Genomic DNA, 72089 nt, shown 5'->3' with positions numbered 1-72089 from the left:
GCACGTTTATTGTAAAACAGTAAAAGACTTGTGTTGATTTGGCAAGCGTGAGCTCCAAGCAGAATGTTTCTTATGCTGTATTATTATATTTCAAGACGTGTTTTGTGGTTTCTTTCGTTTAGTCATTTTCTTCTGTGCTGTTCACATTACGTCTCCTCTCCTAAAACAAATAATCAAGTCATAGACAGACTGCAAGCGCTACCGGATTTTGTGATCGACTGAACCAAGTTGAATAATTGTATAGATTTTTCGTTGACCTTTAGTTTTATATTTCCATAGTCGAGCGTCCCAGGCTTGTGCCTCAAGAAAATGCAGATGTGGGGCTTTATTCTTAAACTCTGTTTTTATTCTCCATACCCTCTTTGTTGTTGAGTTTGAAACATCAGTCAACTAAATGTCTTCCTATGTTATGTGGTTTTGTGCAGTTATCTTGTCCAGAATCTTGCAGATGGTAGCACCTTTGAGGTTACCTTCAGATCCTCCATCTATACAATTTTCTTCTAGGAAAATAAAATTGGCACGAGCATATTGTGGGGAACCTGGGAAAGACTTCAAGACAAATCCAGAAAATCTTTCATCCACATTGGAGAAACTTTATGCGTGGGAGAAGAAATTGTATAAGGAAGTTAAGGTATGAATATGATTATTTTCAAAATAATCCAAGTTTAATGAATCATGAAGTTAGAAATGTTTTGTGCCATTCATAGTTTGATATCCTTCTTACTGATTTGCTATATGACCTACTTGTTGAGGGCAAAGGCTTCTAAAATCCTTATGATAGTCCCTTTAATACTTTCATGTTGTTGGACAGGAGGGGATATAATTTGAAACTTCAGTACTCAATAACATGTATTTTCAATGTCATGCATATTCAGCATCATCTTCAATGATAAATTATTTGTATTAGTTAATAAATTGTAGATTATACCACATACTTGTATTGATAAGTGGTTCTAGATAATATACTGTGTTAATTTCAAATTATGCTTATGCATTTATGTTTTTGCCCTGTTCTCAGGATGAAGAGAGGTTACGGGCCATTTATGAGAAAAAGTTCAAGAGACTGAAAACATTGGATAATCTAGGAGCTGAATCTAGTAAAATTGATGCTACTAGAGCATCAATTAGGAAGTTGCAAACAAAAATCAATATTTGCATCAGAACTGCTGAAACTATAATGGGAAGAATACATAAATTGAGGGATAATGAATTGCAGCCTCAACTTGCGGCATTGATTAATGGGTATCAAATTGCTTCGCTTATTCACTGTGCTGATTTTTATCTGTCATTTCTTGCTAATTTCTGGTCTCAAACATTTAAATTTATTACCAGAAAATACTGTCAAGGCTTTTTTTTTGTTGTCGTTTCAAGAGGCGATGTGTTTGGTCTCTCTTCTTCCCTTATAAAGAGTAGGCTAAAATAAGTAAGATGAAGTATTAATGTTTTTAAACTCATAAAAGCCATTTTGTGAAGTTTTACGTGATTTGTTGCCATGTTTTATTATCTCTCTGAATTGTGACGATGTTTAATGATCTAAGTGATATAATCGTTTCCACGTTTTTGTACAAATAAATTGAGTAAAAACCTTGTTCTCCTCCTTAGATGCTTCAATTAACAGTTTTTATTCACAGTTCTATTGGCTCAATGCAACTCCCTCGTTCACCTAAGGATGAGAAATCCCTTATGGAATGTTTGAGTTAGCAATTTAAAAATCTTGTTGTCATTATTAATGCCCCTGGATGCAAGAGAGGCCAATAATTGATGGTACAACATAATTTATGTGCCAAGTTCGACATTCCGTCGAGAATTGTCTCAAGTCGTATAGAGATATGGCACTGAGTCAAAGTATATCTTCAAGTGATTGATGAGAAATAGGCTTGTGGTTATGGCGTCAGTGGTTGAAGACATGTTTCCGTCATCATTATTAACATTATCCTATTTGGTTTTGGAGTGGATAAATCTTTGTTTTTTTTTTTACATGGTTGAATTGTTTTTCTTGAGTCAGAAGTTATGGAGCTATTGATTTGATGAACGGCCTATTTGTCAACAGATTCACGAAAATGTGGAAATTCATGCTCAAATGCCACCAGAAACAGGTCCAAGCTATCATGGAGAGTAAAAGTCAGTCTATTAAGATTAACCTTGGTGTTTCAGGAGATGAAGTTCTGAAGGCCATTGTAGAACTTGAAAAGGAGCTTTTGAATTGGTGCTGTCAGTTCAACATTTGGGTTAAGACCCAAAAAACTTATGTCAAGAATTTGAATGAGTGGCTCTTGAGATGCCTTCCTAATGAACCTGAAGAAACAGCTGACGGTATTGCCCCTTTCTCTCCAAGTCGGCTTGATGCTCCACCAGTTTTTATTATTTGTAATGATTGGCATCAAGCAATGACTAGAATTTCAGAAACGGAGGTGGCAGAGGCCATGCATGAATTTGCTCAAAAACTACATGAGTTATGGGAAAGGCAAGATGAGGTGCAACGCCAGAGAATCAAAGCCGAGTATCTCAGAAAGGACTTTGAGAAACAACTTAGAACATTGCGCACAGAAATGGGAGGCTTAGAACATGATAAAGTTTCAGGAAAGACTGCATTGTCGAAGTTCACTTCTGATAGCGGTGTTTCACCACTAGATGATCTAAAGGTGGATTTAGATTCTATGAAGAAGAAATTACATGAAGAGAGGGTCAAGCATAAAGAAGCCGTCAAACTTGTTCATGATGCAGCTAATAGTAGTTTACAGGCTGGTTTGATTCCCATTTTTAAGACATTAGAGAGTTTCACTTCAGAGGTGGTGAAAGCTCATGAACAAGTTAGGCTTAAAAATGCTGCTGGGGATTCGTAGAGATTCCAACTATTTTATTTCTTTTAGAGTGAATTGATTGGGGGAGTTTAGGGGTTGTACTTGGAAGATTTAGAACTAACCCACCAGTTTTGCAGCTATAGTTAGTCTTATTCTGTAGGAAAGCGTTTGCTTGAAACATGTTTCAGCACTGAAGGGTCACCCAATCTACAGTTAGAGGAAAATTTGTATAGCAAAAAAATTCATTTATTGATTTATTGGTTGTAACTTGAAGGTGGACTATATATGTTGCATATGCCTAGGAAGGAGTAGGATCTTTATGAGGAAGCAGGGAAATTTTGTAGATGTTTCAAGAATGATCTGGTGAATTAAAACATAGTCTCCTGCAGTTTTGATTCTTTCCTCCTTTGATGAAAGAGTTGATTGTGTGCTGAATATGAAACCAATGTTCACCAGCTCGATGGAGGAAATTCAATTTTTGTAATGATAAGGGACTAGGGTTCACAGTGTAGGGAAGTGTTGTAAATACTACCTAGTGTCATTTGCCAGCCAACACTGAATTACCCTAATCCCTATATGGAAAGGGAAAAATAGAATGCGATGCGGATGAACTATAAGGAAATAAAAAGTTTTTAAATTATTTTGTTGTCAAAAAAATCCGATAGGAAGGATATTTAAATTTGTGGACTTCATATTTTATTTTATTACTTATTTGTCTTGTTTTTCTAATTATTTTTATTTCCATTTTTTATTGTCAAAAGGACCTAGATTGGTTAATAGAAACAAATACCTCATAAGAAGTTAGAATTATGCTTTTTTAACATTAGTATATAAAATATCATAATTTATTTGTCATTATCATTTTACTATTATAGAAGTGCAAAGTATTTAAGTTAATATTCGAACAAAAAAGTGACTAACTGTTTTGTAGTAGATTTTTTTCTCTCTTCTAATTGTAGCAGTGTTTGAACATGAAATTTAAGGAATTTGAACTCTGTTCCGTTTAAAAGAATTATTTGTTGATGTATTTTTCTTGATTTAAAAATAAAAAATATTTTTACTAACTTGCTGGTTTTTTCGTAATACAAGGTGGTTTCGTAAATGAACTTAACGATAATACACTACAGCTATATTGTTATTACGAAAATCAACGACATTAATTTGTGATTAAACTGCAACATCAAAATTCTTACGCTATTTTAATTAAATTATTGTCAGTACATTGTTTGCATTTCGAATGGTAGATCTATATCCGTTGAGTACAAAAAATTAAAGTTAATGTGTCTTGTAGTTTTCTTAAATTTTAATTTGTTTTCTTATTTGATTTTAAGTTCTTCATTTCTATATTATCATCATCACATAAAGTAAAACCAGATTTCGTCTACAATAATTACGTTTGATGAATGGAATTAGTTCACCACACAGCGAATCAAAATTAATTTTTATTTTTCATAAAAGATAATTAGTGTCTGTCGAAATCTTAAAAAACATTTTATTAAATTTCATTTTAAATAAATACATTTAAAAGAGATCAAATAAAAAGTGTGATTGACATTTTAAGAAGAAAAATCATATCTTAGTATTAAATAAATTTCCAACTAATGTATACTCTTTCGAGTCCTTTATAAGCATAGGCAAACTAATGACCTGAAAAAATAATCATAGCCATATTTAGCCGCATTTAAAGGCTTATTAAATTTGGTTATAAAATTTGATCACTTTATATATTTATTAAAGTAGATTAATTGTTTTTTAATGGTTTGATATGTTCAAATATCTATCTCACTCTTCATTATACACTTAAAGTTCTTTATTGTCCCTCAGTTTATTTTATGAGTATATCTTTTTGTTCATTTTTAGGAGCAATAAATGTCAATGATTAGATGAATTTGTAATCATAGGATTGTCCACACTATTAATATATCTACCATTCGATTTGTCATAGTCCAAGTTAGTGTTTTAGGACCCATTGGTGAATATCTTAAATATCATTTTATCTTTTTCCACCTATGTTAGATATTTCATTCATGGTAGGTGGTGCACACATCCTTGCTTTGATTTTAGTTAGGTGTCTATTACTCCATCTCAACTTTGGAAATAATTAGGTACTTTTTGTTTTAATTATTTAAAATATAAGTCATTTGAAATATCTTAAATTTCTTTTTGCATCTTTAATTTATGGACAAAAGCTTATACACAACTTTTTCCTTATAGTTTATAAGTTAAATTGAAGTTTCATTTCATTAATATATGTACTATACATCAAATGCTAGCACAAAAATCGAGATGAAATATTAATTGGGATTCATAAACGACACTAAAATCATCGAAAAAAGCATTTGAGTCTTGTTCTAATTCGTTGTAAAGTCTAGGGAGATATTAACAAAGAGTAATCTTGGAATAAATAAATAAAATTAAAGAGACCAAACTAATTAATATATATATATATATATATATATATATATATATATATATATATATATATATATATAATAACTTCTTTTATTAGCTATTTTAATCTTAACTTCTACACTTCCCTCGTACGTTTCTCCTCTCTTTTTTACACATACTTATCCCAGTACAATTAAATGTAATAAGGTTGACAAAATAATTTTTTTAATGCTATAATTTAAATATTAGCTTTTTTCGCTTAATTATATTTTGTGATACTGAAATATACATTATTTTTATCTTGTTAATAATAACGCTCCTGAAAATTCATTTCGTTTAAGGTCACAAAAAAAGGATTTTCTAGGTTAGTGAAATGAAGAATATATGGAAGAATATATGGGAGGGTAGGTGATAAAATGTATTTTGGATGAGTTTCGCTTTTAAAAGAGTTTAATCCCCTTAAACAATCAATTACTTTATCACAAAGTATATATAAGGAATAACACTACATCCCTATACACTCAATCATTACCAAGTATACAGACATATTCATGCACTTTCACAAGAAAAACTCACAACATTGTTCAAAATTGATATTAATATCGGGATCCACTCCTTTTTCTAGGCAAGATGGATTGCTTTATCTATAATTTGAAATTGCTTTTACCGTTTTTAATTTCAAAATCTTTCGAATAAAGAAGAAGAGGTCAAAACTACAGGAAAACATACCATTCATGTTTCTCCAAGAAGAAAATATGAGAACATGTACGAATTTGGAGAACACTTCTCCTTGGCTGGAAAAGAAAGATAGGACTCTGCAACAATAAAAAAACTGTTAAGTTAGGTAGAAAATGATAAAAGAAACTGATAGAAAACATTGAGCAGAATCCTAACATTCAATGGTGGCAGAACCTTATCCGGTAACATGGCATTCAATGACAGTGGCAAGGTACGATAGATGGTGATTGAGAAAGAAACGTGTATGACGGTGGTGATTGAGAAAGGAACGTGAAGAAGCACAATTGAAAACATAAACAGCTTCATCCATTGAAAATATAAACGGTTTAGTTTTTTTGAATTGAATTTGTAATTCAGTTTTTTTAACCAAACTACAGTTTAGACCAGTTTTTGATAAAAAACAGTTTAGTTATTTTAGTATAAGACTTAATACTAATTTTGGTCTCAATTTTTGTCAGTTTTATTCGAAATGGTCCTAATTTTTTATGTTAAATGTTTAGGATGTAATTTATATTCAATTTAGTCATTTTTTGTATACGGCATTTAAATCGTTAACAGCGTACTGTTCAGCTGTGCAATAAATGACACATCACCCTTGACACGTCATCATCATCTCCTACCTTTAGAAGCCCTAATTTCCCCTACACAGAAATCCTAGCCACCACCTAACCCTAACCGCCGGTGTCACGGTCACGGCCAACCACCATCTTCGCACCTTCATCATCTTCTCCATCCAACAACCACCCAAAAACACCATCCATGGCCACCTACCAGCACCTTCATTAGTGCCACCCGTGCATCCAACAACAACCACCACGAAACCCATTATCGCGAATCAAATGAACCCAAAACTAAAAAACAAATTCATGGAAAAACAGAGAAGAACCCTCATCCCCAACAGAGAAGAACACTCATTCCAAGTTCAGAAACCCTAACATTCTCAATCTGAACCCTCATTCCCCACTTTGCAAAACCCAAAACCCAGACTTACAGGGAAAAACATAATCCCTAACCACTCGTAAATTAGAGAAGAACCAAAAATTCCCCAAATCAATTTTGAAACGAAAATCATATATTCTAAATTACAAAAACCATATAACACAACAAAAACCCCTAAATCGAAACCCTTAATCGCGAGTCCTATTGCCGCGAAACCGCTTGAGAACGGTGGGCTTCTCGCATCGCGACTACATCGGAGATCGAACCTTCGCGAAGGCGCCGCCATTGCAACCTTCATCGCGCCGCGAGAAAGGAGTTCGCTCTCGTTTCTCTGAAACTCTGACAGACCCACTATGGTCAATTAGACCATCGCAAGCTTCAGTTTTCCTCTGGCGGCGCAGGTGTAAGGAAGCCTTTCCTCTTTGCATTCAAAAACCTTAAGTTTTTGGGTGGGAAAGGGGCTACCCCATGGCAAGGCAGGTCAACAGTTAAATGACATGACAATCACTTATTACACAGCTAGACAGTGTGTCGTTAACGATTTAAACGTCGTCTGCAAAAAGGACTAAATTGAATATAAATTACATACTTTAGGACAACATTGAACAAAAAAAAAATTAGGACCATTTCAAATAAAGCTGACAAAAATTGGGACCAAAATTGGTATTAAGCCTTAGTATAAAGTGTAAGATGCAGTTTCAAGGGATCCAAATCGTACTTAAAGTAAAATGTTTCAATATTATCTTAATGCAAAAAAATAGTACTAATTAAAAATTTCGACATTTTAAACGTGTAAAATTAAAACCAAGTCCTAACTTTACTAAAAATATAATCCAATTACAAAGTTGTGAAATTACTAAAATAACCAAGAAATAAAATTAGTCCATTTACATTATTTCTAAAATGCATAACTCAAAAACTTTAAATAAACCAAAGTTGCTCCCCACTCTCACATCTCTATCATATATCGAGAGCATCTGCAACATCCTCTACTCTCGTATAATCAAGGACCATACGATCATCGCAAGACACACACAATCAAAAACACAAACAAATATGGGTAAACTACAGTAGCACAACCAATAACTATATAACATGTACATGGAAGTAATCAAATTTTAGTAGTAATCATTCACCTATACTATGCTACACTTACTCACATAATCATTTTTATACCATGATCATCATTACCATCCTCATTTACTATATTGTGACAATACCATCCATGTTATTCTTATCAACATCATTTCCAAATACATCGTCACCACGAATCATCACATGTACCTCCATTAGAACTAACCTCATCATGAATCCTTCATCATGATAATAACATCATGAGCCTCCACAATACCATAAACTCCATAGTGAAAAGAATCAGTCACACTCTTATACCCTACCTCTCAAACCTGTAGCCTCCCTTACAAGTCTGCTCGAGTAGTCCCGTCATCCTGGCTAAGGAACATGTTTCCTGCCACACAAGGACAAAGTAAACATCATCACCCTCATAAAAAGAAGGCTTAACACCCGAGCATCCCTTTTTTGCACATAAGGCCAAGGGGAGTCATTATCTTGTATCAGATCGATAGTCTTTGGCTTTACTAGGTACAACAAGTGGACTTGTCCCCCACTCTTATGCTCATCAACCACACACTCTGGTACAACTCCAACACTCACTCATTCCAATCATGAATCAAAGTTCATTATATTCCTAAACTCAACAATTATTCTCATTCAAAATAAATAAATATAAACCCCTCATGGCTTCCACCCTAACAATATATTACAAAATAAATAAATAAATATAATTCAATAACATACCAAAAATAATAAACCATTTATTAATCTAATTAATCAGTATACCCTCATTAACTTCCTTTGTATTCCTAAATCACAAAAGGAAAAAAAAAAACTAATAGCAAAATCAAGAACCCTAAAAACGCTACCAACATAAAGGTCTCCTTCTTCGCGGCTCATCCCCAAATTGCGAGCCAAAAATGCAAGAACAGAAAGCCTGAGAGCGACACACCACTACGAGCCTTGCCGCCGTGAAGACGTTGGAAAATGACAACCCTCGCATCGTAGTAATGTCGCTGCTGTGATACTCATCATCACCGAAGAGGTCATCCCGCATGAGCCACCAAACACAAACCCTTCGCTCCCTATGAAAACCGCGCCATACAGAACCAAAGAAATAGAAGGAGAGAAAACAATGCCTCCTTGTTGTGAAACGAGGCAAAGCCTAACGATTGGAGATGAAGAGGTTCTCTACAAGCCGAACTACAGAACGAAGAGCACGAAAAACCTCTTCCCTAGTCACAAAACGCATACTCCAAGATGAAAATAAACAGATAAAAGGAAGGGAGCATCCCTCCTTACGATGCGGCTTGAACTAGAACGAAGGAGAAGGAGAAGACTTTGTGCGACGAAGAACCCAAAGTTGGGTTTTGTTTGAGAATTAGAATCTAAGAGTTTCGAACGATAATCCTAAATAGGCAAAGTACCCCTTTGTTAGGTGATTTCGGCAAGTGTACCGAATCGTTTCAAGTAATAAACCATGGTAAGACCAGGTATCGTTTTCCCAAGAGACTTGTAATACTAGATAATTGTGCGATTAACAACTCATCTAGACTCAATAGAACAACATTCATTTACAAATATGTGCAATAAGATAAATTCACAAATATAAAATGGTTGGACTTTGGTATTGAAGGCACATAGATATGGCATAGACTAGAAATGATATGAAATGACATTGTTAAGGTTAGTTTTCACCTAATTCACTCTTGTGCTTACCCAATTTCATCTCCTCTCCATCAATTTACTAAAGTCAATCCACAAAAAAACACTCTAGCCCTAATCCCTTAGGTGAAAGAGCCTAGGTTTTCCCTATTAAACTCCAATCCCTTGAAAAATCTAACAAGCAAACCTGCATTAAAGAGCTAGGATCTTAAGACAACATGTGAATCATCTTTCATCCCTAGAATCAATGACCACAAGGATTCTTGTTTCAGTTCAAGGTTTCATCTTACGTCTCCATAATCCATGAAACCCCAAATTTAAGTCATGGACATTCTTATTACATGCATGCTTTAAGATTGGAAACAAGAATACTAGCAATTGATAAAAAAGACATATATATAATCAAATCAATCATTCATTACACAAGAATTCATAGGCTACAACAATCCCTAACAAGATGAATCTGGTTCTCCACTTCCATGGAGAACCCTAAAGCTTACAAATATGGTGGATGGAAGAAGAAGGAGACCCAAAGGAAGAGGACGAGATGTTCCCAAAAGCTTCTCACAGCCTTCATGAGGTCCAACAATGAAATCACGCCTCCAAAGAACCAAAGACCCGAAGCTCTTCGCATTTCCGAGTTAAATAGAGCAAATCTGCCATGTCAGCAAAAATGGCGCTCAAGCGCCCCTAAAGAGTGGGGCCCGGGCGCGCGTCAGTCAAACTCAGCAGCTGGTGCACTGGAGCTCAAGCCCCATGGAAAAAGGGGGCTCGAGCCTGACTCTGTTGCATTGCTTCTTTTTCTGGTTTTTTCTGCAGATTTGCTTGCTTTTGTGGTTGATTCGGTTCTCTACATTATTGGAGATTCTTCCAAGCATACTTTTAGCTACAAAATAATGGGATTAGTGATGAAGTTACATCAATGTAGCCTAAAACACATTTATTTAGAAAACAAGACCAAAGATGAGGATTAAGCAAGTTACAAGCAAGAAAGGAGTTAATTTTGCTACTAAAATGATGTTTAGATAATGGTAAGAATTAGCATTATCACCCTTCGGGTTTAGAAAGAACATAGCAGGATTTAATTAGGGCTTAGGAAAACAAATCAAATTTAGAAATTTAATTAGAACACAAATGATCAAACATTTGAATTCTAACCCTATTTAATTTCTAATTATAATTAGGAGAAAACCATAATTCCAAAGATGATTCTAAATATAATTAAATGGTAACCCTATGTCTTCTTCAAACTCTCATTTTTCAGATATGCTTAGAGATTTTCCCATTTATTTATACTACTATCTATATACTCTTAAAAATCACAAACATCACATCATCTTGCAAAACACTTAAAATTAAGATTATTAATTAAGGTTAGCTTCCCAGCCAATTCTAGAGCTAAATGATACCAAATTAAAACTACAAACTCGACTCTCACACTTATGTTGTCTTATAAAAAATAATTTCTTTCTCCTCTTTAGTTCCTCTATTTTGTACTCTCTTTTCCTTTTTCTCAGTTTTTACATATTTATCTTTTTATGCTTACTTCCTTTTATTTCTCATTCCATAAATCCTTTTTATTTTATTATTTTTAAATTAAAATATATTATAACTTAGAAGTAACTGCTTAGATGATGTTTCCTATAATCTCTCAATCAATTTTTTTTTAAAAAATAAATGCTACATTTCATATCTTTTATTTTTTAGCTTATTTTATTTTAATTGCAGGCCTTTACTTCCTACACCTCCATTTATAATTTTTGCTCTTAAAAAAATCAAAAGGATAAATGACATTTGTTTCTCTGAAACCTTTATCCTAAGATTTGAACTTATATTCCTTCCATCCTTGAAAATATCATACATCCCAAATTTAATAACCAAACAATAACATGTTTACACTTATATTAACAAAATAAATAAATAACATAGAACTTTATGTTCTACTCAAAACTTAAAAACGTCACCACTTAGTCCATGAGAGAACTCTCACCAATTATATTACACAACACCTTATGATAAAATGTAACTTTCACAAAAACTTACTCAAATCTCATTAGAACATTATTTATAAGTCTTATATTTTCTTGAGTCTTACATTTATCCCACCTCAAAAAAAATTCGTTCCCAAAAATTGTTTTATATTGAAAGACTTGTGCCATGCAGAAATTATAAACAATGCATTTTGTAACTACACAATAATCAAATCAACATCTTCATTTCAATCATCAAAGAACCATATTTGACAAGTCAAAAGTATAAAGAGAATGCATTACATGACTCGTTCATCTAGCATGTTAAACTTTAATTAAAAACTTTAAAACAATATCTAAAAATTTCTTTAAACACCAACCAAACATTTGAACCAGTTGAAAACTACTAAATAATATATATATATATATATATATATATATATATATATATATATATATATATATATATATATTTTAACATTTCATAACATTACCTAAAAGACACTAAATCACAATTTTCCACGTATCAAACCAATACTCCCACCGTCTCTTCTTAATTAAAATCTACAGTTTTAATTATTTTAATAATCAATCACATTAGTAAAATAAATAAATAAATAAATAAAATAAAATAAAATAAAATAAAAAAAACAAACCACAATCATATTTATAATAAAGCCAAAACCGCAATTCTCTTGCCAACACATCAAAATATAACTATTTTAATTTTTGTATGGATTATATATTATGATATCTAATCACATTTTATATATATATATATATATATATATATATATATATATATATATATATATATATATATATATATGAGAGTTTGCTAACCGACGTATTTTAACAAAGTATATTAGGTTTTAGTATAAAAGTACTTTGATACATTATGAATTCTAAGTTTTAAGGTCAAAGGTATTTGAATAATTTTTATTATCAAAACTGAGAAAAAAAAAAGACAAGAAACCCCTAAATCATTACTTACCCCTCTCTCATTCATCGTTCCTCTCAATCCTTTCTTTTTCGTCTCTCTCACTCTAACATTCTCTTTGTCATAACCCTTTCTTTTTCGTCTCTTTCACTCTAACATTCTCTTTGTCATTCCTACAGTAGGCCCAGTTAAAGAAATCAGAAACATTCACCTTACCCTAATTCATCTTCCTAACTTATCCATTTTGTTTCTCTCTCATCTCCATCCTCTCTTTGGTTCCTAACTTATCCTAACATATCCACCTAACCCAAGTGTCTTTGGTTCATATAGCTTGTTATACCAACTACATTATGTGTTAAGTTTCTCGATCTAAAACTGATTCATATAGCTTGTTGTACCAGCTCTAAGACATTACATCTTATAAAACAAAAAAATATATTATTTCTTTCGATCTTTCTTTCTCATCTTTTGCAATATGTAGAGGATTGTTATAAATATTGTATTACAAAAGTTGTTGCTTCCGAAGATTATGGGTGCAGAATCAGATGACTTTGTTCGCAAGAATCAGATGTAGATTCTGTGGAACGATTTTTCAGATATTTTTCAGATTTGCTTACAGATTTTCCCATTTATTTATATCAATATCTATTGATCCTACTGTTTAAAAATTCATTCTTTATACAGTTAATTTCACGTATTCATGAAAAAAAAGAAATCATTACTTAATTAGTCATAGAATAAAAGTTTCATGGTTACTTATACTTTTAAAAAGTACAAACTTCACACCATCTTGCAAAACACTTAAAATTAAGATAAGTAATTAAGGTTAGCTTCTACATGCCAATTTTAGAGCTTTAATAACACCTTATTAAAACTACATACTCGACTCTCACGCTTCTGTTGTCTTATAAAAAGAATTTACTTCTCCTTTTCCTCAATCTTATTATGATGTCTTTTCCTTTTTCTCAGTTTTGTACATACTTATCTTTTTACCCTTCCTCTCTTTTTATTTATAGTTCAATAAATCCTTTTTATTTTATTCATTTTAAATTAAAATATATTATAACTTACATGTAACTGCTTAGATGATGCTTCTTACATTCTCTTAATCAATTTTTTTAAAAAAACATAAATGCTACATTTCATATCTTTTATTTTTAAGCTTATTTTATTTCAAGTGAAGAACTTTACTTCCTACACCCTCGTTTATAATTTCTTTCAAGTGCAGACCTTTACTTCCTACACTCCCATTTATAATTTCTGCGCCTAAAAAAACAAAGGGGTAAAAGACATTTATTTCTCATAAACCTTTCTCGGGTCTTAACAAAATAAATAAATAACATGTTTGCACTTATATTAACAGAATAAATAAATAACATAGAATTTTATGTTCTATTCAAGACTAAAACACGTGACCACTTAGCCTATCTGAGAGTTCTCACAAACTAAGCTACACAACACCTTATGATAACATGCAACTTTCATTAAAACTTACTCAAGTTTTATTACAACATTATTCATAAGTTATATTTTATCGACTCTTACATAAAGTAGTATAGATAATCAACATTTTATTGTAATTAAGTTAATTATGCCCAACCCTATTTGCTATGTGTATAACCACATCTTAATAAGTGTGTATCCATATCGCCGTGTAAAAACACATATGTAACTTTGTTTATTACATTGACGAATGTTTAACATAGTTTAGTCACAAAGATAAATTATGTATATGCATTAGTAAAGTTTAAAGTATATTTTTAAAATATAACTCTAATTATTAAGGTGTAATTGTGTCAGGGCCACATCCAGAAGACTTAAAATACTTACTTTGAACTCATCAAACAACCACATGAAGAAACTAAAAAAAAAAGATTCATGTAAGCGTAAAAGTAGTCAAATTTTTATTCAACCAGTTCAACTCTTGTTATGATTGAAAAAATAACGTTGGAATTCCACATTGACTAGAAATAAAATCAAATTATAATATATAAGTGGAGTGCAAACCTTAACTTACAAGTCTGTTTTATAAAATTAAATTAAGCTTAAAACCATTTTCTAATAATTATTAGAATATCCATTAATTTTTACTCTCACACACTTCTTCTTGCTTCTTAATGAATTAATTTTTAATTTTCATAATTTATCATTCTCTTTTTTCCCTTACCCTACCTTTATATTATTATTAAAATAAACTCAAAACTTATTTATTAAAAAATATGCTTAATTATATTATTTTCCTAAAAAGAATAATAAAATTACAAAAAAAAAAAGCACGCTCGTCCGTGGTACGCATGGGCTAGTTTTAAATATTATTAAACACCAAAACTGTCCAAGAAAAAAAAATGTGAAAGTGTAAAATGGTGGACGTGACAGATCGAGCCACGTAAGAGAAAGCGCTAGCGTGGCGACACTAGGTTCAATATCGTGTGCATGGAGTCAAAACCAAAATTCAAATTGTTTTGCTAAACAACACTGCACCTGTTTCCCGGGTTACAAAACCCGTGAATACTGAGAAGCTCAACAAATTTTCAGATATTCTTCTTCTTCAGAGAAGACTATGGCTGGTAAAATTGCGATTTGTTCGTCAGTGTTAGTGTTTTTGTTCTTTCTCCTTCTGGCACCCCTTTCTCAAATCTCTGCTCACGAATCGGAGACTCAGGAGTTCGTTCTCACATTGGATCACTCCAACTTTTCCGACACCGTCAAGAAGCATAATCTAATCGTCGTCGTGTTCTACGCACCAAGGTATGTTTCGATTCTGCTCTTCTTCGTGGTTCAATTCTACATGTCTTTGTCCGTGTTTGAATCCAAGAAAATCTGATCCGTCCAAAGAGTAGAAAACTTTGATGACAGTTTGAAATGCATTTCAATAGAGGAAAAATGGCAAGAAAAATCAGAAGCGGTAAATAACAGTGTCCATTTGCCTCCAACGAAATATTTTATTAAGTAAGGTTAGTTAAATTTTAAGTAACTCACTTAAATTTTAAACCTTCAATAAAAACGAATTTTTAATAAATAATTAGTTAAAAATATTCTCACTTAAATTTTAATTAAACCTATTAAATAATAACTAAATAAGATTTCAATTGCTTTTTATTAGAAAAGAAAAGCTATGCTCTAAAGTAATTTTAGTGCTTGAAAGAAACTTTTAGTGATATTATTCAATGCATATTATCATGATTTTGCTATTTTTATGTAAAAATGTGTGCGTGCAATGTGTGTTTTTTGAATTAGTTTTAAGACTTAGACATTGAAAAAAAATAAAAACGCGTTTCCCGCACTCTAATGCCTTCGATAAATTGGATTGATTTGGAATGCTCTTTTTCCCCCTCTCTTTAAAAAGAATGTTTTCCCCAAACATTCGTTATTAAAGTATTTAAAAAAACAATTATTTATTTTGAAGAAAATAGTCATCAAATAAAAAACAAGTTAAAAAGGTTAAAAGTTAAATGATCTCTCCTTTCCCATCTCTCTCCATATATAAAATAAATAATATATTTAAAAAAAAATCCAAAATAAAGTATGTCAACATTTTTATTCATTTACTTATGCTATCATTTAATTGTTCCCATAAATACTTATATACACTTGACGAAAGTATACACAGAAAATTCTAGTTGTTCCAGTTCATAAAAAGGATAAGAAAAGTTTGAGATTACAAGAGATTAATTTATATTTTTTTAAATCATTTCTATTAATTTTACCTGATTCGGTTAAATCAATATAAAACTCATCACATATTTTTTCGTATTAATTTTCTTAAATATTTTAAAACAGTAATTTATACTTATAATTTATGTTTATATGTTTATCCTTCTAATAAAATGTTTTAGTTGTAGGTTTTAGTTCGTTGTTTGTCCCTTAAAAAGAAAAATTAACGCCTATGCATCCCGAACAAAGCAAAATCAAGATTGTTATAGGTTAGGGATTAAAAAGATACTTAATTCTAAAATACTTTTTACTGATTTTAAATTAAAAATCACTAAAAATTTAAATTATAAAAGTGAATTCTATGTAATTATTTTATTTATATAATATAATGTAATAATACCTTATATAATTTAACTATTTATCTAAATGGTGAAATTAGTTTAACTTAAAAAATAGTTTTGTAATTAGTTTAACTTAAAAATAGTTTTTTTGTCTTAATTATTTCAATTAACATTACTATAGTAAATTGTGAAAACAGAAATTGATCAGTTAAAAAAATAAAGGCAACAATATTTTTGAGAGAATAAAACCAAATATAACTCATTTTAGTATTGTCCACTGAAGGCAGTGGCATTAACATGTAAAAGAAAATCAGCAGTATCAGCTTGCAGCAATGACTAGGACTTTGTGTAGTACATTTTGATGGAACAATTTTGAAAAGGTTTTGAGAATTTGATAGGCATTTATTTTCACTTTGTTGCAGATCTTACTTTTGCTAACAACCTCTTAGAATTTCGTGTGTGTATATATAACTGAGGTTCATAAGTAACTCTGGTATTCGTATAGTTCTAATGTTGTAATCGTTTTGTGTATTCAGTTCAACAATCAGTGCTAGACTAGCATTTTTAATCATTTAGTCGAAATTTGTGTTTTAGCGGGAAGTTTTGTTGTATTTGATTTAGGTCAAAATCGATTCGGCTTTTATATGAATTTTATTTTTCATTTCCAGGTGTGACCGCAGTAAGAAGCTTGCACCGGAGGTGATTTTGTATACATTTAGTTTTTGGGTTTCCTTTTATCGAAAGACTATGGAAATGCTGATTTTCTAGTATCTTTGTTTCTGCAGTATGAAAAAGCTGCTTCTATTCTGAGTAGTTATGATCCAGCGGTTGTTTTGGCTAAAATTGACGCGGATGATGAGAAGAACAAAGACCTTGCTACAGAATTTGAAGTTAGGGCTTACCCAACAATTAGGATCCTGAGAAATGGGGGAAAGAATGTTCAAGAATACAAAGGTCCCCGTGAAGCAGATGGCATCGCTGAGTATCTGAAGAAACAAAGTGGTCCTGCTTCAGCTGAAATTAAATCTGTAGATGATGCTACCGCAGTTATTGGTGAAAATAAAGTTGCTATTGTGAGTAACCAATCGTTTCATTTTTTGCTTTATTTTAAGTCAGTTGGTCTGTAATAATATTTTCCTACGTGTTCAGGTTGGAGTGTTTCCGAAATTTTCTGGGGAGGAGTTTGATAACTTCACTGCGTTATCAGAAAAGTTACGTGCTGACTATGACTTTGGTCACACTCTGAATGCCAAACACCTTCCAAGAGGAGAATCATCAGTTGCTGGGCCCATAGTAAGGTTATTCAAGCCATTTGACGAACTTTTCGTTGACTTTCAGGTAGTGTTGATTTTTGTGGATTGATTGTTCAATCTTATTTTGGTCTCTAGCAACTATCTCCTTCTTTCAGGATTTTCATGTGGAAGCTCTAGAGAAATTTGTCGAAGAATCTAGTGTGCCTGTTGTGACTGTCTTTAACAGTGAACTGAGAAATCACCCTTTTATTGCCAAATTCTTCAATAGTCCCAATACGAAGGTAATAAGCTGTCCAAGTCAATTTTGTTCTTTCAATATCGAGCCAGAGAATTCGGTATTAATCAATAATCATACTATTTGAAGATGTATTTCATATTTGTCAAGTCCCACCATGTTGCCTATAATGCACTATAGCGGAGCAGAGTGGCCTGGGCGCTATGGGATTCAAATAGTAGAGTGATTCTCAATAGCTGTCTTTACAACCCCTATAGAGGCATTTTGTGTGCTATATAGCTGCGCTGCTAGGACATAAAACTTAAAAAAATCATTTTTACTTGTGTAAAGGGTTTATTTTGGTTGAAAGTGTGATTTCTCCCTCATTCTCTAATGCTTTTTTATGCAGTAACATAGTAAGACTATTTTTTCCTTGACCATTTCACAAAACTTTTCCTTCCTTGAGTACTTGTATATATTGTATAAATTTTTTTAGTTTGTATTATATATTGTAATATTGTATATAAATAATTAAAATAGTAGCCATCCCGCTTCCTGCTATGGGGTTTTTGCTGCTGGCTTATACGCATCTCTATCTGAGATCATAACTATGAGCCCCATTTTCCGTTAGTGTCCTCCCAATCAGTCTACCATTCTGAACGTGATACAATTTTCCTAAGTGTGCTTACTTTCACCCATTTTATGTTCTAAAATATTTATTATTTCCTTTGTTTCGCTTGTCTCCCCCATTATATGATGTGTTCAAGTCATAATATTGGTAGGTAATGTTGTTTATCAACTTCACTGCTGAAGGTGCTGAAACTTTCAAATCAAAATACCGAGAAACTGCCGAGCAATATAGACAACCAGGTGTAAGCTTTCTGGTGGGAGATGTCAGGTCTACTACAGGTTCTTTCCAGGTTTGTATCAAAACATGTTAAACATTCTGCAGTTTAGCGGGCATTAAATCAAGGTATCTTAAATCAAAATACTCAAAGTGTAACGTTCTGTAGTTGTTCTCTTCTGTGCTTAATATCAATATTTGACATTTTGTATGGATTGTCTTCCACAGTATTTCGGAGTGAGGGAAGACCAAGTACCTCTAATTTTGGTACAACGTAATGATGGGAAGAAATTTCTTAAACCCAATTTGGAACCTGATCAAATTTCAACTTGGTTCAAGGCATACAAGGTTATTCTTATTTCTCTTGGTAGCTTTTGCTTTTGCCTGATTTAATCTGCCATCTTCTTTGTAGTTGTAGTGGACTCTTTAATTTGAAATAATATCATCGAGGCTGTCATTTGTATGGAAAATATAAAATTTTATCATTTTTTTTAACATTTCAGGATGGAAATATTGCACCATATTTTAAGTCCGAACCTATTCCTGAAGCTAACAACGAACCTGTTAAAGTGGTAGTTGGGGACAGTCTCCAGGACATAGTCTTCAACTCTGGGAAGAATGGTATACTTTACCGTTTCTATTTGGTTTTATACCACATATTATGAGTTGGGTTTTGGTATTCCCTGTGCTTGCAAAAAACAAAAATCACATTTCTAATGTTCTTTGCGTGTGAAAGCATTATATTTCAGTCCAATTTAGATGATTGGATAATGTATCTCTCGTGTTTTTGTAATACCGACCTTCACATGAAGCTGATAGATATGATTTTACCACATTTCTAGGACGTAATGATGTTCTCTTTATAAATGTTTGATGTCGTGAACCTGTTACTATCATCAAAGTAGTAAATTATGAAGGAACCTCTCTTCCTTTATGAAATTGAAAAAAAGTTTAACAAAAATTGATGAAACTAGTTTCATAAAAAAGCTAAAGATGTTATGTTAGCAATAAATGTGGGCATCAAATAGCCAATGCTCTCTCAACTTGTGACCATACTAATTTTTTTGGAATTGAACTTCTGATGACTGTAAGTAGCTGGTTGATTGTGGCCAGGCCAGCCACATTTACTGCTTAGTGATGTATATTGTGGCTCTCTACATCTTTGTATAATATTGATGTGTTAAATCGCTGAGAAAGTTGTGTACTGTATTGATGTTCCTATACAAGATTAGACCGCTGATGATCATATAATTAAACCTGTTTTCTTCAGGTAACACATCATTCTGATATTGATATGTATATGTGATTACGTATATAGAGCATTAATTGTACGTGCAAAGTAACGTGTCCTTCTGATATCATTATGTATTTGTGATTATATATGGCAGTAAAGTAGAATCTCTCACAAAATCACTTTGACTTTACCATTCCAAGTTGGAATAATGTATCTATTAACACAAACCTCTTGCAGTTCTGCTGGAGTTTTATTCTCCCTGGTGTATTTATTGCACAGAGTTGGCTCCAACATTGGAGGAAGTTGCTGTCTCATATCAAAGTGATGCTGATGTTATTATTGCAAAACTGGTAAGAAATGTACCTTGATTATTATGGTGTTATACTTGTTTCAATCTATGGTGAAGTTAGCTTTGTCCGCTGACTGAAAGCTATGTGCTACAGAAGCTGGGGGTTGTATTAGTAGACTTTAAGAAACACATTTTTATTAAAGGTTAATATCTTATGCTGTTTTCTTAAGTTATATTCTGCATGTTGTTTGCATTCTCCAGGATGGAGTTGCCAACGATATCTCAAGTGATTCCTTTGAAGCCAAACGTTATCCAACAGTGTACTTCAGGTCAGCAAGTGGAAAGATATCAAAATACAGTGGCAATAGGTCCAAGGAAGACATCATAGAATTCATCGAAAAGAATCGGGATAAACATGCTCATCAAGAACAAGCAAAGGGTGACAAAGAAAAAGGAAAAGATGAGCTTTGAAAGGTAAGAGTAGGTACAGCATTAGTTATCCATTTACTTTGCAATGCTATAAAAACTCTTCCAAACTTTCTATGCATATTTTGATTTAGTCTCTCCTTTGCTGGAAGGGAGTTGTTCATCGTGGTAGATAAGATCACACAAGTGCCACTCTATCTTCCTTTGCTCGCCTTTAATGTTTTTCGGGTTTTGTATGTTTTACATAAGAAAACGGGAACCTTTGTTTGTCGGAATCCAGAGTCAAATATATATTCGAGTCTCTAGACATACATCGTATCATTCTTAACCTTCGTCTTTTTTAAAATACAGAGTAAAATATGTTTCTTTCTCTTTAAAAAATTTCAAATTAGCTGAGAGATATTTGATGCCTAGGAGTACATATTTCAAGTTTTAATTCATGTTAAATTTTAATTTTAACTCATAATTAACTTAATAAAAAAAACTAAATATTTTAAAATCAGAGAGATTGAAGCGAGACAATTTTTTTTGAAAGATTTTACAGGAAGGAAAGCATTTTTCATCTTTTAAAAAATGTCTCATTTGATGGTTAGATAAATTCATTAAGCGTCCGCATGTTCCATGGCTAAAATATAAAATTTGCAATTGAGATTAATACGGATTTTAATATTCATTATAATAAATTTTTTTATGTAATATCAATTTTGATTTTGTTAATGGCTTAAACTTATTTGTGTGTAAATATCTAATTTGTATACGAGCATAAAATAACTTCCATTCTTTAAATTATATGTATTAGTTTATAATATAGGAATATAATTTCATTTTAAAGAAAGATGTAAAGTCGTTCTATATTTTGACCCCCATGGACCCAAAAATAGAAGAACCTTAAATTTGACACAACAAATATTGATGAAAAAAATCTGGTTTGGACACATATTGGAATGATGTCTTAGATACAACAAATACAAGTTTGACAGTAATATAATGTTCAATTAAAGTAAATAAAAAAGAGTCTTACTATCATTAGATGCAAGAAAAATTCAGAAGTCTAATACAATAAAAGTGAACCAATCTCCTGCGCGTGTTGAAAACTCGTGTTGGAATAAGTTTTACTCTGTTAATTTTTATTAAATATTTTTCCAACAATTTTTTTTAAGGTTTTTCATTTTAACCTTTCTAATTTTTTTTAACTATTTTTATTTTTATTGTATTATTTTAATTTTCAAATACTACTCTTTACCTTTGGAACGTTATTTAAATTATTCTTTCTCATTATATAAACTACTAACAAAAAAACGGTGTAAAGTAAAATTGCATAGACTCAAAGCAAATAACTTTTACTAAAGAAACTAAAACTCAAATTTAGTGAAATCCAAATATATTTCATCCTTTTTTTAAATATGCTATAAAAAATTCATTGGTTGTATCTAATTAACTTTTTAATCTTCTTTTTTTCATACGATGTTTACTCCTGTGTTAGTTTTACGGTAAATTATTTGATGCTTTTGTAATATAAAAAATGTTATATGTGGCTGTAATCCCTGTAAGGTTGAAAATCATTTTTATCACAAACTTTGTTATATATTATTGATTTTGATATAAATTATAGTAGTTTTCATTCATTTCTAATTTAATTCCAGAAAACCATATTAAAAATCTTAAAATTTATCTTTCTCATTCATTCACATAAATCATGAGAGAAAAATATTAACTTTTGATTCATGAGAGACAAATTGACAATATCTTTTATGTGTTCTCTAATCTTATTTTTCCAATTTATCTCTTGACATTTCTTTTTTTCTCTCAGTTTTTTGATAGTTTATAATGAGAAAATCTTAGAACCTAAATCTATTTTATTTACTACATTCACCAAGTTGGCTACGATTCATTTTTATTTTAACTTTTTGTAATAATTGATAGTATATTATATTTTATTAAATTACATCATCGTTATATTTCATGAGTCACATAGTTGAATTAGTCTATTAATTAATTCTAATACTCCAAATTTTAAAAATGAATAAAAATAGTTCTTTCAATCCAATAATTTTCAAATTCTTTTACATGTTAAACGATATTATGGACTAATATTTAACCATAAAGGTGTAAAATAGCGTAAACAATTCAAATAACGTCTTGAAATATCATTTGAGATGTAAAAGAGAATTAACTCAGAATTCGGCACACAGACAAGTATATGAATATATATATATATATATATATAAAATAAGGATGTACAAGAAAAATTAAGTAAGTACTCTAACAGAAAATGCATTGTGCTTATAAACTGATGTGCATACAAAATTGTAAAGATGACAATTGATTGTCAAATGAAATTAATTACAATGTGCTTCATTTATTAAATTTAATGAAATTTGTGACATATTATACTCATAATTATATTTATTACTAAATTAATATGTATATATATTGCATGATATAATGAAAATATTTATATTTATTTAATATTATTCTTTAGGATGGAGAGAAGTACAAAGTCTATGTACATAGAATTCTTCTATATCTTTTAAGGAATAAGAAGATTAAGATGTAAGGGAAAGAAATTAATTTTTCCTCAAATCATAATTAAATTAAAAATTAGACTACATTGTATTTGAAAGAGATGTCACAATAAACAAAGATAAAAAAAAAGGTTCATTTTAGAAAAACTTGTTTGCTCAACGAAGAATATACCGATATTGAAAGGATTCATTTAGGAAAAAAATGTAAAAAATTTAAATGAGTTTAAGTATTACATTAAATATAAAAGAATAATGTATAAGGAATAAGACTTAAATTATTAGGCTCTAATATCCTATATTAATTAAGGTTTTGTGATTTTAAACATATAGTATCTGTTTTGTGCCACCTACACGAGGAATATAAGTCAATTAAGGTCCACTTATTTTAAGATATATCAAATGTTAACATGTAATAAATCTTATTTATTATGATTAGGTTAAATTAGTAGTTTGATTTTAATTTTAATTGAAATAATTGAAATAGATCACTAATTTCTTTTTCTCAATTGAATCTTATTTTTTAAAAAATTGATTTAATTAAATAGTTTCCGTTATACTTGTACGAATGGTATTAAAACACATACTATTTCATAGTTTTTTTTCTTCATATTTTCCTTTTTAAAATATAAAAAAGCACGTCATATATTTTTAACGTTATTAAGAGAATATTAATAAAGATAACCTAATTGCACTTATTTCCTTTTTAGAATAAACTTAATCAAGACAAAAAGATAAAACAACAAATTATTTCAAATAATATTAGGACCTAGCAACTATTTAACTTTATCATAATGATTGTAGAGAAACATCTTATATTTAATTGTAATATAATACGTAACTAAACGTGAATTCCGTATTATAAATATATATATATATATATATATATATATATATATATATATATATATATATATATATATATATATATATATATATATATAAGTAGGCTTTTCTACTCATAACCATACGATACGATGGATCAAAGTTTTTTTTTTTATCGCTATTGACTTTTTAGTTCCATTTAGAATATATTTATAGAGTTTGGTTATTCTATAGTTTATATCCATGTAATTATAGAATGGTTTTGACTGGTTGTAATAATTAAAAAATATAATCCGGAAGAGTCAAAAGATGTTATCAAGAATAAATTTATTTCCTTAATCAATCTAACAGCAAACTGGGCACGCAATTATTCAAATCCATCAGATTTGTTCAGCCACAAATATTTAACATACGCCTGACCTACACGGGATTATGAGCACCCTCAGAAGCATTTATCCGTTAATTAATGCCCTATTATTCAATATCAGAGCCACCGGTTTCACTGGGATGCTGAAGAAAAGAAAAGAAATGTTGAGTGACAAGAATGGTCGAATAAGATTTCGCCACGTCATCCAGAGTGCCAACGTGGGGACAGGAGATTCGTTAGCAGTGGCCAATGTCCAAAATATCTGAGAAACATAGCGCACGTGTCATGCGGTGTTCTTACCGGGTTTCTAACTCCTACAAAAACCCCTCTCGTGACCTTCTCTTAACCTCAATTGCTTTCACAGCTTCCCTTTCGAAGGAACAATGGCGCGTAGGGTTTCCATTTGCTCCTTCTTCTTCGTCTTCGCACTTTCTCTTATCGCCTCTCAGATCTCTGCGGAGGAGTCCTCTGAGACTAAGGAATTCGTACTCACACTGGATAACTCCAACTTTCACGACACTATCAGCAAGCACGATTTCATCGTTATCGAGTTCTACGCTCCATGGTATGTTTTGATTCTGTTGCATTTTTACTTGTTTTTATTTTATGCTTCATCTTTACTCCTTCTGATCTGAGACATTTGCTTTGACTTTGTCTACATCTCGCTTTTGTTAATTTCCTGTTGTGATTTTGTGTCTATACTGATGCCCTCATTTTAATCTGATTTAATTTTTGTGTTTTGGATTTAATTCTGTGGTTTCGTTTGAATTGACTTTGTTTGATTTGATTTTTGAATCTGTTCTGAATCGGCTTCACTGAGATCTATTGTTGTTGATATTAGTGCATTGTGGTTTTCACGTGAAATTTGTTTTTATTTTTCTTCTTAGGTGTGGCCACTGCAAGAAGCTTGCTCCTGAGGTAATTTTGGTCGCCTTTAATTTTGGGGTTTACTTTGATTTGTTGTTGTAGGATTATGCGGTTGATGATTTTTGGCATTTTTGTTTCTGCAGTATGAGAAAGCTGCGTCTATCTTGAGCAGTCATGATCCTCCGATTGTTTTGGCTAAAGTTGACGCCAATGAAGAGAAGAACAAAGCTCTTGCATCGGAATATGATGTTAAGGGATACCCCACACTTAAGATTGTGAGGAATGGGGGAAAGAATGTTCAGGAGTACAAAGGTCCCCGTGAAGCCGATGGCATCGTTGATTATTTGAAGAGACAGAGTGGTCCTGCTTCAACTGAAATTAAATCTGCCGATGATGCTACAGCTTTTATTGGTGAAAATAAAGTTGTTGTTGTAAGTGATCGATTGTTTAATTTTTCTTTATTTTAACTCATTGGCCTGTAATAATGATATATTGATATGATTTCAGGTTGGAGTTTTCCCGAAATTTTCTGGCGAGGAGTTTGATAACTTTACTGCCTTAGCAGAGAAGTTGCGTGCTGATTATGACTTTGGTCACACCCTGAATGCTAAACACCTTCCAAGAGGTGAATCATCAGTCGCTGGCCCTGTAATTAGGTTATTCAAGCCGTTCGATGAACTTTTTGTTGACTCCAAGGTAGTGCTGATTTATGTGGATTAATTTTGCAATTTTATTTGATGTTTTAATCTAATACTGGCTGTCAAAATTAACTTGTGTTTGCAGGATTTCCAAGTGGATACTCTAGAGAAATTTGTTGAGGAGTCCAGTATCCCTGTCGTTACTATCTTTAACAATGATCCTAACAATCATCCTTTCGTTGTCAAGTTCTTCAACAGCCCCAATGCAAAGGTAAATTTGCTGTTTAAGTCAATTTTGTTCTTTCAATATTGAACTTGAGATTTCCGTATTATTAACGTTATTGCAGCTGAATTTTTATTTGTTAAATACCTCCATGTTTCATTAATTGCTATAGCTGGGTAGCAGAGCATGGATTTAAATTGAGGTTTTCAGTTGCGGCCATTGGGCTACTAGCAGCTTTTTGCCTTCTGTAATCTGAACAAAATAGCATTTTCCTAAACTACTTTTCTTTCCCCTACCCTTCCTGTTCCATAATATTTATTATTTTCTTTGTTTTGGTTGTATGCCCATTTTATCTCGTGTTAAAAGAAACTTAAATTGTTGATATTGGCAGGCAATGTTGTTCATCAACTTCACTGCTGAAAGTGCTGAATCTTTCAAATCAAAATACCGTGAAGCTGCTGAGCAATTTAAACAACAGGGTGTAAGCTTTCTGGTTGGAGATGTAGAGTCTAGTCAAGGAGCTTTCCAGGTTTGTATCAAAATATGTAACATTCAAAATATGTAGCATTCAATATCGATATTTGACATTTAGTATGGCTTGTCTTGACAGTACTTTGGACTGAAGGAAGAACAAGTACCTTTAATTATCATTCAACATAATGACGGGAAGAAATATTTTAAGCCCAATTTGGAAGCCGAACACATTCCAACTTGGTTGAAGGCATACAAGGTTATTCTTATTTCTTAGTGGCTTGTAACGTAGGCATAATTCAATCTGGTTTATTACTTTTAGTATTATATGTTTGCTGAACTCTTTAATTTTAAATTATTTAATTGTGACTGCTATTTGTCTTGGAAAGATATAAATCTTGACATTGTCACTGAATATTTCAGGAGGGTAACATTGCACCATATGTGAAATCTGAACCTGTTCCAGAAACTAACAATGAACCAGTTAAAGTGGTAGTTGGGGAAAGTCTCCAGGACATCGTTTTCAAGTCTGGGAAGAACGGTATATACTTGTTCCTTTTTTCTATTTTGGTTCTATTCAATGGATTATCAGATTTTGGCACACACTGTAATCTTAAAAAAAATCACGTTTATAATGTTCCTTGTTTTTGATGGAGCATTACGGTCCAATTTAGATAATGAATACATCTTTAGTTTGTATAATATCATCAACCTTTACGAAAAGCTGATATATATGATTTTATATTTTTACCACATTTAATTTGGTGGATCTGTTCGTATAATCAGTGCAAACTATGAAGGATAGAACTTGGATTTTTTTTAATCGGAAATTGTGTTAAACATTAGACGAATTTCTCTTCATATATGAAATTATAGAATAACAAAATTGATTTGAATTTTTATTTATAATCTAAATGCAGTTTCCATCTTCTTCAGACAACTATTTATCTTTGATTATATATAGTAGTACTTATGCCCATGATTATATATGGTAGTAATTATGCCCATAGTAGAATCTTTCATGCATCTACATCATTTTTGTTAGTGGTAAACCTTTATCAGTCCATCATAACTGCTAAAACAAACACCTTGCAGTTCTGCTGGAGTTTTACGCTCCCTGGTGTGGTCATTGCAAACAGTTGGCTCCTATATTGGACGAAGTTGCTATCTCATATCAAAATGATGCTAATGTTATCATTGCTAAACTGGTAAGAATTGTATTCAGTTTTCAGCTTCGATTATTATGATAGTATATCCGTTTCGTTCTTTGTCAGTCACATTCTACATGTTGTTTGTCACTTTCCAGGATGCAACTGCCAACGATATCCCAGGTGATACCTTTGATGTCCAAGGTTATCCAACCCTGTACTTCAGGTCATCAAGTGGAAATCTATTACAATACGACGGTGGCAGGACCAAGAATGACATCATAGAATTCATTGAAAAGAACCGGGACAAACCTGCCCAGCAAGAACAAGGAACAGATAAACCTGCTCATGCTGAACAAGTAAAAGATGAGCAAGAAACAGGAAAAGATGAGCTTTGAAAGGTAAGTTTGTGCTGATCATTGGCTGTCCATTTTCATTGCAATGCCTAACTCTTGCAGACTTTGATTTGCATTTTTTTGATGTAGTCTCTCTTTTTTTGCAGGAAAGAAGTTGCACCTCTCTGGGGATATAGGCACATAGTTACATGTGGGGTGTTAACCCCGTTGTATCTCTTTATCACAATTTAGTGAATTTTAGGTGCAGACTATCTTTCTCCTTCGGTTTTCCTTCTCTTTTGTATGTTACGAGAAATAAAACGGATTTTCTTTGGCGGAGAAGAGTTTTAGTTTTGGAAAAGTTGTAGCTCGAATTTGAATTAATTTAGTCATGCTTTTAGAACAAGATTTCCGGTTCTTAGTCTTCTTTGGACTATAATTTATATAAGATTTTCAATTCGGTTTAATTTTCTTAATCGAAATCCAATTTGATATACATAATAAATAAACGCGATTTGCAAATCCCATTGAGTAATTGTTGCTCTACACCCAGGTGCTACCAAAGCAAGCCTTTTGTCTTTGCGTTAAAATTTGTTTTTCGTAACTTGTTCCCAAAATGTACGTTTTCTAGTGCAAATGTTTGCTAAAAAGGACGTCTGTGGAAATTAATTCTAATTGAATCAGTTTTTATGACCACCATTTTGGAATTTTAACTTACACAAGAATGTCAGTTACTTTATAAACGTAATGAAGGTACGAGGTTTTATTTTGTTGTTTTTTTATTTATATTTCTAGTCTTCATTTTTAAGATCTTTAAGAGAAATAATAAGTGATTAATAATGTAATATTTTATACCAATGGTATATCTTATAATTCATATAATTGTTGAATTTGGATTATGCTAATAACACAGCATTAAGCGATTTTTGCACCTTTTGCATAACAAAATCTTGTTTTTATATTACATTAGTTTTTTTTATCTCTTTTTTTGTCTTTATATTGTTTAAACCTTATTTTTTCCCATTTAAAAATACTACATTAGTTTTTTTTTCTCTCTCTTTTTTATGTGAAAGGTAATTGTTTTTGTTTTATAATTTAGGAATTTAAAGTAAGCTGAAAGTTTTATGTAAAATGTAAGTGGAAGAATCATAAATGCACTGTTTTAAAGTTTTGTCTGAGGTGTAAAATCTCTTGTGTCTCTTCTTGTAAAGACTTCACACTGGTATCAGAATTTCATTTCAAGAAAATGACGATACAATGAATGAGTAAAGAAACTCATACTTGAATAAAAGATTATTAATAATTCAAGATAAATTAAAAATCTCATACTAAATAAAAAAATAAAATATAAAGAAGAAAAACTCATAAATTAATATCCTGATCTTTTATAGAGAATTCTGAATCTCCCAACATAAACCTTACATCAATAACGTGCATCCTCTGCAAAGTAATACTCTGTCATTTACTTAAAAGAATTTACATGTCCTCCCGACTAAAGAAGGCCTGCGAGTGGCGGACTTCTTCTCGAGAATCATTTATATATATGTGAGCTTCTATTTTTTTACTTTTTTATAAATATTATGTATAAGTGTCATAAAATATGTTTACTAAGGTGGAATTCAAGGTTAAAAATTTAGCAAAATGCTTCCAAGGATAAATCCTGATAGAAAAAGAATAGAATATATATCAACCAGCCTAAACTAACCAGAACATTATTACCACTTTTTAAGTACCCATTTATCATTGTTTAATAAATTTCACCATTCAATTTTTATTCTCATTTTCAATTTTTACACTTTCTTAAATATGTAATAGGGTTAACCCTTTTTCAAAAATCATACTGTTTCGGTTGAATTGGTCCGATGGTCGGTTGTTCTTCCTTGTTCTGCTCTCTTTTCATCTTCAATCCTAAGTTGTTGACCTGACACTCAACGTCAGATATATTTCATAAAGAAGTCTATATTTTATTAGGATAGTAAAGGATGTCTTTACCTGAGCCTTAACCCTATATTTATAAGGCTTATGGCAATCAAGCTCATTAATTCATATTTGATATGACAATAAATCCAATAATACTTGCTAATATACCTGCTAATTGTCCATTAATATCATATTCTTGTGCAATATGACCTGTCAATCATTCATAAATAGCGTATATTCGCATTTAATATGGTCATTAAACGTATTAATTGGCCATTAATGATATTTATCTTTATTGATTAGTTTGTCTGACAGCCGATCGGTCGCCAGAACACATACCATTCTATTACATGTTTTTTTTATAAAAATAACGTCGTTTGTAATTAACTTGATGTCAAAATATATAAAAGTTATAAAATATAAAGTTATAAAATATAAAGTTGAAATGTGCAAATCAGAGCAGTAAAATTGAAAATTTTGAAAACCTAACAATAACATGCATGAAAAGAACTCGCATGGTGAAATTTACAATGGACTACATAGATAGCTTTTTTGGCAGGATGGGTGAAATTTGCAAACATTAAATTCATTTAAAATGCAAGTTAAACAGACAAATTTATTTTTCGTAGTATTAATTTATGCGAGTGTAAATTTAAACGGGGATGACCTGTTTGTATACTTAGCTTTACATACACCCCTCTCGTATTAAAATAAACATTCACTTATCTTATATTTTAAATGAAAAACATTTCTTTCCTTATGTTTCTTTATTAAATGACATATTTGTCTTATATTTTAATAAAGTAACATTTACTTTACTTATTCCATTTAAACATTAGTGTGTCTCATAAACATTGGGGCCAATATGAGTGAGACACTAATCACCATGGTTTAACAACCAATGCAAACTTATGCTAATAATTTTACTAACAAACTACTCTTGTAAACTTAAAGTCTTAATCACTTTTCCTTTTTCTTTCTGCTAGTGTTATTAAATTTGAGAGCATGAGGCTAAAAAAATACACTTCTTAAAAAAAAGGTTTTCATTTTGAAGAAAAAAAAATTAAAATAGAGAGAATATTTTTATTCTTTTGATTTTCTATTTTTCTATGCTTTTTTAAGGTTTAATGTGGAGATTTGAGAGTCAAAGTTTAGTTTAGTTTGTGTTGATAGTAGAGGTGGAGGAAAAGCAATGGTGGTGGTTTTGTGTTTGTGTTTTGGGGTGTGGAGTCTTGCTTGGATATGAGATCATTGCTACATACGTTGATAAAGTAAAATCTATGGTTTTAGCTTTTATTTTTGTGGGTATTGTTGGTTTATCCACTATGTCGGTTTCTTCTAACATGGAAGATTTATATGAATTGGACTTATTTTTTGTGACTAATTTAGGTTTTATGGACTTTTTATTGTTGTTTTATTGTGATTATTAACATGGAAGATTTATATTTTTTTTGCACTAGAGATTTTGATGCATAATGATTAACTATTCAATGACTCATTTTCATATATGTAAGTGTAATTCTACTGTGTCTTACAGACAAAAGTCACCTAGGAGTGAAAATGTTCTTTACCATGATACTTATCTAGTATAAACTTTTGTTAAGAATTTACTAAAATGAATGATTAAAAGTATTTCAATTAGTCATTTACATGACAAAATTATTCTAAAACTTATTGTTTATGTTGAAATGGGGTCCAAGGTCTCCGCTCCACGCGCTTCCTTTCTACCAAAGTGTGCAACGAATGACTCAACTCTTCTTCTCCAATCGGCTTAGCAAGGTGACCTGCAAGAAAACACTCCGACGCTCAAGTCAGTGAGGTGTCCTCCAAGGTTTTTTTATCTATCTCAGAAAATCAGACTTTACCTGGTCATTAGTTCTGTATTTATAGGCTTTGTAATTGTCCAGCCCATTGACTGTCTTTGAATGCCATTTAATGCGATATATTTTGTGTCTCATCATTTGCTAATTTCCTTATATCCAGCATAATCTGCCTAATATCACTCGCTGATTAGCCACAAATGCAATACGCGTGATGTAATAATTACTCACCTTTATTACCCATTAATGCCACTGAATGTCTGTTGATCAGTTCCTTCCTATTGAACGTGCTGACCACTTACGGTCGGTCTTCCACATCATATAGTACACTTATCAATCGATATGTTTATATTTTAAGGAAAAAAATGGGATATTTTTTCTAGGAAAAATATTATAACATGATAGAAATTAAGTACGAATTTTCTTAAAAAAATCATCCAAAAGCTAATAATCTAATTTATCCATTTGTTTCAATTAGTAATATTAATGGAATGTTTTGTTTTGTAATTTTTTTTAACTATGTCCCCTTTTAGTGGTCTAATAATGTGTATAAGAAAACTTGCTTGATTAGTCATTTTTATTATCCTGAGTATACTTTTTGTTCTATCCAAAAGAGAGTGTTTATTTGTTTTGCCATACCAATTTGGTGACAAAATATTTTGCTATGTTAAAGGATAATATTGATGATTTTCACACATAAAAAAGAATGAAGTTGAATGTATGTTTGTTTTTAGTAATCATTCTAGCAAACTACAATCTTTGTTAAATGCTTATAATATAGTGCTCGTAAAAAGATAAAAACAACTTATATGAACCTTGATAAGAGATTACCTTTTGCAAGAATTTATAGAATTCACTTTGGCATACAACCAATGTTGTGATATAATATCATCAACCCTTCTTCTTGATTTATTGTTGCAATCGATACATTTGTTTATGACAACATATCTCTAAAAGCACATACAAATATGTCACGATAAGTGGTAGATCTTCAAAAAATATTTTGCAGATGCGAAAACCATATAAAAATTTTGGGAAGCTAAATATATAAAGTATATTAGTTTTTAAAAAAATCAAATAATTCATTAATTTTTATACACTGTCTTTTAAGATTCCACATTTAATGTATAGATCTTAACATGAAGTCATCTACTTATCTAATGAACAATATGTTCTTTTTCAAGTTATTCATATGTCATACCCCTTACACAATGTATAGAATTGTCATACATTTTTTTTCTATTTTAACAATAAAAAATCCACCCGTCTCTCATATATGATCATTTTATTTGAACACATATAAGGGTAAAAACAACTATAATATAGAATCATGTGTCATGTTGCGTCTAAATCTATTATCCACCCATCATAAAATTGTTTTTTGTTATTAAAGGTAATTACTATTTCAGTAAACAAAAATATGTTCATCTTTTAAGGAACTTAAAACACAACCTTACAAGGTTAATGTTTCAAAGTTCTTCCATTCTTCTTACACAAACAATCTTTCTTTATGTGCACTTGAGATTCTTTTATCTTCGAGACTTTGATCTACCATAATTTTGACTATCAGTAGAGTTAGAGTTGTTATTGATCTACCTTGTTAATGTTTCCATTTGCTTCATGTTTTCCACCATATCTACCTTATTCGGATTCTTCTTTAATAATAACTTTAGAAACACCCTCAAAGTGCAAAATAGTGATGATGAATTAATGATACAACATTTATTCTTAAAGATATCGAAACCTACCATTAAAAGCAACAAAGAAAATCAGGTATTCAAATTTTTTAATATGGTCTATGAGGCTAACTAATTCAAAAATTGTATAATTTTTTCTTCAAGAATATTTTATATGAAGTGAACTAATCTCATACAATTTTGCGAGAATATCCCAAGTTTCCTTCATAATATTGTTTTAAGACAAAATTGTATTTACCATTACTAAGTTTACATTTATGATAGCATCATAATTAATTTCATTCCACTTTTGTTATATGATGTTCATATATCTTTCTTCAGTTGTATATTCACAATTGTCTCTTTAGAAAAAAAAAATATTTTCAATATCAGTAACAAGAAATTATTCTCATCGAACTTTTCCATCTTGTTGTCATGATTTTAAATTGAATTATCTAACTTTAGCTACAATAATATTATCCTTTTAAAATAATGATGATAATAGATTATGAATTGACATAAAATAAGATTAAAAATAAAATGGATCACTCATACACATTTAAATATAAAGTCTTTCTTTTATTTAAATATATAGTAGTGAATGGTGTTATAATGAGTAGTGTATATTGACTATTTATGTGTGATTTTTAGTTTTGATAGTTATACTTGTGAATGGTGTTGATTTTTTTTTACTATTCCTTATAACCTTTATTTTAGAAAGAAAAAACATTAGAGCTCTTATTTTGGGTCTAATGAAGTTTAAAAATTATATGGAAAGTAAATCGTTGCATATTGTTAAACAACCATAATTTTTGCTTTATGTTGGATTTGACATTATTATATATTGATTTTAGATAGAAAAAAATTTCCAAGGCATTCATTCTAGATTTAAGAAAAAAAGACCATTTTCTATTTTTCGTTAATTTATTTTGTGTTTTTCCTTCTTTTTTTCAAACTTTGCAAAAATATTCCACGTACTTAGACTTTGAATTTTGATCTAAAATTTTTTGTGAGAGTTTTTCATGATTTTTTGGTGTTTTGCACAAATTTTCAGGTTATTTGGAGTTTTTCTGAATATACTCTCAGTTTTACTCTATATTTGGATGTATATGGTCTTTATATGACTAGGAAACTAGACAAAATATAACCAATACCATATACAACAAACAAGTTTAACAATACCAATATCAAAAAATGAAAGTTTATCAAAAACCTAAAAGTAACCTTGAAGGTGGATTCACTTTCGAAATAAAGCGTTGTTGTTAGTGAGGGAGAAAAGAGAACACACCTATGGTGGTCGTTGGTGGAGCTTCAACGAAGCACGAAAACACAAAATGAATCCATCAAAAACACAAACAAAAAGGTAATCAAGGTAACACAAAATGAATCCATCAAAAACACAAACAAAAAGGTAATCAAGGTAGTGAAAACACATACATTTAAGGTAAATAACACAAAATTGACATTTGTTCTTCCTTGTACTCGTGAACGAAGCAGTTCGTTTCCCTGAAAGTAGTGGATGTTTGAACTCCAGGACATCAATGTTAAACGAAAAATCAATATCAATTGACAAAAACTAAAGAAATATCCAAACAAAGACAACATAAACACTTTTGTTAAGGAAAATTACACAAAATTTACCTTTGTTCTTCCTCGCACGTGAATGAAGTCCATAGTTCAGGCAAAAGTGAAATCACGAAGAAATAGTGTGGCGGTGTTGCTTTTAGTAAATAATTACAATGTATATAACGTAAAAGAACTCCAAAATACGGCATATTATACCTCTTTGATGTCTAAAACTGGGGCATTCAAAGTCATATGTGGGTACATTTTCACGTTCGCGCCAAACATTTTCATGAAATTTATCTGATATGACTTTGGAAATTGAGAATTTCGACATCTAATTACCATATGTGTTGGAAAAGAATAAATTTTGACGTTGAAATTGAATATCTATTTACAAAAATGTTACCAATCATTTTTAAAGTTGATTTTTTTTTATATTTTGATGTTTAGTGGGAGACATGGAAGACTTATTTTGTCCTAAAAGGTGATTCTAGAGGTCGTGGCCAAAGTGATAGTAGAAGTGATGATGAAGATGATAAAGAGCAAATCGGTCATCAAAACTGGCATGGTCGTGGACAAGGACGAAACCAAGAATCACGTGCGGTAACTGAAACGTTGAAGTAGGAGATCGTAGCAGTGAAGAAGTGTTCATCTGAGGTTGTTGGTGGTGGTCCTATGTTGTCTTCTGGGGATGATGATGTGAAGGTTTATAGTGGGGTGAAAAATCATGTGATTGAACCGTCACTTATTAGGGGACCCTAAAGTCATTCTCGATCCTTATAAGCACAATTTGAAAGTGGAAATGGACTCAATTGAGGGATGTTTCTGTTTTTGTTTATCAATCTTCACATATTGAAGTTGAAGACGTTTCTTCATTCCCGGCGAAGGATGAGGATTACCAAATCCCAAAAATGAAGTTCTAGAAATCTCTACGTGGTGAAAGTGAACAACCGTCACTGTTGGGAATACTTGGATTGAAAGACCTTGTAGGACAGTAGTTGAGGCAGCAGTTGAATCATGTAGGAATGTTGGAGTGAATATCAAGATGATCATAGGAGATAATGTGCACAGTTAAAAATAAGTCGACCATGAAACCAATTGTTACTATTACTGAAAGGAGCAAGTTTGATCTGGGTTAATGCAAGAAGAAAGATGAAGTAAGACAAAATTTTAGTTTTTGGAATAATTTTGTAGGAATAAACTTAAATTTAAGAGTTATTAATTATTGAGAGTGGTAGTGATTATTGCATTATGAAAACAAGAGTCAAGAAATTACTATGCTATATTTTATAATAATTAAAGTATTTAATTTGTAATAATTGAGAACATCATGATTCATAAATGAAAGACGTAATATTAGTCCTCTGGAGTAAGTCCTCTGAGATGGTATGTTAAATTGGTAAACTGCATTTTTATCAGGAAATTATAAAAAGATCGTGTCAATTCATCGTCTTATATAAGTTCGTTTTACAGTGACGACTTTATGTGATTATTGTACATTCAGACCTTGTTGAATAACAAAGAAAACTGAGATATATTTTACGCATGAAAATGTCCCATCAGTATTTCAAATCTAGTTCGAAAAAGTAACATTATATTATTTGTAGACAAACCTTACAAAATAAAAGTAATAAACAGCATCCCATGGTAAAAGCCTATGATTTGTTTCAGCGTACAACAGCATTAAGAAAAAGTTGATGATACATGCATTGCAACTCAGAAAAGAAAAACAGTGGAAAGCACGTGGTTCATGAAATACCCCACACACACCATTTTGTCAGTGTAAACACTGATTTTTCTCTTTGCCTGCAAACTAGATCAGTTTTACCGTCTATTGCGTATGTCCAAAGCAAGAGCCTTTAACTTGTAATCAAGAGCTTAGTTTATGCAGTAGACACAAGGATTTTCAAAGACCCCACTCAGCCACTCACTTGTGTTTCATTTCCTTTATCTTATAAACTATAATTTTGCCAAATAGAACTAAATCACTTATGATATGATCTACGGACTAATTTATGCTTCAACTATTCCTTCTTCAACACGAAGATGTAAGTTAGAGATTTCACTAGTTATATAACTTATAAGGGAGTTAAAGAGCCATGCAAAATGTTCCTTCTGGTCAGTCAAAATTGTTTGAAAGTGATTAAATTGGAAAGTGGTATGTTTTAAGTGTAATATACATTACTTTAATCTTATAAATCCGATAAGCGTTTTTAAAATGAAGTTTACAATCATTTATATACTATAAATTGATCAATAAATAATGTATAATTTTTAACATACCTCCTTTTATTAAAAATATATACATTATATACGTTTTGATACGCGATTAGATATTAATAAATGATCCAACAATTATATAATAATAAATAAAACCAACCCAACAAACAACTTTTATTAACATAACTTTTAACCTATATTATATTAAGAAATGAATTTTAACTCAAACTCAATTTTATAAAATTTACACTTTTATTTATATATATATATATATATATATATATATCCACACGAGGAAATGAAATAATAATTAAAATGATTTGAAAAAGAGGTAAATGATAATTAATTGTGAATAATGACATTAACACTCACTGGGAATTCATTAAGCTCTTAGATTTGAGGAGATAGCCATAATTATAATCATAGTCATAAACTATATAACAGGTATGCACCAAACACTCTCTGTAGTGTTGTTTTCTTACACCACAGCCAACTCCTTCATTTTGGGTCTTGATCTCTCCTGATGAGAGTCCGGAGATATGGCCTTCCTTTTGCTAATACTGTTACTGTTATGGTTACTAATGTTAATGATGACATTCTCATTCTCCGAATCTATGCAACTGTTAGCAGATTCTTTTTCACAAGAGTTTTCAAGGGATTTCAGAAAGTATGACTGAAGCTTGTCCAAATCTGATAACTGAAGAGGCTTCAGCAGAAACTCTTCTGCCCCTCCTTCCAAGCACCTATCAACAATGTCATAAATTTCTCAATTACATAAACTATTATGCCATTAGTATCAGTGACAAAAAAAAAATCCGTTTCCTTGATGCATTGGGTGTGTTTTAATGTCACAAAGTGATGTTTTTTAAGGACTGCAGTGCAGCTAATTATGGTAAATCTAAAAAGATCAGTTTTAAAAATTGCAAAGAAGAGTTAACTCAAATTCCACAAATGAAGCAAGAAAACTCACATGCTGATTCTGGAAGGTACATTTTCTGATGACATAATCACGACGGGAACATCTTTCCAAGAAGATCCCTGCAGCGGTAAGCAATGTCAAAACAAGAAAGAAAGGAAAACAAAAAGAAGGACCAAATTAAAGAAAAGGGAAAAAAAGAGTGAAAGCAAACTTAGATCCTGAGATCTGTAACTTTTCCTTTTTCTTTTATCTTTCTTTTTACTGAAAACTACATTATCACACACTGGCTATATCTGTATGCAATGGTGAATAAAAAGATGAGCAAGTTGAAGAAGCAATGTGAATTGGAAATATTTATGATGGGATTAAAAATTATTGTAAGTGTTGATTGAAGGAGAAGGGAATGTTTGGAATCTTTTAGAGAGTGTGAGTACATGCTATTGAAGCTAAAAAAGACAGAGGGAATTTCGGGAAGGTGTCGGGGAATAAGAGTTGTGTGTTGACCTTGACTCGTTTGAGTAAATCATAGCCACTCATCCCAGGCATGCAATAGTCTGTCATGATCAAATTCACTTTGATTCCCTGAAATTCAAAAGATGCAACAGAAAGTACAGGTTACTGTTTGCTATTAATATGGAATATCTCTCACCCCACTACACATACGTATTACTGTCACCAAAAATTAAAGAGAGAAATGACCACGATCACCTACCTAGCTAGCTAAGTACCAAAAACCATATTCAATGGTCTTTGCCCAAACCTTTTTGTACCCGTTTTTCTTTTCCAAAAGACACCCTTAACTTAAACAAAAGAAAATAAAAACAACTGATGTAGACAACAGTAGATACGATTCTGGGAGCGTGCCATTCGTGCATCAAAACAACAATTACGCCTACGTACACGCAATAAAAAGCTCTTAACTTTTTCCACAAATTGTATTATTTTTCATGCCATGCTTATGGGATTACAATGCCCTCGGATCTTCAAGAAAACTACCACAAACAATTATGCAGAACAAAGGTAATAATATTTTGTTATCTTATGCAAATGGATACATAATATGCATGCGCGATCTTATGCAATGGTGGTGAAAGAGAAAAAGAAAGTCACTTTTTATGACTCTTGAGATTAGTCTTAGCCGTCCTAATAAACTCGCCCTTTACGTGATTCCACAGAACTCAATGTTATTTACATTAATAACAATTTCAGAAACTTCCTCCTGCTTAATCACTATATACGTGTACCTTTTGAAGGTAATTTTTCGAGAGAAAATTAATATATCCCCACAGCTCATCTTATGCCCTATTATACATTACTTATGATAATTTATTCTGGCAATTGAATGCTGTTACTTAAGTGGAAGAAAACATGAAAGGAATAACTAATGCTGCATTACAGCGAAAAATGGAAGCCATTTAGAAGTTGTGGCTTGTTTTGAAAACTAGTTTTGTAAGCGAATTAAGAAAGAACATACTTTCTCTGAGGGGAAAGAAAAATGTCCATGGAATGAAATTACAACTCAAATCAATGGACTGGCTCAAATGTAGTACACAAGATAAACAAAGAAAAGAACAGACTGAGATTATTATTACCTCTTGCTGCAATGGTTGAGGTGGAGGAGGAGATGATGATTCTAAAGAGGTTGAAGAAGTAGTATCATGAAGGTCATCAACCAACCCGAGATATTTCAAAGCCTTGTCTCCGGAGTCCACGCAGGTGACTGCTTAACAAATAATTAACACAACCATAAACCAAATTAGCAACACTCAACCTGAGAAATAAGAGGGTAATGGTAGCAACATTAGAACGGTAGGGAAGAATTAAAAGAGAAAAAAAGAAAAAGGGTACATATTGTAGGAACCTTTGCATGAAGAACCTCTTAGGAGCCTCTCCAAAAGCTTCCTATCTATGACACTGTCGTCCACTGCCAACACATGAAAATGTTGCTCCTGCGGTTGCGGCTGTTTTTGCAGTTGTTGTTGTTGTAACTGTAGTTTTCTGTTATCCACAAACTCCATATCAGGGTTGAGAATAAGCTTCTGAACACTATCTATATGTTTACTTGCAATATATATAGCTGGTTTAAAATGTATCAGTAATTCAGGGAGAGAGAGAGAGAGAGAGAGAGAGAATGGGAAGAAGAGGTGGAATGTAATTATCCCTGGTAGCTTTTTGTTTTGATTTTTGATTTATTTTTTTGTTTTGGTATGAGTGGGTGCATGAGAGAAAAAACTGTGGTGGCACAGTGGCATGGATGTGGTGTTGTTTTTGTGTGCGCTTAGCTTCTTCATGGTGAGATCTTCTCCCTAGATTCTCTCTACCACTTTGGTACAACCACCACACATACATAAGCTTTCTCTCTCTTTCCCCTTTCAATTAGATTTTATTTGATTGCTGAGGAAAAACCCAAGATCTTTGTTCCCATTCGGTCATCATGATGATGGAAACAAGGTTGAAATTTTGGGTCAGGATACCATTGCCTTTCAAAATTAAACCAACCCTTCTTTCCTAACTAATTAAACCGCTTTTACTTTCTTATTAATTTTCTCAACTACATTTATTAATTTTCCAAGGCCAATGAGTGGGGTTTATTTTGTTCCCTTTTACCTTATTCTAATATTCTTGCTTCTCCACCCACTTTTGTTTACTTTCTCATCGTAAAATACAGTGTTTTGTGTTACTCATAAAGTGCATGATGCATTGGGTAAGATAATTTCGGAGACTTTTCTCCAACTAACGGATAATCTTACATCACCCTATTTTACTTTAGCCAAACATTTCGCTATGGAATGTAGGATGTGACCCCTAATTAAATAGGATCCTTTGCTATCATTTTCTTGCAAAAAAGAGAAGTTCCCATAAACTAAAGTTAATAAAAAAATTTCCACTCATTTTGGGTCATTAACCTCTTCTTTTACTGTGAAGTTCAAAAATTTCTGTGCGTCTTATAAAATGTGGAGAAATTGTAATTTTGATGTTAAATATCCTCTCACATGCGAAAACCCATCAACTCCTCCTACATGACAAACTCATTCTGTCGGGCACGAAAAAAATCGAATAAACAAGGTACATGAAATTAACTCGGTCAATTAAGATTGTTTGAACTCCTAGGTGATTATTGTGATGTTTCATCTTTTCAATGCCTTACTGGTATGATAATCTAATCTTAATTAATATGGTTAACTGCCAAGTACCCAAATTTACGCAAACAACAATAACAAGATCTTTATGAAATCCCACCGAATATCAGAAAATAGATGTTTGCTTACCTGAAATTGGACGCAATGTTGACATCGCCCCCCAAGAGTAAATATTGTGGAGTTTGGGTAAAGAAACGAGGAAAATTACTAAAAATTCAATACATGATATGATAAATTTAATAAATAATAATGTATAATTTTAACATGATTTTTTAAATTTAACTGATAAATTATTATTATTTGTATGTGATATGTGAAAGCGCAACCTAAGAACTGAAAAATAAAAGAGGGAGAATGTGAAATAATGCGTAATACATTTACACAAAGGTTAGCATTAATGTTTGAAGAGTAAATGGTAAAGGGACGAAGAGATAAGTATAAGGGTGGGGGAGTTGGGACCAAAATGGGGTCCAGTTGGCAAAATTTGAAATCTTGGGTGGGTCCAAGCAAATATAATCTTTTGTGGATCCCAAACCCATTCCTCTCTTGTGATATAGATTTCCCAATATTTGGAATCTGTTCCCATCGAGGGTGTCCAAAGCAGAAAGTTTTTCCTTTAGGGCTCAGTCAGTTTGTTCAAAACCCCTTTTTCACACTTGAGTGTGGGACCCAATTCTTGTCTGCCACGTGTTCCTTCCTTTCAAGTGTAGACCTAATTATCTTCTGACATTGGGACACCCTTCTAACGTGGTGCCTCATGAACCGTCAGATCACATCACTGTCATCCTCAATCATTTTACCTCTTCTCACCTTACCTCCCCCAATTCTACTTCTCCTTTTTTTTTTCTTCTCTTTTCCCTTTTTTTTTTATTGCTTTAATATTTTAGACAATCCCATAGCGTGTTTCCAAAGGACTCTCTGTTTTTGCAACACACGCCACACAAAATAATCAATTTACTCTCTCAGCAAAACCCCAAAAAACCAAACCATGCAACCACAAATTCATCTACAACCATCATGCATATAATATATCATATAATATATAATATATATTCCTTCATCATAAATCAGGATTTAAATTATTTAAATGTTTTATGTCCTGCAGCTACCTTAATTGTAGAGTTTCAAGCCTTCTTACACTAAAAATAATAATGCACTTTTTTGCTTGGGTAAAATTAAAAACGAATCTCATGCTTATAATGTTTTCATCACTCGATAAAGGCGACAAAATGATTTATGTATCCATGACTCAATCAATCCATATCTATGCTTAACTTTAACGTAATATATTTATTTTTATGATGATAAAATTAAAATAATTTTGGTTGACTAATGGTCAACCCTTATTTTTCCTATGTGCGCTGCATTACAATTAAAAATGTATCAGGAGGTTAATTCTTCATAAAATTCAATAACTCTTACTAAAATGTTTTACTAGTGCATTTTTAGGACGATTATTTGTTTTATCAAATTATATTATTGATTGTTATTAATTAAGAGGTGAAAGTATTTGTTGTTACTTGTATTAAAGGCTATATAACCACTGAATCAGTAATTAAGTTCCTAAGAGAAGTGATTTTGGTGAAAACAATTGTAGTTAATTTTTTAGGTGGATATGGCACAATGCAATTCAAATGTTCAAATGGCTTAAGCGTGAATGATACCAAACTAATAACAAAGACTTAATTGTTTAATTTTTAACAAATAAGAACTCAATTAAGACAGAAAAGTGAATGATTTAGTTGAGGGATCACATACATAATTAAACCTTTTAAATATTGTTTAGACATTTTTTAATGTTTTTTTTATTTAATTTATTTTTAAACTCTGAATTTTATAATATTAATAATTTTTGTGTCACTCATCCATTTATAAGATTAAAGTCTTAAGTGGATAAATTTATAATATGTTGTTCTCTTGAAACATATTTTTTTTTATTCAGATTTACAATACAATAAAAAAATGTTACCAAATAATATTGAAACACAAAATAATAAATAATTAAATTAAACTAGGCTTTTTGTGTCACTCATCCATTTATAAGATTAAAGTCTTAAGTGGATAAATTTATAATATGTTGTTCTCTTGAAACATATTTTTCTTTATTCAGATTTACAATACAATAAAAAAATGTTACCAAATAATATTGAAACACAAAATAATAAATAATTAAATTAAACTAGGCAGGTTGGTGAGTCAACCCAACTCATCACGGGTTCAACTCAAGTGAACTGAATTCTAAATGAGTTGAATTGAAAATTGACCCATATAAAAAGTTTTATTTTTTTCCAAACCAACCTAACTCGAACCCATGATGGGTCAAGTTATTCATCTATACATATACTAAATGACATGAATTTAATTATCAAAAATTACTGGGTAATTAATCTGTTTATTAATTGCTTTTATACAAAATTTATCGATAAAAACATTCCTTGCTAACGTTGAAGTCGACAACAAGTCAAATTTGATTATTTGTAGTTCTGTATCATAGTTCAACCTAATATATCATATCACATGTCAAACTAAATTTATCAAAGTAAGATACCAAATACATATTAATTAAAAACAAAAGTTGAAAAGTAAAGTTTAAATGCCAGAAATACATATTAATGTGGGATGTTGAACTTTCTAACTGATCAAGCTTTGCAAATTCTCACTACTGGAAAAGGGCGATTTACAGACGGCATATTACCGAAGGCTTGAAGCCCTCGGTATTAAGGTGATTACCGAAGGCTTTTAAGCCGTCGGTAACATTCTCGCTAATTTAAGTTCGAAATTGAGGTTTTCGTTCCTAGTTTCATCACTTTCCTCAACTTCACGCTTCGTCACTTTTCCCAAATTTTCCAATTTCCCTCCCCTTTGTTCTCTTCTCTGAAAGCTTCCCCCTTCCCTTCTCTATTCTGCTGGTGCCCTCCATTGTGCCCTCCAATATTGAGCGATTTTGGGACAAGTGAGGGTTGGTTGGTCGGTTTGGGGATTCTTTGGCTGGGATTGAAGATGGCAGTTTGGGGGTTCTACGCCTAGGTTTTCTGAGGTTGGTTTGGTGGTTCTACGGTTGGGTTGGTTGACGCCGATTTGGGGGTTTTGCGGCTGGGTTCGTTGACGTAGGTTTCGAGGTTCGTGGGAGATGTCCGGAACGCGGCGGCAACGAGAGTCTCACTGTCTAGCGAAGACTTGTAGATCTGGAGTGAATAACATTGCGATGGTGATGGAGGTAGCGAGACGCGCTACAGCTATTTTCGTGTTTCTGCTCTTGCAAAATTGGTGGCGGGGGAAGATGACGTATCTGGAGCGACGGCAGCGAGGGACATTCAAGGTGGAGGGGAGCACGATGGTGATCCGAGATGCATCGGCAATGTCTGAAGCATGACAGTATCAACGACGGGTTCAAGAAATGACCACCCAAGTGGCTCAAATGGTGACTGTTATCAATCAGCTGACAAGGAAAAATGAAGAGGAGAAAGGGGCAACAAACAATGAAGCACCACTGATGGTAGCTGTTGCCCCATAATTTCAAGAGATTGAGTGTCCTACCACCTCTGTATACTCTAATCCTTCTTTCACTGATTCATATTATGCTTTAAATTCTGATAATTCCAATTCTCTGATGAGTGATGATTATATGAGTGCATCTATTGATATTTCTGAATGTGTATGTGAACCTTATGACCATAATTACACTGATACTCATTTTGAAAAGCTAGTTGATGGTTTTAGGGAGTTGGCTATGATTCATGATTGTAATAGCTTTGTTGTTGTCCCTATATCTGAATTTACCACTGCTAATGTTCAATTGAGTGAAAATGTGTATTATGATGGTGATAATACTGAACCTCATTCAGTACTGTGAAATGCATTTTGATGCTGATGTGTGTGAGCTTGAAATTGATTTCAATGTGCTTGATCATATGCATGATGTGCCTGTAGAAGTTGTTGATTTTACTCCTTGCTTTGATAATTCTAATATCATAAATTCAGCATTTTCCATTGATAGAGTTCATATACCAGCATCTAGTGTTTTTGATGATTCCACATATTTAAATGCACTTTTTGATGAGGAATTAGATGCTCACGATGATAGACATGCAGTTTTTGATGATGTGAAAGTTGATTTGGCTGATTTTGAAAATGCTTGTACTGATTTAGGATTAGAACTTGAACTTGAGTTTGCTGGGTTCTTAAATTCTTTAGAACTGAACAATGAAAAACTCACTGCTTGTACATGCCTTGGGGGTGGTTGTGAAATTTGTGAAGAAATCATTTCTGCCATATGTTCTGCTTGTATTTGGTTATACATGATTTTGTTTTCTTTGCCATTTTGCAGGTTTTGGTGGGTATTATTATCTCTTGGAGCCACTCTGGTGGGTGGGAATGATCACAAGTAAGCTTTTAGTGTTGTTTTAATTTTGTTTTTATGCTTAAAACTTTGTTTTTTAACATGCTTAAAACATCAAAGAAAGTTCAAAATCATTTCCTGCTTCGTATTAGATCATTCCTATGTTCATAGTGTCATCAATTCCAAGAGTCAATTATGTGTTGTTCTGTTCTGTTCTTTAAATCCAACTCTACAGAGTTAATGTTGGTTTGAAATCTGTTACTGCACTTTATTGTCAAAGGAAGAAAAGATTGTTTTGCTAACTTTGAATCTAACTTTGAACTTGATTATTGTGCAGAATTAAAGGAAGCAAAGAATGCTAAAAACACTAAGGCAATTATTTGGGAGGAGGAAAGTGCAGAAAGGCTTGGAAATATCTGTTTTGGTTTTTTTAATAGGAATTAGCTAGTTTTTAGTTTTGATTGTTAATACTTCTTAGATTCTTTTACTTTCATTGATTCTGTTAGAACTTCTTTTAGGTTTCTTTCTTTTCCTGTTCCTATTTTCTCTTCCTTCTTTTAGTTTCTTGTTCTGTTGTTGTTTTCTTAGTAGTTATTTTAGATTCTTTTCATTTTCTAGGTTCTGTTTGAGCTTGTAAATTAGGATTTGCTGTTTTAAGATTTCTTTTGTTAGATTGTTAAGTTGATGTATGATTGTATCTTAGTGGACTGATATTGTTTGCAAATCTCTTTTCTTATAATTTGCTTTTCAGGCTCATACTGCATTCCATCTTGTTGAGCCATGCTTTAGTGGCCTACTAGCTTCTCCATATGACCCACAACCTCATGTTGAATCTGACAACGCAATTTGATGTTGATGGAAATGATACTGTAAGTTAGTTCACATTTTTGTGTTAGCAATTTTAATATGATTTAAGGCATTGTGGGAATTGCTCAATCAGTAATGATATTTTGCGGTAAAGTTGTTGATAAATGTAAAAGATGTTTAGAATTATTTGGTAAAATATTTTAAGTTTTGCTTGGTATTATATGTTTAGTTATATATTTATGCATGCTTATAAGAAGATTGTATCTTAGCAGAATGTGGGTGGGTTGGTTGAACGACTTCCTAGAAGCTCCCGTCAAAGGAAGCGAAAAGATATTATTGATGATTCTAACTATTCAATTGATACTGTAAGTTGCTTCTTCCTAAAATTTTAATTTATTTCCTTGATTAATAAAAAAGTTTTCTGGTGTTGTTTCTGCTTTTCTATCATAGCATAATGTAAATTGCTTGCTTATGAGAAAATTCAATCATAGCAGAATGTGAACAGTTTTGATGATCTGCTTCGTGAAAGATCGAGTATAAAGAAACCAAATTATATTCTTGATGAGTTAGAAGAAGATTTAGATATCTTCACAGCAAACATGGGAACCCTACAGAAAACATCGTCAAAATTGAAAGAAGTGACACTGTAAGAGATTCTTTTTCTTTTTGGGTTCACAATTCTATTCTTATTTAAGTTTTACTTTACTTTGATATGAGAAAATATTATGTAACTATGAAATGCCAACTCATAATATGAAGAGTCAGATAACTTATAATTTTTTTGACAAGAAAACAATGGTAGAACTAATGACAAGAAAGCTCTAGTTTTTTTCTTTCTAAACATTTTTCAACCCTAAATTGTCAAGGTAATACACCAGTTTGCCATTATTTTCTTACCATGTTTTTTAAAAATGTGAACTGTGTCAGAGATATCTTATTCATACAGATAATATTTTCTATTATTCCATCTTTTAAATCATGTCTTTTTATACCAATTAGGGAAGAAGAGATCCTAGAAATGTATACAAGTATGTTATCTCAATGCATAAAAAATCGAGGGATGCTGATGCTAATCAAATGAACGATGTCATCTTTCACAGCAAAAACATTACAGTGTCATCAGGTTAGTATGTAAAAACTACTGTATGTGTTGAAAATTTTGATCTTGCATGTGTTGAAAATTTTGATGTGAAAGATGAGTACTGTGATACCTTATAACTGTGGGTAATGGATGATGTTGAAAAAGATTTTATTAGTTTGAGGTTACATTTTTTTATGATGTTTTCTGTAATGCAGTACTCTTGAAGAGTTATACAACTTAAAAAAGTTAAGAATATGTAAATCATCGAGACATCAGGTGCGTAATAGATTGTTCATTGTTGTGATTATCTACATTTATCTTTGTTTCTTATACTAATACTAATTAATTTTCTTTTCAGGAAGCATGTTCAAGCTGCTCCTTTTTTAATTGTTCGAGTGTCTATTACTTTTATGTAATTTTTTACTAAATTTTTCATATATTTTTGTTTCATTTTAATATGTATGAAGAGAACAAATTGTATTATTTGAGAGTAAATGCAAAAGTAACTAAATCATGTTAAATGTATTATGATTTTATGGCTTTTAATCTCAAGATATATTTTTATTATGTTTCATTGAGTCATAAAAGTTATTGTGGATTGACATGAAAATGAAATATATGTGATTTTGATTGGTATACAACATTGAAAAATGGAGACATATACAGTTTTATGCATAAATGCCAAATTGCGTTGTCAGATTCAACCATGCATGCTATCAAAATATGGCCAGATTCATCCTGCTCAGCTGATAGGAATGCCTACTGCTACAAACAATATTACCGAAGGCTTTAGCCATTCGGTGGCCTTCGGTAATTACCGAAGGGCAAAAGCCCTCGGTAATTACCGAAGGGCAAAAGCCCTCGGTAAATGTTAGCGACAAGAGATTTACCGAGGGCTTTTTGGCCGTCGATAAGCCTTCGGTAATGACCTTTTACCGACGGTTTTGGGCTATTTCCGAGGGCTTTTGGCCTTCGGTAATGCCCTTCTTTTTTGTAGTCTTGAGCTAACAAAATTGTTGGTTACGTGAAATGTTTGAGGTATGATTTTACCATTGACTTTAAGGCAATAAAAGAGAATATTATTGCATATTCTCTTTCTTAATCGTTTTAAATAGCTTGGTCTAAAGAAAAATCTCAATAAATAAATACATTGAAGTCTACTGAAGAAGTATATTTAGAGTTAAAAATCATTATATAAGCATGTTATAAGGATCAGCCTTTGGAAACCTAATTACATTACATGACAGATTGTTAAGGGGAGATTGGTAATTCCTTCCATAAATGATTCAACCAACTCTTGCAGGTTTCATAGTTCCCTTATTGGTGGTCATGGACCTTTGCCAGAATTATCGCTCTATTTTTTTAGCGTAGAATGTATAAGGAAGTCAATCTTATGTTCATCTGTGCTTAATATGTGGAAAAGCTAAATCAACCAATGTTCATCCTTAAATTTGTTGCCATTACTTGTTCCCGAGAAAGACTAAGAAAACTTAGTTATGGATTTTCATCACTGGTTTTATCTTCCTGGTTTGATAGTGATTAACTATATTTTATTGAGAGGTTATCCAAATATCCATCCTAAAAAGTGATTAACTATTTTTTATTAAAATTTCGTAATGAATTTTTTTTTCTTTCAACAATTAACGACTACCAATTAAATTTTCCAAAAATTTTTATTTTAATAAATAAATTAATTTAATTTTTCATTTTTTACAAAAATACATGGAATTACCGACGGAATCAAGTTCGTCGGTAAACGATGTATTACCGACGGATTTTATCGACGGATAAAAAAAAAGTGATTACCGACGGCTTTTGATCTTCGGTAATTATCGACGGCCAAAATTCGTCGATAAATCTGTCGGTAAAGCCTTCGGTAATTACCGACGACCAAAATCCGTCGGTAAAGCCTTCGGTAATTACCGAAGATCAAAATTCGTCAGTAAATCCGTCGGTAAAAAGAGCGGCAAAATTCCCACCCATTTTTCCTCTCTCACTGTGCGAAGAAGACTACGTTTTAAGAGCATTTTTCACCTTCTCACGGTACAGCAGCACGGCAAGGGTGAAACTATCTCACGTGAAGAAGCTCAAGATCCAGCAGCTTCTATCCAGCAACAACACGCTGAATGTATCACGGCTGGAGGCAAGAGGAGCCACCACCGAGAAGGAATGGAGTGCACGGTGAAGAAGCAAAGTTGCACGCACATGGAGCTACTGTTACCACAGCCAGGAGTGTGTCTCGGCCTGCAGCATAATAGGCATGGTCCAACACGTGAAGATGGTGAGAAGCAGCATCCAACAAGTTTCCAAAGCACATTGATGAACCACACGGAACGTCACCGCTGCTGTGGGAGAGCGCCACCGCTGTCGTTGGAGAGCGCCACCGTTGCCTAGGAGAACGTCACTGCTGCCATGGATGCTCAAAAAATAATTTAGGAATTTTCCAAATTTTAGGGTTTCTAAAACAATTGGACAACCTAAGTTTAGTCTTTGATTTTGGTTTTGGAATGAATTGGATTGTTGTTTTGGTTTAGGAATGAAGAAAGTTTGATAAAAAAAAAATTTGAGGAAACAGACGAAGGGGAAAGAGGAAGAAGATGAACCAGATCGAGATAATTACCGACGGACTTACCGACGGCTTTTTTCTTCGGTAATTACCGACGGATTTTTTTGCCATTTCCGACGGATTTATCCTTCGGTAATTACCGAAGGCCATAAAAAGCCGTCGGTAACGGTTACCGACAACGTTATTACCGACGGAATTAGGTCCGTCGGTAATCCGTCGAAAAAATACCATTATCGACGAATTTTTGACGTTTCCGACGGATTTTGACCGTCGGTAATAAATGTTTTTTTTTGTAGTATAGACTCTATACAATCTATATATTTTTTAAAATTTTCATAATACACTAAAATCGTTACCTACAATAACGATTCCAGTTCATAATTAAATTACTCTGAAATTATTACCAATTTAAAATTAATAGTTTTGAACTCGTTAAAAAGTGCACGAATTCAGTTAAAAATCCATCAATACCGAATTTGTAAGAGAGTATAATACTTTTTATTCAAAATATTATATTGAATTCGTTAGAAGTGAACAAGACTTCAATTAAACTTAAAACATAAGTTCTCTTATGATTTTTTTTAATTAAAACCACTATTCTCAATCATGATTTTTTATAATTAATTACGGCCTAACCTAATTATGTTTTAATCTAATTATGAAAAATAGACTAAACTTTAATATTATCCATAAGTTGTCATTACATTCTACAATTTCTTTATAATGTCGTCATTAAGTATAATGACTTACACTTGTGCAGTCAGGGAAAACAACAACGATTATTTTCGTTAATAGACGGCGGTTCCTAAACCGATGCATATACAGATGAGACAAAAAGTCTACTCCTTTTTGTCTCGGTTGTGAACCGAGGCAAAAAAGGGTAGAATTTTGCCTCGGTTCTTAGGCAACCGAAGCAGTAGCGTTTTTGTTTTTTTATTATTTTTTTTGAAGGACTTTATGTCTCGGTTCTTTTTGAACCAAGGCAGTATGTCGTCCTCTACTACCTCGGTTGTGACCTGGACCGAGGTAGTAGAGTATTTTTTATTTTTTTTTTGCCAAACTTTATGTCTCGGTTGTGGCATGAACCGATGTTGTAGAGGGCTTGCTGCCTCAGTTATGGTCAAACTGAGGCGTATTCCCCTATTTTTTTAAGAACATGTTTGTTTCTGCAACATTCACAACTGTAGAAACAGACCTGCATATAATTTTACAGCCAGAATAATCAGGAAGCATATATTTTCAATAAAAATTATATTAAAACATAAATGCATTCAATGTAATCGTAAATCAACTTCTTAGAAGCTTAAATCAATTCAATGTAATCATAAATCAACTTTGAAGCATAAATCAATCCAATGTACAAATTTAAACTAATAATAATGTACAAAAGCATAAAACAACTTAGAAGCATAAACTTATAATTTACTATATCCTAATATCTACTACATACTATTATATAGTTGAATTAAATATTTAGCTAGTATTTTCCTCACGAGTTTAAGTGACTTCTCTAGAATTGGAGTAGTCATATTGGATCTCTACATAAAACACAATGATTTCAATTAGTGTATATGAAGTCTAAACTACAGAGAAAATAAAATTCAAACCTAAATATTATTGTTTCTCATCCACTGGTGTAACGTGTACGAATAATGATCATCATCCAAAACATGATGTAGTAACCACACTCATATGACTCATTTTGTCTATTACATTATAATATATCATCATAATTATAAAATGTTAAGTAACATCATTGGAATGGTACAAAATGTAACAAAGTATGAACTAAAATACCAAACCTTAAGGGGAACCCATGCAAGCTTTTTAGTTGTAGCAATAGATCTCCTAGACAACATCATATGTGTTGCAAGGGAACTATTAAAAAAATGGTTTTAGCATACATTTATATAAGAAAGAAAGTTGAAACATTGAGGTTCTTACCAATCTACTACATGTCTAAGAGGGCTTGGAGGAGACGTGCAATGAACAAAACCAGACAGCAGTGTTCTCCGATATGGAGATCATAAGTAGCTGCCAATGACACTTGAAATTGGTAATAACTTAATTGTCATATACAAAAATTCATAAATGAAACTTTAAAGTTAACAAACTTCACTTACCCAAGTATATAAGGGAGAAAATATATGTCCTTCCCCATTCCAAAGCAGGTGATGATGTATGTTTGGATTTCATCAAATTTATTTCTTTCATGAGTCATATAGGGGTCAATGAACCCATATACATCATTGAACCCCATCTTGTTACTGACACCAAACATATATCTGAAATGAAGAAATGATCTGATATAAGTAATTTGATAAAAAAAATTATATAAAAAAGTTATCATAAACTTACATAATCCATAGTTGAATGAGTGTAATATTAATTTCTTCTCTCCCCGACGCAAGCTCCCTAACATCTTGGGCATGCAAAACCTCACCACAAAAATACAATATCTAGACAAAAACAAACAACACATTGATTAGTATCATGATTTCTAACCTTAAAAGTTTATTTCATCACCAAATACCCCAATTTAATACAAACAATTCAAAATTATAATCCCTAACTTCTAAATTTCTAATTTCTACATACCTAATTCAAAATTATACACCAATTTACATAATCAACTAATTCAAAATTATGTTCCCCTAATTTCTATATCCCTAATTCAAAATTTACATCTTCAACCAATTTACATCTTCAATAAATTTAAATCTTCAACCAATTTACATTCCCTAATTTCTATATTCCTAAATTCTATTTTCTAATACATTATCAAAATTCAAAACTATACACAAACTCAATCCAATTTCTATATTCCTAAATTTTATTCCCTTAATTATTCCTATCAATATACATATACACAAATTACTATCAAAATAAAAAAATAACGATGGTCTAAAGAACATACCGGACCAACAAGAACAACAACACCAATGGCGGATGAAGGACGGTCCAAACCACGACAGTGGTGCACTTGGCAATGGCGACGGTAGCAGTGGTGCAGCAGCACGTCGGAGAGGCAAGGAGCAATGGCGACAACGACAATGGTGCAGCGGCGCGACATGGAGACAAGGAGCAGTGGTGGCTACGGTGCCTAGAGGTTGAGCCAGCAATGGAGACGACGACGGGAATGGGGCACTTGGCCATGGGAACTAACGGCGAGGCAGCGATGCAGTTGCACGAGAAGACCGGCGACGAGGTAGCGCGAGGCAATGCGAGGCTTCTTCTTGCTTGAGAACACCGGCGGCATGGTGGCCACGGAGCGGAGGAGTGGTGGCGACGAAGACTACGTTGTATGGAGGGCAGTTGGAGAGTGAGAACAGTGAGAGGGGAGAGTTTGCGTGAGAAGAAGATGAAGAGCAGTGAAGGGCAACTTCAGTTTATACAAAGCTATACTGCCTCGGTTCAACACTTAACTGAGGTAATACAACCATATTGCCTCGGTTATAAGCTCACCCGATGCCTAAACTATCAGAAAATAATTAAAAAATGAAAAATATAATGGCAATTTTGAAAATATATTCACCTTATATGCCTCAGTTGGCGCCAAACCAATGCGATAAAGTCATTTTTTATGCCTCGATTATGTAGATAACTGAGGCAGTATCTGTGTCAATCAAAGAAGTTTCTGATTGCAGAGGTTGCAGGGGGTACGTGTCACCGTTTACGCCTAGGTTATTAATGTAACCGAGGTAGTATGTGATTTTTAAAAAGTTTGTCAGCAAATACCAGTGATAGCAGGGTGAGTTGGCAAAGCTTTATGCCTCGGTTGCTGACTTAACCGAGACAATATATCTATCACGCTTTGGTTCCTTTTGAATCGAGACATATAACTTTTCTGAAACTATGAAAACGCCACCGCGCTTTTATACGCTTCGGTTTCAGTAAAACCGAGTCGTATATAGCGCGTTAAAAAAGGTTTTTTACTAGTGTTAACTACTCTCATAATTTTTTAAAATGAAACCAATAAATATAATTTTCAAAATTAATTAACCTCATGTGGTAAAAATATCTCATATGTTCTTTAAATATTGTACTATTAGTGTACACCTCTTCAATTTTAGCTTCAATTTCAGAATTAAAAAACAATGAATTTTAAGCATTTGACAATGATATATTTTTTACTTTATATGTTAGTTTGGTGACATTTCACTAGAAAGTATCTTGCACAAAGAAAAATAGTAGAAAAACGCATTTACTTTAGCATAATGGATCTTTTTTTTTATGATTAATTTAATAGGAGAGATAAAATATATGAATTATAGATGAAGAATGAACACCCTTCTAATTTTCCCCATCTCCCTCATAACCTTTAAAACTATGATATTTCAGTATGTCAAGAGTTCCATATCCTCAACTTTAAGTTAAAACCTGTCAACACTCAATTTCGTCTGGATTGACTAAATAATTTGTTTTATTGTTTTATTCTCATAAAAGGAAAAATTAAAAAAAAATGTGTGTTTATATAAAAAGAAAAAAGTATATAATAAAAAATTATTAAAAAAAAAAAGTAAAAAAAAATAGGATGAAGCGTTCGTCCTTCTTTGGGTGCGTTCGGTTTTTGCCACTGTTGCTGTGACCGTTCGTCCTCAACCGTGAGCCTTCAGCACGTTTGGACGTTCGTCCTCCGCTTCAACCGTTCGGTTATCATCCAGCTTTCGTCCTCTGTGTTCCAGCGTTCGGTCTTGGTGTACGACTGATCTTTAGCGCTCGTTTCTTTAACGTTCGGCATGCATGACCGTTCGTCCAAACTCTGAGGCGTTCGCTCGTTGCAGGAACCGAGTACCACATAGGTTCCATCTTGTGACTGTTCGACCGTTCGTCCTCTCCTCTGCCGTTCGTCCTTTTTCACTATTGGACCGTTCGGCCAGTATTCAAGCTTCCGAGCGTTCGTCCTCTTTGATCAAGCGTTCGTCCTCTGCCGTTCGTCCTTCCCCAATGTTACTGTGGCCGTTCGTCCCAACAGTGATCGCTCGTCCTTTCCCACTGTTACTGAGGCCGCTCGTCCGAACGGTAACCGTTCGTCCTTCATTGCTTCAACCGTTCGTCCTATACCGTTCGGCCTTTTGTAATTTGGACGTTCGTCCTCGCTGCTCAACGTTCGGTCTCTACTTTTTGAACGTTCGTTCTTAATGTGTTTTTGTTCTCAGTTTAGCGAACGTCCAAGCCGAGCGTTCGGTCTGTTTGAGATGTCGAGCGTTCGGGTATTGTTTGTGAGCGTTCGGTTTTCGTTGGTTGACCTGGTGAACGTTCGTTCTTTTCTACTATTTACGTTCGACCTGGAGCAGTTTTGTTCTACCTTGTGAGCATTCGGCCTAAGCGTTCGTTCATCTTCGTGAACGGTCGTTCGTTTTGGTTGCTCGTTTCTTGTTTTGACCGAGCGTCCAAATAGTGGTGGCTGCACTTTAAATTTGGTCTGAACTTTCCACCGAGGATTCCCACCTCCAGCTGCCGCTGTCCGCCATTGACCGTCTGAAACCACTTACTGTATGGGTCTCTGGCAGCGTTTTAAATTAAAAAAAAGGGGGAACCGGAGAATCATTTTGCTGACACCTGAGTCTGCCTCCCATTCATCTTGCTCCCACTTACCTTCAACACCCTGGCTTCCACTCAACACCAAGGCGGCAGAACAATTGTTGGAGGCACATGGTGAAGCAAACACGCGGCCAGTAGGAGAAACCACTTACAGTATGGGTCTTTGGAATTTAAAAAGAGGAGAATCAATCCGCTGGAGGTCCACCTGAGTTGGTCTCCCACGAGTGCCCATCTGGCACCTCCGTACTGATTCCGTCTGGCATTTGGAAACGCATGCAACACCTGGGGCTTCCACTTACCTTCAGAATGGTTACCTGATTCGAAAAAAATCTCCAGCAAGGTCACCTCGGCAGATCCATCTTGAACACCCATACCTTATACACAGCCCACACTCTGGACCCCTCTGGAATAATCTTGAGGGACCTGGGGAAACTGCCTGGACCGGATCTTCATTTTTCAAGAACCCAGACTCCACTGACCCGGAGAGGATTATCATTCACATACAGCCAAGATCATCACCACCCCTGCATATCCATCTCGAACAGCCACTACCAACACCAAAAGGCCACCACCTATCCTCACCCAATGACCATCTCCAACCATATTCACCCACTGTCACAGCCACCCTAAAACACCTCATAACTACACGACCATCACTCACTACATTTGTCATCCTCACAGAACGAGACTGAATCTCCAGCAAGGTCACCTCTGCATATAAAAACCGTCTCCACCACCAACATCAGGACACACGACGTACACCCATCACCGGGATCCCTTTCTTCTTTCATAGTCCACCTTCTCTGTCAATCACACACACACGACGACCATCATCAAACACACCAGTAATAACCTCCAATAATCACACCGCATACTCATCCCGAACACCACCATCACCACCACGAGTCCCCACCGTATCCAACTCCACTATCTCCACTTCTCATCATCACTCACCTTTGTCTCCCACTCACCTGCAACAAACCTAAAAACTCCATTGCCTGCAACCATCATCGATATTCATTTACCACATTACTGAACACCATGACCTTCAACTCCAACATCGCATGACCACCACCCATCACCAACACCTCACGGGTCAGCCTCCCAAAAGTCGCCTTCACCTCCATATTCCCACACAACCAACAACTCACGGTCGGCCACCTTCATCTTCTTCATTTTCATCTCCAACGTCCATTGCCTCCAACCCATCATCCATCTCTGAACCAAAAAAAAAACCCTTCACTCATTACCAACCACAGCGAAACCAGACACGACCATCACTCACTATAGGGGGATCCTCACCGAAAAAACCAGACAGAAGCTCCAGCTTCATCACTTCTGATATTCCTCTCGAACACCATCCACATAGCAACTCCAGCTCCATCGCACTCATCTTCATCCAGTAAGCCTTCATCCAGCATTGAAAACGCTTTACAGCATCCCAGCAGGGAACATTCAACGGCTAGAAGAGTGCCTGGAAGAGGTGTTGCCAGCAGCACGTTACACCGGCACTTCCAACGACTGAGAGACCACTACAATACTCCGCATTCAGAGGGAGGAGCACCTTATCGAAAGAGGAAAGCCAGCCACGAAGAGGACCCAGGGCTTAACAAAGATAAACCAAGCTTCAAGAGGAACGGAGACATCACTTCGAGAACTGGGGAAGGGACGCCTTGTTGAAAGAGAAAGCCAACCAAAGAGAGGAAGAGGAGATCGGACGCACGGGGATAGCAAAGAGTGAACCAAGCTTCAAGAGGTAAGTAATACCTTCCACTTTTTGATTTACTGAGTTTGGATATTTGAACTTGAATATGTCTCCATTATATTGATGCTAAATTTGCATGAGTTAAGTTTGCATGTGTGCATTGTGTTGTGAATATTTGCGTATGTCTGATACCAAACATTCATTACATCCAACCATCTTGACATCCACGGCCATTTGTTAAACACCTTACGTCCACTACCTATCTTCACCCATCTTCATCATATTCCCATCTAACCCTACACCACAGTGACAGTCACCGTAAGCAGCCCCCGAAACCACTTTCTTCACTGTGCCATGCGGCAACGGCGCCTCCACAATCAATGTAACAGCCACCACCGCGAGTCACCGCTGGACTGACCCCCCACCCCAGCTCATCTGCAACCCAAACCCACTCCGCCTTCACTTCACCACCGCAAGCCACCATGAAGCTTCCATCACGCACCACCACGTTAAAACTCTGCATGTAGCAGTCTCCATCACAATCTCCTATACCCAAACCACGACCAACTTCATCATCTTCATCCTTACCATTCGGCCAACACCTCCAACTTCTTCTCCATCATCTCCAGCACCTGGGAGGCACTGGCTCCTTCTGTTTCTTCATCCTGACCTCACGGCCTTTACCTCCAACACCGAACAATCATCACACCCAACCATCTGGACACCCACGGCCACCGCTAACACGCACGGCCAGACACCCATATTCACACACTCCAGCCTACCATTTTCATCCTCACCTTCAACACGGTCATCAACAAAACCCATTCGTTTCAACTCTCAACCCAATTCCAACTCTCAAGATTTCCTGCACAAAGTTTTTTGGAAGAGTTTGAGTCTGTGGAGCGTGCCGCTAGGGTGGCGGTGGCAGCGGCGTAGAAGAGAAGGAGGGAGGTAGAGCAGCCAGGGCTTGGCGCGGCAACTGGCAGGATCTAAGGCAGCCATCCGAGCACTGGCTGCGGCCAGTCTTGGCGTTCGGTGTCGCCGGCGAGGCTGTGGGGTGAAGTGGGTGCTTGAGTGGTGGAGCGAATATATGAGGGAGAGACTTGGATTTTGGATGTTGGGTGCAAGTGATAAAATGAGAGGAAGGAAGAAGAACCCCTAATGAGTTTCTGAGTAAAGGAACTCTGGGCCTGGACTAGCCAATACGTAGCGCACCCCCACTTCCCATTCACACCTCACTCCGCTTTCTGCAAACAACAAGGAGATTTGGGCATTGGGCTCATTTCGGTTCTGACACCCGATTTTACTACTGCACCCCATCTTGGGCCTCTACCAAGAATTTTGAGTGGCACCCCTGGTTTTATCTCTACACTCCTATTTTTGTTGGGCTATTCCTGTTTCTTTTTGTCTTATTTATTTGTTTATTCATTTTATTTTATGTAACCCCCTTGTAAGATAATCCCATCCCTCTGTACTATATTTGTTTTATTTATTTGTCAAACACTGCACACACTCTTTTTTTTATATATGTAATGAACAGAAATCACAAAAAATAAATAAATAAAATAATAATAATTCTCTTTCTTCAAAAATACCAAAAATACGTTTTAAAGGTTTAGGCACATGTGTGATCGCACGCATCGTCCTTGTGCCAAAAACCTTTTCTCTTTCTTCGAAATACCAAAAATACGTTTTAAAGGTTTAGGCACATGTGTGATCGCACGCATCGTCCTTGTGCCAAAAACCTTTTCTCTTTCTTCAAAATACCAAAAATATGTTTTAAAGGTTTAGGCACATGTGTGATCGCACGCATCGTCCTTGTGCCGAAAACCTTTTCTCTTTCTTCAAAATATCAAAAATACGTTTTAAAGGTTTAGGCGCATGTGTGATCGCACGCATCGTCCTTGTGCCGAAAACCTTTTCTCTTTCATCAAAATTACAAAAAATACGTTTTAAAGGTTTAGGCACATGTGTGATCGCACGCATCGTCCTTGTGCCGAAAACCTTTTCTCTTTCATCAAAATTACAAAAAATACGTTTTAAAGGTTTAGGCACATGTGTGATCGCACGCATCGTCCTTGTGCCGAAAACCTTTTCTCTTTCTTCAAAATACCAAAAATATGTTTTAAAGGTTTAGGCACATGTGTGATCGCACGCATCGTCCTTGTGCCGAAAACCTTTTCTCTTTCTTCAAAATACCAAAAATACGTTTTAAAGGTTTAGGCACATGTGTGATCGCACGCATCGTCCTTGTGCCAAAAACCTTTTCTCTTTCTTCAAAATACCAAAAATATGTTTCAAAGGTTTAGGCGCATGTGTGATCGCACGCATCGTCCTTGTGCCGAAAACCTTTTCTCTTTCTTCAAAATAACAAAAATATGTTCCAAAGGTTTAGGCACATGTGTGATCGCACGCATCGTCCTTGTGCTAAAAACCTTTTCTCTCTTTTAAATTAAATTACAAAAAATATGTTTTAAAGGTTTAGGCACATGTGTGATCGCACGCATCGTCCTTGTGCTAAAAACCTTTTCATTCTCTTAAATAAAAAAAAAATACCAAAAAATATAAAAATCCTCAGAAAACTAAAAACATCTACTTTTTTCAAAACTACGAACAATATCGCAGAACTACGTGATCCTTGATTCTCCACTAAAAGTGGAGATACGTAGGAGCAAGGCCAGTCCTTGTCAGGCTCACTCTCCCAAAAATCCAAATCATTTTCCAAACGATTTCTCAAACAATTTTCCAAACAAATTTCTCAAACGGTTTCAAAATGAACTACGGAACCCTGATTTCTCATTCTGCATGAGAATACGTAGGAGCAAGGTCAATCCTTGTCGGGCCCCAAAAAGCTAAAAAATATTGTTTGTTTCTTTAGAGTTTTATTTCAAGGGAATGTTAAACACTTTGAAAACCACATCCACATTCGCGCATTTAGTTAAAGGTACTGCCTTAGGGCAGGCGTTGTAGGGTGCTAATACCTTCCCTACACGTAACCGACTCCCGAACCAAGAATCTGGTTCAATTTGACCATGCCTTATCATTTTATGGTTTTTTCCGTAGTTTTCCAGAATAAACTATGGTGGCGACTCCAAAATCTCTTTTTTTTCAAAATTATTCTTCTTTTATTGGATCGTCGTCCCGTCGCGATTCCGGTTGCGACAGATGGCGACTCCACTGGGGATTACCAGAGAGTCAGGCCATTTAATTAGATGTGCGAATTTAATGTGGTTTTTCTTTGTGTTTTTCTTCCCTTTCTTTTTCTTTATCTTTGTTTGATATTTGTCATAATTGTATATGTGTTTGTTTTGATTACATTGAACCCTAGGATAGAAAACATGTTATATCTGCCTGGGAATTTTCTGGTTGTTTTGCAGGTGAGGGTTTGGGGTGTATAATTGCATTCTCCCTTCACACACACACAATATGCATATCATGAGTGGGGCCCTATACCCGGGTCTGAGCGCAACTTAGAAATAGAGGGGTTGTGTAGCGGTGTCATTTGGGACATACTTCCTGTTTGGCTATCGTGAGAACCCCAGCCAGAGTCTGTTCTCTTCATTTGTGTCTCCACATCTAGTTGATTACTCTGACTGTTGTGGAGAAACAGTGAAAAGAGCCATAGCTCTGGTGGCCTGATTTAAGCATTAGGGAGCTATCCTTGTGAGTGCATATATTTGGCCTTAGAACTTCAGTCATCCAACCTTTGATAAGGCACAAAAGGGAGAAATGTGTATTCTTATAACCCTCATGTTCGCTTAATAAAAATCACGCACCTTGTACATATCCTCATATCTCTTTATCTTTTTTCTTTCTTTTGCTTTTTCCTTTTTTTCGCTCATTGTTTTTCTTCATAGTCTTGTCACGTTTTGTGGATTCTAGTCAAAAATTATAAAGTTGTGATTAAGGCCTTAAGCTAAAAAAGGGGAATTAACATGGAATTTTGAGTCAAGAGGTATTCGAGTTCATACATTTTGACGAAAAGATGCACGTCGAGTAAAGGAGGATAATATTGGTGGGGTATAAGAATTTGTTGAGTCTGTTAGAGGTGGAGGTCCAAACATCAGCAATTACTACTTTAGCCCAGTACTATGATCCACCACTAAAGTGCTTCACTTTCCAAGATTTCCAACTAGTACCACCAGTGGAAGAATTCGAGCAAGTCTTAAATATGGAAAAGACTCCATACAGCTACCTTGAGCAGTATATCCTTGTCTTGCAGTTGGCGAGGATCAGGAAAGTACACCCAATGAAGTTGGAAAGCGAGTTCACAATCAAGGGCAAAGTGAGGGGCCTTCCTCAAAGATACTTATAGGAATACCTACATCGTTTGGCTTAAAGAGGAAAATTGGGAAATGTTTACGGATGTATTAGCTCTTCTCCTCTATGGTGTCATGATTTCTCCTAAATGTCAAGAACCTTGTCGATTATGCCGCTATGAATGCATTTGCGGGAGACAAAGAGCGCTGTGAGAATCTAGTCAGTGCCATCCTGGCTGAAGTTTATGGGACCCTTAATCGTTGTTATGAACTTAAAGGGGGAAGGATGTTATGTTGTCTACCAGTGTTGTATATGTGGTTCATTTCCCGTGAGACTGGAGATGCCTTAAATTCCCTGTACACCATGGACGAATTATTGTGGTATATAATCGATTACAAGGACATTGTAAACGATTACCCGAGAGAAAGTTGGATTTTGTACAAAAAGTTCATCACAGGTACTCAGTCAGGTGAACATGGGTCACCATTGGAAAAAGAAGTGACTTTTAGGCATTTTTGCGCTTGTCTTAGGCTGTTCCTTGTGAACCACATGTGAAAAGAGTAAATGAATGGGCGCAACTTTGTGCAGTTTAAATGAAGAACAAGTTAAATGGTGTGTCCCTTGGGAGCATAGATCGCAGATTACATATCATTCCGGGAGGTATCCTAATGCACCCTCATGGGTATTATCCTGTGTTAGCGCAAAAAAAAAAATAATTTGAGTATCCTGAGAGGATCGCTAACACCTGCATCTCTCGCCACATTGCAGATCATATGAGGAATGAATCTTCGCTGAAATGTTCCATCAAGTTAAAGACAATTGGGGGCAATGTTGTTCGCTTCAATGAAAGGCCCGAGATCATGAACTGTTAATGAAAGTTTCCCTTAGCCAATGAATCATAGAAAGGGTTAAGACAATCAAGTTATAATGCAGATTAATTTCCCCTACCCAAATTATGAGAAGAAATTTCAAAATGATGAGCAATGGATAGAAGCAACAATGACAAAACTAGAAGGAATGTCGGCGTTTAGCTAAGAGGGAACATAAAAGATTGGTGAGTCAGATGAAGAAAGAATATGTCGTTGAATAAGGACAAGCTAAAAGAATTGGAAGAGAAGTCTCTCACAGCTAGCTTCCCTTGCCAATGAGGCCATTAAAGACGTCCCTAAGTTCTTAGCTGATATTGAGTTTGTAATGTCAATCATCAACCCGCTTGAGGGGACTGAAACTTTCCTCAATTGCTGCAAGAAATTGATCAGACAAATGAAGAATGTGATGACTAAAGCCTGCGATGGTTGACCAAGAATTCCTATGTCTCGCATTTTGGGAACTTCTGAATGATGAATCACCTTATTGACTCTGTTTCGTGTTAATTTCCAAAATTATACCGGGCCAAATATTTTCACAGCTTTATAGTTTCTGACTAGAGAATTTGAACTTGGTTTTCTTTTCTTTTCTTTTTTTTTTATTTTTATTTTTTCTTAATTTGTTTCAAAAAAAAAAAAAATACAGTTAAACATCTAAGACACCCTAAAGGACACGAACCAGTGGCAAAATCATGGAGAACCAAGTATAAGTTCAAGAGGGAATGAAAGCCGATATCCAACAGCTGAAGGAACAAATGAGACAAGTCCTAAGGACCCTGGATGCCTTACAAAGTCCTGGATGTTTATGCACACAACGATCACAACAAGGAGTTCCAGAAGACACAAACTTTCCCTTCCTATGGTCTTCCCCCGAATTATACTCCACCCTCAGAAATGGACTTGAGACATCTTGACGCTCAAAAATAAAAAAAGTCAAAGGGGACACAGTTGAAGTAGGAAACGAGTTTGGGGGGCAACCGTTTGGATGGTCCTTAGGAGAATTATTGTAAGCACTAAGAGGACAAAGCCACCTGAGTTGAATAAATCTGATCACCATGTCATCACATCAATGTTGAGGTTGTCAGGCACAAATTTGAAGAACTGTAAAAATTGTGAAAGCCATAGAAGGTGGATGAAATGCCAGATTTGAAAATGTTGCAAAGTTTGAATAGGCTCAGATCTGATGGTACTTCCAAAATTCAAGTTTCCAGAGTTTGAGAAATATCGGGAAAGAGCTTATCCCCAAAGCCATCTATGGCAAGAAAATAATGGTTCATGCATGTGATGGAAAGTTATTAATTCTTCTGTTCTGAGAGATGGGCTGGCATTGCCTCTAATGGGAGTACTCATCTCGAACCTTGATGCATCGGCCTAGGGAGAATCCGGTGGATGGTTTTCTTGAGACAGTGCAGATATAACATGGATGAAACATCTCATAGAGCATGATAGAGAAGGAGTATGAATTATTCAAAGAATATGCCCAAGGTAGAGAGAAATTTTCTTCTCAAGTAGAACCACCTCTGAGAAACAAGAAGGTCACTACTGTACTCTACAACCATCATGAACACATGATAAGCAATGAGAGGTTGAAGGTGGAAGAGTCTCTGACAGGGTGCGGAGCTGAACCAAAGTACAGAAACGCTCGACAAAAGCACACGGACAATCACCCTATGGACGACAGAGAGTACTTCACTAAGAGCACAAGTGGACGTTCGTCCAGTGAACAGAAGTGGACGCTCGTCCTTCAGCTAGAAGTGGACGCTCGTCCAAAATGAGGCAGCCGCTCGTCCAACCAATGAAAGCGAACGCTCGTCCTTCAGCTAGTAGATGACGCTCGTTCAAGAAGCGGACGCTCGTCCAAAGTTAGGCAGCCGTTCGTCCTAACTGAAGTGAACGCTCGTGCAGTCCAGCACAGAGAAGAGGACGTTCGTCCACCAACTGAAGAAATGGACGCTCGTCCAGCACACTGAGGTGGACGCTCGTCCAATACAGAGAATTGGACGCTCAAGTGGACGTTCGTCCACAAACTGAAGAAATGGACGTTCGTCCAGCAAACACAATTGGACGCTCGTCCGTAAAACTGAGTAGAACGCTCGTCCAGAAATAGGACGTTCGTCCAGAAAGTGGACGCTCGTCCAAGCTCGTCCACGCTCGTGCATAACGCTTGAAACGCTCGTCCACGCTCGTCCAGAACGCTCGAAACGCTCGTCCAGCAGAGGACGTTCGTCCAGAAAGTGGACGCTCGTCCAGAAAGTGGACGCTCGTCCAGAATTGGGACGCTGGTCAAAAAAAATTGGACGCTCTCGTGACTCAATTATTTAATCCTTCTCTTTAAAAGATGATTCAGAGGAATTGCAAAAGCAGATCTGGACGGAGAGGAGACTAGGGATGACGCTGCAGCAGATGCTCCAAGGGCTTCCATGGTGGAAAATCACCAATTTCCACCATCTAATCCATCATTTCTCCCTTCAACTGACAACGAGATCGTTGACACATTCCTAAATACTCTGTAATCACCCTTCTGTAAGACCATGGTGAGCAGTAAAGCTTCTCAAACTTGCGATAATCCAAGAAAGAATTGAAATTGGTGTGAAGACTGAGAAGATTGTACAAGGTCTTACCATGAGAACGAATGTGATCAAGTCTGGTCTAAGCCTCGGACAAGGAGAGAAGAAAGAGCTCAATCACATCCTACGGCTCAAATACCGTTTGTCCTACCCTTTGAAAGTACTCCGAGACAAGATTGGACTCAGTCCAAACTCAACTTCCCACCAAGCTGTCGGGTAGAAAACGATTGATCAAGAGAAAAGGCCTACGAGTTTCACTCCTATTCATATAACTTATGCAACATTGCTTCCAAGTCTTATGCATAAAAAAGGTTGTTTTCCACTTGTTACATGGAGCCTTTAAAACCTCAATACCTCAAGACTCATGATACAACATACACAAAAGGTGGTTACCACGGAGTGGCCATTGATCGTTCCAAAAGTACTGGTGGTTCAAGCGCGAAGGCAAACTTTGATTCATTCAAGATATTTAAAGTTTGAAGAAAGTTAATCCAGCACTGTGGCGAGGCGTGAGTTCATCTCTACGAGTGCCATGACGAGGGAAGAGGACTCGCGGATTATTTGAGAAAGCATAAGTTGGAACTGATGTTATTTTGCTCGAGCTTTAATTTGTCTTCCTATGAGGTTTATGCTCATTGATATCACGCTTTCATCCATGAATTTTAATGTGAAATTTCATTACTTGGTATCTCCAAGGTTTACTGGAAATCATGTCCTAATAGGGTGTTGTGGAGAAAATAAAATAAAAAATGAAATTGAGGAAAATCTTGTGTCACTTGTCTTACTTGCAAATTACCAAACTCATGTTCTTCGAAAATATCAAATTTGTTAATCAAAAGCAAAGTTACAGTGTCAGATTTTTCCCGAATTTGATGTTTTCTTGCGAGACGTGTTTTCCATCCAAACAGTTATTTCAGCATGTATTGCATCAGGTTTTCCATCAAAGGCTTATCTTGAGCCCTTTTCTTCATTGTTTCATGCAAATAATTTTGAGTTTTACTCTCGTTCTCATTTTTCCGAAGTTTTTTTTCCTTATCTTCCTTCATCGTACTTTTTTTAATGTCTTCTTCTTCTTTGTTTCAAAGGTTTATTCGATTAGAATTTTTCTTTGGGCCAAATAAAAAAAAAACATAAGAAAAACCATAAAAATCTAATTTTTATTTCATCGAAAGAGAGATCTACAGTAAAAGTCGGAGAGGTGTTTTTGAATAAAGACATCATTCTGAATATACTGAAACGATCTTAACATTTGATAAATAAAATAAAAATGCATAAAAAAGAAAAAAACAGATATAACAAAAAAAAGTCCAAAGTCACAAATTCAAATAAAAGAAAAAAAAAATGAAAGCAAAAAAAAAAAGCAGCAAATAAGGCAAAGCAAATAAACAGTGTTCAGGGTTCGATCACTGGTGATCGTTAAGTTACAGACCATGAAAAAAAAATAAGTAAAAGGAAATTTAGCGAAAGTATTCCCGGGCTGGTTGCGGTGGTCTAAGGGAGAGCTCCGTCGAGGGAGCTCTGGTCCGGAATGTGAAAAGCGTGGGTGGAGCGATTTGTCGTCCGTCCCTGTCGTCGTCAATGATGATCGGAACGGGGAACAAGTTCAGCAGCCTCGGCGCCCTCATGATCACCCAGTCGTTTTCTTTCCAAAAAAAAAAAAAAAAAAAAAACAAAAAAATTGTCAATAATAATAAGAGGAGAAAATTTTCAAAAAAAAAAAGGGATGGAGGTGATCAGGGTACTTACCATACATGTACAGCGGCAGTTGTGAAAACTGAGTGCCAGTGGGGTCTACCTCCGCTTGCCAGTGCCTGACCCGATTGCCGTGGTTGTTAAACCAGCAGTGCACATTGTATTCAGTAGCGTCTGCGAAAACTCTTAGTCGAGATGCAATCTCGACGACTTGCGCTCTGCTGGGATGTGTGACCCCGTAGTTGTAGATATGGGTCATCATTTTGACCTGATCTTCAGTAGGTCTCCACCGCTGACTGGTGTACCTCTCCATCTCCATCTCGTTCATCTTTCCTCTCTAAGTTTTCTAAAACAAAAAAATAATAAAAAGTAAAAAGAACAAAAATATAACAAAGGCATAAAACAAAAAAAAGTTTTTTTAGTGTTTTCTTTATTCGTTTTTGTTTCCTTTTAAGTTAATTTTTTGACCGGTCGGTTTTTATTATTTCAGTGTCTGGTCTCGGATCTGTTTCACGGTCCTTGTAAGAGGGTCCTAAACGGATCTATGTCCTTTTGTCCTTGTCCTTTTGTCCTTGTTCATTTGTCCATGTCCGGTTCATCATTTAAATTTATCTTTTTAAGTTTTCTGATTTTATGGGGTACGTGGCGTTGTTCTACCCGATTGTCTCTGCCATACCTTCAAACGAAGGGAGATGAACGTCTGGTTTCCAGCCTATATACCCCTTAAGTTTAAGACAGTTGTGTTTTTAAGTGTTTTAAGTTTTTTAAAAAAAAAAAAAGAGAAAAGAGAAATGAAGACTCAGAAAGAAATGCAAAGAAGGGCAAGATGGAAATAAAAGCAGACAAAGCGGAAGGCAGAAGAAAATAGAAGAGCTTGCGGAAAGGAAAGCAGAAAAGAAAAACATAAATGGGAGAGGGGAAGGAAAGCAAAAACAGAAAGCGAAAGCGTAAAAGAAAAGAAGAACAGAAAGCTGAAAGGGAAGGAAGAAAAACAAAAAGGAAAAACTTAAAGGAAAGAAAGAAGATCGAAGAGTTTAGAGGACTTACCTGGAAGTGGAAGGCTTACAGAAGCTCGTCGCAGCCCTGGGACGCCTCCGAAAGCACACGGGGGCAGAGGCTCCTCGCAGAACTCAGACGCTCAAGGAAGAGAGGAAGAGGGAGAAGGAGAAGGATAGAGAGAGAGCGAAATCAGAAAATGTCGCCCAACGCGGAGGAACTCCCGTTTTATAGCTGAGCAAATCCACTATGGCTACAGTTCCGGTCGCTGCAACCGTCTGGTGTCGGTCCCGGTCTTTCTGAGTTCAAAAAAAAAAAGCAAAAAAAAAAAGTAAAAAAAAAAATTGAAAATCTGAAAACGGGTAGGGTTTTGTTGGGTCGATCCGGCCCAATTCAAGACTTCTTGGATGATCCGATTTCACCAAAAAATAATAAAAAAAAAATCAAAAATATGATAAATGGAAAATTTTCAGAAATATATAAGTCGAGTGATGTAAAATTTGAAGTGTTCAAAATTGTTTTTCATTTGCATGATAAAGGACATTTTCAGGTTCATTGGGCCTCATTACCATGTTAGCCTTCTTTGAACCCAATTCTTTCTGAAATATAAATTTGAGTGAAGAATTATTTCGGCATGTTTGTAATTTCACATCACACCATTTTGTTTGATTTTTATTCCTCCTTCTTCTACATTTTGAATAAATCTCAGATTGAAAGGGAATAGTGCTCGAGCCCATTAGGCCCAATGGCCTTCGTGGTTTTCTCTCGAGTCCACTTCTTTTGAAAATATGTCAAAAATATTTTGTTTTCACATTTTTGTTGTCGAATAATGTTTGGTACTTTTGTTCAAATTGTCCTGTGTGATTTTCTTTGAATTGGTAGTAAAAAAAAACAAACAAAAAAAAAAAAAAATCTGAAAAAAAAAAAGAACAGTGCTCGAGCCCATTAGGTCCAATGACCTTCGTGGTTGTCTCTCGAGTCTATTTCTTTTGAAAATGTGTCAAAAATACTTTGTTTTCACATTTTTGCTGTTGAATGATGTTTTGTACATTTGTTCAAATTCTCTTGTGTGATTTTCGTTGAATTTGTAGTAAAAAAAAGAAAGAAAAAAAAATCTGAGAATGCAAGATGAACAGTTTTGAGCCCATTAGGCCCCGTTGTCATATGTGGTTTCTCTTAAACCAGTGCATCTGAATTTCTGGAAAAAATAAAAATACATGTTTATGTAGATTTTGTGTTTTCAATTCATAATTTCCCTTTTCATTTGTGTGAACAATTAGTTGTGCAAAAAAAAAAAAAATGCTTTCTTTGTCATCTCCTTGTGACAGGTTCACACGGCTCAGGTCATCTGATCCATTGGATCAATGTGCCTGGTAAGTCCAACTTCCTTCTATGATACTTCTCCTCGGGTCCGATCCGATCTGGATTTTCCCGTGTCAGAAAGTGAATAAAACAAAAAAAAAAACATTTTTCAAACGTTTTCCTAAACAAAATTTTCTCATATCATTTCCTGCATTGCTCACCAAGCCTAGTTTCTGCACTGATTCCCAAGCCCTTGTTTCCATTTTAGCTCTCAAATCCTATTTCCCATACTGGCTTGCAAAGACCAGCTTCCATGCTGACCCGCAAGGCCCAGTTTCCACAATGGCCAAGAAATCCCATTTCCCCAATGGCTCAGAATGCCCATTTCCCATACTGGCTTGCAAAGCTCAGTTTCCATACTGACCCGCAAGGCCCAGATTCTACAAAAAAAAAAAAAAAAAAAAATCTCAATTTCCACAACAACTCATAAAATTCCATTTTCCATTGGCCAAGAAATCCCATTTCCCCAATGGCTCAGAATGCCCATTTCCCATACTGGCTTGCAAAGCTCAGTTTCCATACTGACCCGCAAGGCCCAGATTCTACAAAAAAAAAAAAAAAAAAAAAAATCTCAATTTCCACAACAACTCATAAAATTCCATTTTCCATTGGCCAAGAAATCCCATTTCCCCAATGGCTCAGAATGCCCATTTCCCATACTGGCTTGCAAAGCTCAGTTTCCATACTGACCCGCAAGGCCCAGATTCTACAAAAAAAAAAAAAAAAAAATCTCAATTTCCACAACAACTCATAAAATTCCATTTTCCATTGGCCAAGAAATCCCATTTCCCCAATGGCTCAGAATGCCCATTTCCCATACTGGCTTGCAAAGCTCAGTTTCCATACTGACCCGCAAGGCCCAGATTCTACAAAAAAAAAAAAAAAAAAAAAATCTCAATTTCCACAACAACTCATAAAATTCCATTTTCCATTGGCCAAGAAATCCCATTTCCCCAATGGCCAAGAAAGCCCCTTTTCCCATGTTGGTCTGCAAAGCTCAGTTTCCATACTGACCCGCAGGGCCCAGATTCCAAAAAAAAAAAATCCCAATTTCCCCAATAGCTCACAAAGCCTATTTTCCATATCGTCCCTTAAGGTCCAGTTTCCAGGCTGGTCCGCAAAGCCCAATTTTCAAAAAGAAAAAAAAAAAAAACACAAAATTTAAAAAAATCCGTTTTTCAACAAGCATCATCATTTTCATTTCATATTACTTTCCTTCATGCATAAAACCAAAAAAATACGCAAAAGTTGAGTCATTTGTTTTTTGATGCAAATCATCCAATTTATGAGATTTAAGAAAAATGTAATGGATGTCATAATCTCCTGAAGTCAAATGATCAAATCACATATTTCTTAAGAGATATCTGTGTGTGCATTGCTTGAAAACATCATCCTTCAACCCTCGCCAAACCAGAGATTGACCCAATCATGTTCTTGAGCCCAAATAATAAACACCAAGTTTTACACTGGGGCAGATTTTCCGTCATCTCCACTGGCTTTCATTTGGGAGGTCCTAAAATCCGTTGTAAAAAAAAAAATGAAAAAAATGACTCTGTTGAGATCATTTAGTCTTTGTCTCTTAATTGATCTTTTGAAAATAAAACAACCAAAGTTTGAAATGATGTGTGGCCATCTTTCTTCATCAAAAAAAAAAAAAAAAAAAAACATATCCTTTGATACCCAATTTGAGCCAATAAGAAATTTCTTTTCAAAATTTTACCCAAACAAGGGTTATCATCACAATAGAAGTTAACTCAAATTGCAAAGGAACACACTTAGTGATCAAATGAAGATAATTCCTCAAAAGTGAGGCAAAAAACGGAAAGAATCACAAAGTGATGACGAACAAAGAGTGAAGTTTGCAAATTAGCAAGGAAAGTCAAAACAGATTTGACAAATAGCTGATACAAGGTGTAGATGGTAACTCTTGTTCAAAAAAAATATAACCCACAAAAATTTATTTGAACCTTTATATCCTTTCTTTCAATACCCCTTAGCCCAAGCCACATTACAAGCCCAATAAAAGTCCACACAGATTGAATAATGGTTGCTTAAATTTTCATAAAGCTTAATTTCTGAGATAAGACAAAAATGACTAACAATGCAGTTGTAAAAAAAAATGATGAAAAAATATATAAATCGGATGAATGGAACTCCTTTTTGATCAAAATTAAGATTTTACAAAGGAAAATCAAACCGTTTGGGGCAATCTTTTCAAGCCAATCCTTTCCATATCCATCACAAATTCCTGAACACATTCAAATCCCATTCAAACTCTTCCCCCGGGTCCCAAACTTGGGGCAACTTTGTTAGTCTCAGATTTGTTCCATCTGAACCCTTGTTGGGCCTCTCAGATTTGTCCGTACTGAAATTCATAGATCCACCCTCAAGACAGGGGCAGACACTTTGGGGCTTTGTATGATTTTGAGTCCATCTTATCATTCGTAAACCCAAAGTGGGGGGCAACTTCTTGTGGAACCTCGCTTAATTGACTCATACCCAAAACCAAGGCAACTTTGTAACTTTCATATGTTTCGACCCATTCAGAGTATTGAGCAACTTTGTTAAATCACCAAAATTTTTCATCTGAATATTCAAAGCTCATACAAATACTGGGGCATCCCTTGTTGGGCCTTGCATGATCTTGGTTCGCCCCGAACTTCAAAAGTCTAAAACCACCAAAATTGGGGCAATTTGCAAATCACACATGATATTCTCACTTCCTGATTCCTGACTTATTCCCTCTCATTTCAGATACATGTGTCCATACCAATACTTCTACCATGTTCCAGAGCAGCTTCTGGATATCTACTACCTCACATTGGCCTTTGTAGCCGTTTTAAGGAGTAAGAGGCTCGAGTAGCCCACCCGGTA

General features: G+C 34.2%; 4 protein-coding genes and 1 long non-coding RNA gene across 9 annotated transcripts in view; 4 read left to right on the top strand and 1 right to left on the bottom strand.

Moving 5' to 3' along the window:
- The window catches only part of LOC108331806 (protein ROLLING AND ERECT LEAF 2), a 6176-nt gene extending 2703 nt beyond the window's left edge, over positions 1–3473 (top strand). Inside the window, exons 2-4 of the mRNA XM_052875705.1 lie at positions 426–631; positions 1019–1242; positions 2051–3473. Of these exons, the coding sequence (XP_052731665.1) occupies positions 426–631; positions 1019–1242; positions 2051–2843 (1223 nt within the window). The 3' untranslated portion in view covers positions 2844–3473. The remainder of the gene's footprint in view (positions 1–425; positions 632–1018; positions 1243–2050) is intronic.
- An 11519-nt stretch (positions 3474–14992) lies between these two features.
- Positions 14993–21048, top strand: LOC108332207 (protein disulfide-isomerase). Its single transcript, XM_017567394.2, has 10 exons — positions 14993–15266; positions 17182–17212; positions 17299–17586; positions 17663–17851; positions 17922–18047; positions 18763–18900; positions 19053–19172; positions 19328–19445; positions 20296–20408; positions 20609–21048. The coding sequence occupies exons 1-10, from the start codon at positions 15079–15081 to the stop codon at positions 20816–20818; spliced, it is 1521 nt and encodes a 506-aa protein (XP_017422883.1). The 5' UTR covers positions 14993–15078; the 3' UTR covers positions 20819–21048.
- A 3763-nt stretch (positions 21049–24811) lies between these two features.
- LOC108331828 (protein disulfide-isomerase) lies at positions 24812–28575 on the top strand. Of its 2 annotated transcripts, none has more exons than XM_052875704.1 (11): positions 24812–25052; positions 25375–25405; positions 25498–25785; positions 25862–26050; positions 26138–26263; positions 26607–26744; positions 26826–26945; positions 27110–27227; positions 27782–27894; positions 27993–28235; positions 28320–28575. In XM_052875704.1, the coding sequence occupies exons 1-10, from the start codon at positions 24871–24873 to the stop codon at positions 28230–28232; spliced, it is 1545 nt and encodes a 514-aa protein (XP_052731664.1). In that variant the 5' UTR covers positions 24812–24870; the 3' UTR covers positions 28233–28235; positions 28320–28575. The 2 variants fall into 2 exon arrangements, with proteins under 2 accessions (XP_052731664.1, XP_017422280.1); XM_017566791.2 differs by having other exon boundaries at positions 24815–25052; positions 28337–28575.
- Positions 28576–37670: 9095 nt separating this feature from the next.
- LOC108331683 (two-component response regulator ORR9) lies at positions 37671–40624 on the bottom strand. Its single transcript, XM_017566554.2, has 5 exons — positions 40152–40624; positions 39883–40010; positions 38795–38872; positions 38342–38409; positions 37671–38114 (listed from the first exon to the last, which is right to left on the bottom strand). Exons 1-5 carry the CDS (start codon positions 40306–40308, stop codon positions 37850–37852), a joined length of 696 nt encoding a protein of 231 aa, XP_017422043.1. The 5' UTR covers positions 40309–40624; the 3' UTR covers positions 37671–37849.
- Positions 40625–44068: 3444 nt separating this feature from the next.
- LOC108331684 (uncharacterized) lies at positions 44069–48182 on the top strand. 4 transcript variants are annotated; one of them, XR_008248196.1, is made up of 8 exons: positions 44070–44926; positions 45758–45814; positions 46107–46638; positions 46849–46941; positions 47071–47222; positions 47576–47699; positions 47873–47933; positions 48016–48182. It is a non-coding gene; the product is annotated as an uncharacterized LOC108331684 (long non-coding RNA). The 4 variants fall into 4 exon arrangements; XR_001832420.2 differs by having other exon boundaries at positions 44070–44974; XR_001832421.2 differs by having other exon boundaries at positions 44069–45814; positions 46846–46941.
- The last annotated feature ends 23907 nt before the right edge of the window (positions 48183–72089 follow it).

This window comes from Vigna angularis, chromosome 4 (genome assembly GCF_016808095.1).
Source record: "Vigna angularis cultivar LongXiaoDou No.4 chromosome 4, ASM1680809v1, whole genome shotgun sequence".
Lineage (NCBI taxonomy): Eukaryota > Viridiplantae > Streptophyta > Magnoliopsida > Fabales > Fabaceae > Vigna > Vigna angularis.
This window is presented reverse-complemented; position numbering and strand designations above follow the sequence as displayed.

Excerpts from the sequence above, each read along its gene's own strand:
- LOC108332207 (XM_017567394.2), top strand. The coding sequence starts at position 15,079 with ATGGCTGGTAAAATTGCGATTTGTTCGTCAGTGTTAGTGTTTTTGTTC. Across the intron at positions 19,173-19,327 it reads CTTGGTTCAAGGCATACAAG|GATGGAAATATTGCACCATA; the intron begins GTTATTCTTATT and ends TTAACATTTCAG. Across the intron at positions 19,446-20,295 it reads CTTCAACTCTGGGAAGAATG|TTCTGCTGGAGTTTTATTCT; the intron begins GTATACTTTACC and ends AACCTCTTGCAG.
- LOC108331828 (XM_052875704.1), top strand. The coding sequence starts at position 24,871 with ATGGCGCGTAGGGTTTCCATTTGCTCCTTCTTCTTCGTCTTCGCACTT. Across the intron at positions 25,406-25,497 it reads GCAAGAAGCTTGCTCCTGAG|TATGAGAAAGCTGCGTCTAT; the intron begins GTAATTTTGGTC and ends TTGTTTCTGCAG. Across the intron at positions 27,895-27,992 it reads ATGTTATCATTGCTAAACTG|GATGCAACTGCCAACGATAT; the intron begins GTAAGAATTGTA and ends GTCACTTTCCAG.
- LOC108331683 (XM_017566554.2), bottom strand. The coding sequence starts at position 40,308 with ATGGAGTTTGTGGATAACAGAAAACTACAGTTACAACAACAACAACTG. Across the intron at positions 40,011-40,151 it reads AAGAGGTTCTTCATGCAAAG|TCACCTGCGTGGACTCCGGA; the intron begins GTTCCTACAATA and ends TTTGTTAAGCAG. Across the intron at positions 38,115-38,341 it reads GTACCTTCCAGAATCAGCAT|GTGCTTGGAAGGAGGGGCAG; the intron begins GTGAGTTTTCTT and ends CATTGTTGATAG.